The 60,977-nt window shown below is 37.7% G+C and overlaps 2 protein-coding genes across 5 annotated transcripts; one reads left to right on the top strand and one right to left on the bottom strand.

Moving 5' to 3' along the window:
- Positions 1 to 8,946: 8,946 nt before the first annotated feature.
- Positions 8,947 to 11,458, bottom strand: LOC121739966 (transcription factor AP-4). Of its 2 annotated transcripts, none has more exons than XM_042132626.1 (3): positions 11,063 to 11,458; positions 10,425 to 10,590; positions 8,947 to 10,319 (listed from the first exon to the last, which is right to left on the bottom strand). In XM_042132626.1, the coding sequence occupies exons 1-3, from the start codon at positions 11,152 to 11,154 to the stop codon at positions 9,540 to 9,542; spliced, it is 1,038 nt and encodes a 345-aa protein (XP_041988560.1). In that variant the 5' UTR covers positions 11,155 to 11,458; the 3' UTR covers positions 8,947 to 9,539. The 2 variants fall into 2 exon arrangements, with proteins under 2 accessions (XP_041988560.1, XP_041988558.1); XM_042132624.1 differs by having other exon boundaries at positions 8,949 to 10,319; positions 10,425 to 10,599.
- A 5,695-nt stretch (positions 11,459 to 17,153) lies between these two features.
- LOC121739965 (A-kinase anchor protein 200) lies at positions 17,154 to 60,647 on the top strand. 3 transcript variants are annotated; one of them, XM_042132621.1, is made up of 7 exons: positions 17,154 to 17,318; positions 34,391 to 34,565; positions 37,033 to 37,218; positions 37,435 to 37,554; positions 56,674 to 57,960; positions 58,381 to 58,458; positions 58,565 to 60,647. In XM_042132621.1, exons 2-7 carry the CDS (start codon positions 34,398 to 34,400, stop codon positions 58,595 to 58,597), a joined length of 1,872 nt encoding a protein of 623 aa, XP_041988555.1. In that variant the 5' UTR covers positions 17,154 to 17,318; positions 34,391 to 34,397; the 3' UTR covers positions 58,598 to 60,647. The 3 variants fall into 3 exon arrangements, with proteins under 3 accessions (XP_041988555.1, XP_041988556.1, XP_041988557.1); XM_042132622.1 differs by having other exon boundaries at positions 17,154 to 17,319; positions 34,386 to 34,565; XM_042132623.1 differs by having other exon boundaries at positions 17,154 to 17,322.
- The last annotated feature ends 330 nt before the right edge of the window (positions 60,648 to 60,977 follow it).

Below are 60,977 nucleotides of genomic sequence, written 5' to 3'. Positions count from 1 at the left end.
TCAAATTATTAGTTAAAAAAAATGTTCCTCTTAAAAATCTCAAGATGCTTACAAAAAAATATATTTTTTTAAATTTATTATTGCACCTATTCAAAAAAAAATAACTGCACTTTGTTGTACATCCTTGTTTTTGTATTTTTAGGAGTTTCAGAAAAAGTATATAAAAAAGTTCAGAATTTTTTATAATAAATTGTTAAGATAATAAACAATGAAATTGACGATAAAAAAATTTTTGTTTATGTAACCATCTTAAGGACGGTAAATTATGATTTTTAAGAGGAACACAGGAGTAATTTAAAAAATATAAAACAGTAATATTTATTTATTTATAGCCATTCTTACAGAGCATTTACACTACTTAACTACTACATTACTATACTATTACATATATTTTCTATATCTAATCTTACTTCTAATATTGTTTATTTGGCATGCTGCTCCGTATGCCATTTGGCAAAGGCCTCCGCCAACCTCCTCCATTCAACTCTGTCCCTGGCTACTCTACTCCAGGTAACTCCCACTATGAGTTTAAAGTCATCAGCCCATCTTTTGTTTTGTCTTCCTCTTTGTCTTTTGCCGTTTCTAGGGTACCATTCTGTGACTTTTTTACTCCATTTGTCTTTGCCCCTTATCAAATGTCCTGACCATTTCCATTTCAGCCGTTTAATTTTCACCGTAATGTCTTGTACTTTAGTTATATTTCTGATTTCATCGTTTCTTACTCGATCCATTTTCTTTATGCCAAGCATGCTACGCTCCATTGCGCGTTGACAGGAGCTTAACTTGGCTAAGTTTTGGTTGGTAAGGGACCATGTTTGGCTTCTATACATTAAAACAGGAGGAACGCAAGTATCAAATAATTTACTTTTAAGTTTAATGTGTATATTTGGATTTTTCATCACCTCTTTTAAAGTCCAGTAACTCTTCCAAGCATTTCCGACTCTTCTTTCCATTTCCTTATTCATCGTGTTATGGTGTGATATTACTTGACCTAAATATATGTACTCTTCCACGTATTCAATCTGCTTATCCTCAATTGTAACATCTTGTTTAGGACCATTCGTCATTACTTTTGTTTTGTCTAAGTTTAATTCCAGACCGACCGCTTTGCTTTCAGTAGCTAATTGATTTATCATTATATTAATCTCTTCTGTAGTTGTAGCAAACAGAGCAATATCATCGGCGAATCTGAGATGTGTTAGTTTGGTGCCATAAATATTTAATCCGAAACTATCCCATTTCATGCCTCTAAATACCTTTTTCAATACAGCTGCAAAAAGCTTTGGTGATAGGGGGTCACCTTGACGTACTCCTTTCTGTATGTTAAAAGGTTCCCCTTTTCTTTCAAGCTGTATTCTAGTTGTACTGTTTTTATATATAGTTTTTAAAACTGTAATGTATTTGTCATCTATTCCTTGTTCTTCAAGTGCCTCCCATATTTTTATATGCAGTAGGGTATCAAAGGCTTTGCTGTAGTCAATAAACGCTATATAGTAAGTTAAGCCGTATTCCGTGTATTTCTCAATCACTTGTCTCAATGCATGTATATGGTCCAATACTGAGTATCCGCAACGGAAACCAGCTTGTTCCTCCGGTTGATTTTCATCAAGCACTTTTTCTATCCTAGCTAATATGACTTTGGCAAAAACTTTATAGATGTTTGGTGATAGGCTTATTGGTCGATAGTTATTGATTTGGTCTTTATCTCCTTTCTTATGCAGTAGTTTTTTTTTTCAAAATCAAAATCAAAATATTTTTTATTCAGAGTAATTTTTTTACAAAAATATTTCTGAACGTCGATACTAAGGTGCCTACCACCGGTTCGGGAACTAACCCGGCGAGAAGAACCGGCGTAAGAAACTCGCACGGGGCCATCTTTTACTAAAAAGATGGAAAATTACAATTTGAACATATATAGTGCACCAAGGCTTTAAATGAATATGTCAATGGGCGCTGCTGGTAAAGAAGAACTGTCAAAAATGATTAATTGTAGAAGAGGTACATTGTGTAGGGATATATTCATTTATAAGAATTTCATTAAATAGCCTTGTTGGTGGAGTTACGATATATTGTAATGTCCCTTTTAAAAGTTCATTGGATATCTTATCATCTCCGGATGCTTTTTTATTTTTCTGGCTTAGTATTGCCTTCTCTACTTCACAGTTTAGGATCGAAGGGACTTTTTTATGGTTTTCTGATATTTTTTGACTTGTGTAATCTGAACAGTAAGTATTGTCATGATATAAAGACTTAAAAAAGTTTGTAGCTATATTCAAAATATTTTTTCGATCAGTTTCTGCTTTTTCATTCTTTCCTTTAATTTTGGGAATCCATGATGGTCTCTTAGATCTCTTAGAGCCCTTTTAATACCTCCTGACTTTTCTATGTAGTGCTTTATTTTACTTGTTCTTTCTTCGTTTCTATGTTTTCTAATATTTTTATTAATTTCTTTGCTAATTTTAGTTATTTCAGTTTTGTTTTCTGTCCTGTTTCTTAACAATTCTTTCCTCCTCATAAGTAATTCTCTGGCTCTTTGTCCTATTTTGTCTTTACATGTAGGTTGATTGATTATTTCGCTGTTAATATACTGCAGACCTTTTTCTATGTTGTCATATTCATCTTGTATACAAGGTGTAATAAAAATAGGTGATAATAATTTAGGGTGTGTACGTGTTCCTTGTAGAGAGTTCACTGTGAAAGTAGCAGCGCTGAAAGACCAAATTTTTTTTTCACTTTTGTATGGGGAAACTCGTGACGCTCGGGCCCTTGCCCATACAAAAGTGAAAAAAATGTTTCGTCTTTCAGCGCTGCTACTTTCACAATGAACTCTCTACAAGGAACATGTACACACCCTAAAGTATTATCACTTATTTTTGTTACACACTGTATAATAAAGTTTGTTGTTTTTATTTAGACATGCCAAATGTTTAGTTATTATGTTATCAGGTATAGATGGTGGTATTTCTTTTCTGTGCGATTTAAAATGTTTCCTCGGTAATTTAGTGTTTAAAAGTTTGTTTCTCAGTTTTGCTCGTACAAGGCGATGATTTGTGTTAAAATTTAGATTATTGGTTGTTTCAACATTCTTACATCTTTGTAACTTATTGATGAGGATAAAATCTATTTCATTTTTGTATTTTGTATCTGGCGAGATCCACGTCCACTTTTTGTTTTTCCTTTTTTTGAAGTATGTATTTGCGATGTATAGGTTATTCTGAAGAGCAAAGTCTATAAGTCTTTGTCCATTATCGTTACGTTTTCCTGTGCCAAATTTCCCTATTACCGGCATCGTAACTCCGTTGTATTCGCCAATTTGAGCATTAGTCACCTATAACTATGACGTTCTTGTGTGTATTTTCGAGAGCTTTGCTTAATTGGTTATAAAAATCCTCTTTTTGGTTATTATCGCAGGCCTCAGTTGGTGCATATATTTGTATTATTGACCATGGTTCATTCAACATTATGTTAGCGACAGCTATTCTTTCTGATATACCAGTAAGTAAACCCTTCTATTTTGTGTTGTAGATATTATATTGTTTTACAAGAAATCCTACTCCATATTGACTTTGTGTTTCGCCTTTGTAGTACATAATATAATCATGGTAGGCAAGAATGTCTTCTCCCAACCTTCGTACTTCCGAGAGTCCAATAATATCCCATTTGATAGTTGCAAGGGCATGTTCTAGTTCTTTGAGGTGTTCGTCCGTTCTTAAAGTTCTGGTGTTTAAGGTTCCAATGAATATTTCCGGTTCTGCTGAGGCTGGAGGGATTTGGTCGTACTCCCCACGGTGACCAGCCGGATTGGGGAAAGAAAACAGTAATATATATACAGTAAAGAAAACGGTAATATAAGTAAATGCAAAACATTGAATCCGCTGTGAAATATCAACTTTTTAAGATCGCTAGTTTAACGATAAAGTAATATTGCTCAATGCTCATCTGTCAATCGGTGTCGTCGCTTAAAGTAGAGGTGGTACCTTTAACTTTTTACCTTTAGGCGATACGCCACAACTGGGGGCCTCCCCAGCCCCTGTTGTGACTTGTGACGTGCCGCCTAAAGGTAAGCGTCCACAGGTCGGTATCGTACGCAACGGACGTCTCGCATCAAACGGATAATTTTTTCACAGTACGTCCACTGTATAGGCAGCGTACGGATTACCGACTAGCCTAGTAAATGAATGCTCAAAAGATGGATGGAAAAGTCGAAAGCAGAAATTTTGACTGCAACTGATAGACTGTCGACGACTGCCGTCGAGTGTCGACTGCTGCCAACACGTGCCGTTCGTCTGTAAGCACTCTAAACCTAAATCGCTAATTTTGGAAAACGACATTTTTAGCCCGGCCGCACATTGTCCGAATTCTGATCAGAAATAGTTGAATTTCGCCGGACCGAAATATCCTTCCGGCGAGTTCGAGAATCGAGCTCACTCGGCTCAGTACAAAATGTAAGAGACAGCGCGGACGTTCAACTGTTTCGTATGACGTATCAGAAATTTCGGACAATGTGCGGCCGGGCTTAACATACATAGCATTAAGCATACCAGCAGCTACCGTACATTTTCCCGCAAAAAAAATTGCTTATGTCCCTTCACGTGGTCTACTCCTCTATATCTGTGCCACTATCATATCCACATAAATATCTAACACTGAAAGAATTTTAAAAATCGGACCGGTAGTACCTGAATCCTGAGATTAGCGCGTCCAAGCAAACGAACAAACAAACTGTTCAAGTAGCCTAGTAAACGAATAATTCTGCTTGGAAAAGTCGAAAGCAGAAATTTTGACTTTGGTACCTTGTTTAGACTAGTTAGGAGATAAACATATAAAAAGTCCTGACCCCTCCGAGGTGAGCTCGATGGAGGGGGGGGGGGGGGGGGGGGCAAAGAAGGTCCCGTTTTTTGTTTTTTTGCTTACTCATCATAAAATCTAATTAAATTCTCTACAACTTTGTCCTTCACACTTTGTATCTATCTCCATGACAGAGAGGAAGCGGGACCCGGCGCTGCTGGTGTTGGAGCAGCGTTGTGTCTCGACGCAGCTGCTTCTACGGCGGCTGCAGACTTCTTTATTTTCCTCTTCTTCTTTTGAGCCGGACCAGAATTCAGAGGTGGCAACAGTGTTGATAGCACTGGTTCCGGCTCGGTTCTATCCATATGTTGCGGCGGTTCTGCAGGTGGTGGAGCAGGCACTGCGCTCTCCTTCGTCTTTTTTGCGTCTGAAGCGAACGGCGGGCGCAGGCGAGGCGCAGGAAGAAGCCGGGTCCGTCCGTCCAACCGCGCGCTAGACAGACATACCGCCTCCCGGACCGCCCGCGCCAGCATTTCTTCGATGCCGGACGAGGGAGCAGCTGGAGCAGTCAGTGGTCGTACGTTTATGAGTTCGCGCTTGACGGTCGCGAGCTCTCCCTTCAACTCCGATATCTCTTTGAAGAGGCGTTTGTTTGCCATCTCCAGAGCTTTTGTCTCTTCCGAGGTGGAATGTCTGAGGAGCGCCGCGCATGACTCTCGAATTACCAGTACGGCGTCCTTGAGAGCCTTGACGTAAGTCCTACTCAGATTTCTGGACGTTGGCGGAAGTGCCTCCTCAGTCGTTCCAATTCAACCTCGCGACTCTGAGAGGCGGCGGTTTCATTGCCGCTCTCTTGGCCTTCTGAGGTGCCTTCATCCGTTCCGAAGAACTTGCTTTTTGCGGGCATAGGTGTTCCAGCCCGTGATTCTTCTTCAAAATTAACCAATCGTTCAAGATGAACGATTGGAGTCCGCGTTGGGCGCCTGGGTTCGTCTTTTTTGGGGGCTGAGGGGCCCCCGGGAGCAGCCGTTAAGTCCGTTTCCGGTGCGGTTATGTGCTCCGGCCCCGAATTAACGTGCGCCGTTGTCGTCGTTGCAACCAAATCGTTAAGCAAATCGTTTTCCGTAGTCGTGCGTGAGTCGTCGGTTTCTGAACGGGCATTGCGCCCGCCAGCGAACGAATTTGTGCCCACCCCGTAGTACGAAGGGCAGACCTCCACCGTGGCAGCGGCGGAGGCGTGGGATTCCCCATTTCTGGGACCCACCAGGAGACCATTATCAAATTCGTTTTGTTCCATGATCCTTAAGGGTGCTCATTAGGGTCGAGCGGAACCCGTAGCCAACAACAAAATAATGCGTCCTAGTGGCAAAGTCACCCACTTGCCATGCAGCCTATTGCGGGACGGGGCGTAGGCTTGGGGGCTGTAAAGAGGCCCATCCATCATCAATCACGCAAACAAGACAAAATTGTATAGTGTAAAGAAGCAATAAATACAAGGAAAAATAGAAAAGAAAAATGGTGAAAGACAGAATAAATAAATATAATTTAATGAACAAAACAAGAAAGCTTATATAAAAGAGAGAAAGATAGAGAAAGACTAGGTGAGAGTGAGGTACTCAGGATGGCGTTCAGCCATCCTGAGTACCTCACTCAGTGTAAAGGGCAGGGTGGCATACCCTGGTGCCCAGGGACACGAACGTGGACGGACCGGTATCGCCCCCGTACCCTACAATTTTAATGTAGGTACGGGTAATTAATGTAGGTACATTAACAAAAATTAAACGATATTAATTTTTATTTTACTTAACTGTACGTGATTTGCGTGTATTTTTTGCCTTTTTAGACTATATTTTTTAACCCACGGGCTACGCCCCATCTGCGCCATCCCAATGCCCCCTAATTTTCTCTGGGTCTTCTACTGCCCCCCCGAAAGTCTCAAACGCCCACAAGGAGGCGTTATCGCCCATGTTGAGAACCTATGCTTTATAGTTTATATTATTAGGTGGGTAAATAAAACGCTGAAATATCAATCTTTTATAAATATTCATAAATGTAAGTCAAATGCAGTACAATTAAAATCAGAGGGAACATTTTTCAACTTCATATAAAAAAGGAAACATACACACATTGTTTTCTACACTTTATCATTAATCCTAATTGTGGACTGTTAAAAATTACTTCATTACTATCTATAATTATTGTATAGGAACATCGGGAGACAGGGCGACATCGACAATATCGCGTCGACAATATCAATCGCGTAATAGATCGAGTAGATCATGATTTTATTTACAGCTCATCCCCCGTCTCTGAAACACTGTGACACAAAACTATTTCCTCACACGAAATAATATAAATAGTTATATAAAATAAAAATTGAATTCATCATTTCTACCACAAGGTGGATTTCGATTCTTGAATGACAAATTCAAGATTATTTTTCATGAGATTGTAAAATCACTATACAGTATAAAATGCGAATACAAGTCAAAACATACAACGTTCGATAGAGTGTAGAAAATGAAGAGTGAAAATTAGTTATGATGTGTAAATTCAGTAAGATGTGGCTTCATTCTTGTAGTGTCCTTTCCTATTTGCTCATTAGTCTGTTTGTTTCAATTTTGACTATTTGATGTTTTTTCTTATTTTACATGCACATTTTGTGTTATGGATTTGAACAATGAAGCAGTGACATCTCAGTGAATTTAAAATCACACTATGACACAGAAACAAAAATATGATAATGATTGTTACAAACTAATTAATAAGAAATAACCATTTTAATACTTTAAGACATAAATAATAACACATTTTAAACAATTTAACTTGCTTCTTTGACTTAAAATCTCTTAATACCTAGGTATTTTTTCTCTACTCTAATAGTATAACCGAGTCCGTTATGTTACATTGTTATTTAATGTTAATAATAATTATTCTATACTGACGTAATGTAAAAGGCGGTAGGCAGACAATTTCTTATGACTACTGACTCAGGAACAGAGCGAGGTTCCCAAGAGTGCTAATGTTTGCCGGCTCGAAGCAGGTGGAGGGACAGAGTGGTACAGAGTGTAAAACTGATATATCCAATAATATCCAAGTATTATTTGCCCACTTTAAATTATGCTCCTGCACAAAAACTACGAAAAATGCAAATATCATTTACAACAAATGCATCCGTTTCACCTCACAGAAGTAGGGAGATTACTGACATTATTACAAATATTGGGGATTGACTTAATTATTGCTAGGTGTCACATACGGAATCTCCATAAGGCTGAGAGGTGTGTTCATTCCCTATATTACCTTATTTAGATATAAATAGCTACATAATCAAAATCCACACGCACACGTACATCTTAATGGTGTCTTGAACTAGCGTAACTTAATAATGAATAATGATCAGTCTTAATAAATCCTTGTGGTCCGAGCGATGGATCACAGCTGTTCGTACATAATACATACACCACTCTGTTGCTGAGTCTAACTTAAATAATGTTCAAACTTATTACAAACATATTAACAAAAGCACTGCTGGTTAAATTTCAAAAGAAAACTCGTCAGCGAATACATGCAATTAACATACTGACTTAAAATACTCAGAGTCACACAAACTTTAGCTTACTATGACTATGAAGTCAATTATCATATACAACTTCACATTGCTTTATCCATACTATGAAGATGATTACATCATCTATATTTGTCAAAGATTTGCCTAGTATTATTATAAATTTCCATTACTAGTGAGGGTCGATAGCTAAGAATTTTTACAAGATTCAAACCACTCAAGACATTATTAGCTACACCTCTTACAGGAAACTTCATCAACCTCCTAAAGTTACATAATTTGAGACAAAAATTGAACTAATTACGCCAAATATAACGCGTTACATAATCGGCAGCTAAAAAAGTCATGATTAAAATGTATTAATGAATTAAGATGATACTTGTAAAAACACCTAATTACAGAAGGCAAAACAATTGGACAACATGGAATGCTTACTAGACAAACACTATAATTTCACCTATGAAACGCACTGGGACAAACACAATTCACACTGGACACAATTTCAAATAATTACAATGACCCTAACATGTTAAAATTGAATTTTTATGTGATAATTCAACTGAATAAAATATATAACATAATATTGAGTGCCGCGTACAATATAAAATGTAAGTTACTTCTGAATTTCATATTGAGCAATAACTTTTGAAAATGGTAAAATTTAACAAGAAACTTAGGTTTAAACAGAACAATTTTTTTAAAACAAGATTTTCAAATATGACACATACTTTTGGAAGTAACTATTTAGTTACTTCCAAAAGTATGTGTCATATTTAATAGATCCCACTAGATTACTTATTTTCAAATTAACATGTCAGTTACAATTGGCACCCAGCACGGTGAATTTACAGATTCCTCGCATATACTCTCTTATACAAATCAGTCAATCCTCAATCCATCTCATGAGATACCCGAGTAACCTTACCCTACAATAATTATATCTGAGACTAAACTAAGCACAGCGCCAATCAACATATGCCACAACTCATTTAACTTATATTACATTCATCCTCTTATCTTTAATATGTAAAAATTAACAAAACACAAGACTTATAATTTGTCACTTTGGAAAAGACAATTAAATAACTAAACATTTTAAAACTATATTCGAGAAAGGTCAGGAGTTTTCTTCGTACAGACGATAAACACAACGAGCAAAACGTCCGAGACTAGTTTAATGCAATCACGAGTGCTTCACCACAATCACTCCGGGCCTCTGTGGGGGCGTGCGCTCAGATTTCTTCGTCAGTGCGAGTGGTGCATCTCCTGCTTCCTCTCTGAAAAGGTGATCTCCCTCCAGGTGACGAATGGCTTCTACTATAGTTTCTAAGTTCTGCCGGCTTGTGCTTGCCAAATATAGACGCGAGGGGGCATCATGATTGGGATCAGGCAGGACCTCCACTTCCACACGTGGCTCTGCTTTTATAGCTGCTTCTAACAAAGGAGATGGCACTTTAGCTTTAGCGGGCTGGGGGACCGGGGCTTCAACCGGTGCCGGGGGAGGAGGCGGGGGAGGAGGGGCCTCAACTTCCTCACTCTCTACCTTACACTCGGCTACATCTGTTTCTTCATAGTGAACCACTTGAGTGACCTCCTGTGTTGCCTCCGGATATACTTGCGACTCGAGAGTATGAAGACGTTCCTCAAGAACACGTCTGAGTCGTCTTTCTCTCTCTAACTGAGCACGGAACTCACTATTTTCAGGTTCCTTCTTCTGCACCACACTGGAAACTTTAATAACAGCAACAGGCTCAGGTGTAATAGTGGAGTTGCTAATTGCATCATCTGTTGAGTCAGGTATTATTGAGGGTACAATGATTTCACTTTTTCTTTTCTTCAGAGGTATTTCACCTCCTTCATGTTGATTGAGCAATCTCTTAAGCTGGCAGTTCTGTGACAGCAATCTAGTCTTTTCCTGCTCCAGTGAATAAATGTACTCTGCTGTTTGTTGTAATATGGCAGCCTGTAAATTATAAATAATAATAAGTAAATGTTACTTAAATATTTTCCTTCTAAAAAATTGTGGTACACATTGTAAAGAAATAAGGTTAATAATCAAATTAGTTACCTTGCTGAGCTTCTCTCCCTCATGACGGGGCAACAAAGTTCTAAGAGCTTGGAATCCAGCGTTTATACTCTGCATACGTCTACGCTCATTGCTATTAGCAATTTCTCGACGGATCCTTTTTTCTGCTTCCATTGTTTTACTTCCAGTTAGAGAATGCTTTTCACTCCTTTCACTCCTAAAATAAATAATAACAAATTTTACTTTATTTATGTAATTATGATAAATAATATTTTTATTACAAAAACCACAAAAACATACATAACAGAATGTTGAACGGTCGAAAGTAAAAATTTTAATACAGTTTTTAAATTTTAATACAGTTTTAAGACGACAACAAATTTTTTGGAAACCAAAACAATAAATGCACACTATCATGATGAAAATATCACAAGAAACATGTGAAGTATGCATAGTAGACAGCCGAGTGCTGAGTGCATACTACGCCTATTCCACAAACATGGCGGCACAACAGCTGACTTGAGACCGGCACGGGGCGGGAGTGACCTTTATTGCTTTGTATTTTTCCGTAAAATGCGATATTCGAAGTAAAATTAACATGGAAAACGGTTTTACTAGAACAGATGATCTCATTTGTAACATTTATGAGCCAAATATAAAACCACGCCGGCTACACCTACCTGGGAATAGCGTGATCAGATGTCTCTTCTTCGTACAAGTTGTAGTCTTCTTCTATTTCTAGTAAACACACATCATTACCGTGCAATGACATAACTTAGTCTCAAATGAATATTACGAAAGTTAATCTACATTTAAACACTTCAATTAGAGCCGAAAATCAAGATTTAGATGTAGTAAAAGCCACAATGGCGGGAAATGACAATGAGTCCAGTCAGGTGACGCTACAGCGAATCTACATTAAAACACTGAACAAATCACTTGACACACTTTGGTAAGCACCTTTACCAATTAAGACACACTTTTAACATTTAATAATCTTTTAAAACACAGAAAACTTTATAGAAACATTAATTTTATGGATGGAGTCAAGGGCAACACGAGAAACACGACATATCGACGCATCCATAGACAATAGATATTTTTTTCTTAAAGACTATATTGCGTTGCGTCATGCGTGCCGTGGTAAAAAGTAATAGTAGGAACAGACGCGTATCCGATTTGGTCGGTGCCGACCACCCGACCACGACCAAATTGGAACGTGAGGAGAGCGGTCGGCCCGACATAATTATTATTAATATTGGTCGGACGTGGTCGGATGCGCCAAACTGGAACGTCTCCCAGGGAAGCTTTGTTCCGACCAAATCGGCTCAGTCGCATTCATAACGCCGCCGTTATTAGACGTCATATGAACGCCGAGGGAGTGACGGTCACAGCACGTGAAATAATAATAAAGATATTAAAACTTTATAAAGACTTTCCCTGATTGTGGGACTTAGCTCACAGAGATTGCGCAAATAGGGATGCCAGGCATCAAGCTTATCTAATTATGCTGAATGTTTAAAAAAAATCGGCCAAGTGCTAGTCGGACTCGCGCACGAAGGGTTCCGTTATCCGTACCATTATATAGCAAAACTAGGCCAAAAATTGTGTTTTTGTATGAGAGCCCCCCTTAATTTTTATTTTTTTATTTTAATATTATTATTAAATATTAAAGTAAACATATAACTACGGATTTTGAGAAAAATTCAAGTACCTACCTATTGTCATTATTGATATTGTTAAGGTACATGGTATACGGACACGTAGTGCCATCTAGCGACAAACCAGCGAAACTTACCAAGGGAACACAGGCAACATATATCCCCTACTCAATACTAGATGGCATGAGGTGCACAAGTACATATTCGAACCTTCTAGAAAAGTCCAACATTTATTACGTGTTTACCGGTTTATTTTGTTTACGTGTTTAGTTGTTTATGTTTATTGTGGTACAATATGCTCGAGCCTCCTAGAAAGTTCCACTTGTTTACGTGAATCGGGAACTTTCTGGAATTCGTCTCGCCATATAAAAAGCCGCAGGTAGACGGCCCGGAGTTCAGTTCGTTTCGAGCTTTCTTCAAGGCGATTTCGGAGTGACAACAAGTGATCGGAATAGCGAGTGAACCAGTGAAACCTGCGACTTGGCTACGACCTAGGACAGTGATAGTGCTTAGTGATTGGACCTAGTGATTAGTGTTTGGACTTAGTGCTAAGTGTTGTGACCTAGTGAGTGCTTGTGTGACCTAGACATAGTGAATAAAGTCTTCAAGAGAGTCACCAGGTCTTTCTCTCCGAATTCTTCGAACCCTAGCACGTAACAATTACTGGTGTCAGAAGTGCGATTTGGAGATGCCATTGACTCCGAGAGAGGACTTCAAGGGGAGTGCTAGGACAAGGGCGCAGCGAGGCCACACCCACTGGGGCCAAGCTCCGCCCACCGAGGGACAGGCCCCACCCACTGGCCCCGCCCACCTGGCTCCGCCCACTGACCAGGCTCCGCCCACTTTGGGTGAAGCCACGCCCACTGGCCACGCCCCTCAGGCCCCGCCCACTGGCTCCGCCCACCAGGCCACGCCCACTCAGGCCACGCCCACCGAGTTCCGTCTGCTCAACCCCTGCCTACTGGCTCCAGCCACCATGCATCGCCCGTAGATTCTGCGGCCCCTCAAGTGCCTCCTCAATTACAAAGCCTAATTGAGTTAATTCAGGCTCTGCAAGAGTCACAAGACCGCAAGCTCAGCGCTTTGCAAGAGTCACAAGACCGCAAGCTCGGCGCTTTGCAGGAGTCACAAGACTGCAAGCTCGGTGCTTTGCAGGAGACTCAAGAGCAACAAAAGGACCTCCAAGAAAAAGCGCTATTGGCAATAAAGGATGTTATTGACACGGTGACTAAGCTTCGGAAAGATGTCGACATAATGGAAGAACGCCTTTCTCGGGCTAGGAGTGGATATGGAAAATGTGAAAACCGGCCTCACAGAATTACAGAAGTGGAAAGTTCGCCTGGAAACCACAGGAGTCGCGACGTGTAGTGGAAGTTCCGGAGTGGCACACGGGCCAAGAGTAAATGTACCGCCATACGACGGCACTACTTCTTGGAACGCTTACCGTCAGCAAGTCCAGACTGTTGCTTCTGCCAACGGATGGACTGACGAACAATGCCTGACCGCTCTCACTGTCGCGCTCAGAGGGCAAGCCTTGTCGGTCCTGGAAGCACATACAGGAAATGGGTTCAAATACCTGATGGAGGCCCTTGAATCCAGATACGGGGAGCGACACCTGGAGCACGTGTTTCGTGCCCAACTGCGTGACAGAGTCCAACGCTCAGGAGAAGGATTACAACAATGGGCGTTAGAAATTGAAAAACTCGTCAAGAAGGCACACCCAGGAGCTGACGCCAAGATGGTCGACACAAATATTGTGCAAGCATTTGTCGACGGAATCAGGGATCTGGAGGTCAGAGCTGCAGTGAGGCTTCGTCACCACACCTCGCTTAAGGAAGCATTGGCGCATGCTTTGGAAGTCGAGGCTGTTCGCCGTGACATACGACAGACCCATAAGATACACGAGGTCTCTGAGGAAGTCAAGGAGGTCAAGGCTCCGACGAAGAAAAGATATGGAGCTATGTGCTACAAGTGCGGCGAGAGGGGCCATCTTCAGCTCAACTGCCCGCAGAAGGAGACCCAGATGGCAAGAATGAAAAGGCTCGAGGAACAAATGGAGGAGCTGAAGAAGCAGGGGGCTTCGTCCCCTGCCCGGGAGCAGGGAAACGAATAAAAGCCAGGACTAGGGGGCGAGTGCTGGCTGACACGGAGGAAGCCCCAATAACGGTTGTCTCCCAAGCATGCAGTGAGAATAGTCATTCAGGGGACTATTAACGGGATGGATTGCAAAATGACTCTAGATACAGGAGCCTCTAGAACGATAGTGAACCCAAATCTGGTAAAAGCCGCAAAAAGACACAAGAGGAGAATTAACTGTCTGCTCCTTACTGCCTCCGGTCAGCCAATACCCATCCTGGGAGAAATGTCAGTTACGATTAATGTAGGGGAGTCCTCATACCCTCATGACGTTATCGTGGCTGAGATTATGGATGATTGCATCTTGGGTTTGGATTTCATGAAGAAGCACAACTGCAAAATTAATGTCGCTGACGGAGTTTTCTCAGAGAATAAATTCATTATGGTTTTGGTAATATGCTAATGCTATGCAAAAGTTATTGAGTACCTATGCCTCAATCTGAAGTGTCAGCGTTCCATTATAAACGGAAATATCCTTACTACAATTTTACTGCTTACGATGCTAAATATATTCGGAAAATAGGATATTGTTATGTGTGGCATTATTAAATAGCCTAAAGAGGTAGCACAGAAATAGGAAGTGCCTTATTATTATTTTTCAAAAGTGAAAAAGAGAGGTTTTAATAAATTTTCACTATATTCAGATGGATGCTACGGACAAAACAAAAATCGTTATATTTTTGCGCTTGTATATTTATGCTGCTAAACTTCTTGCGATTTCTATAACTCATATGTCGGCTGTACACTCTCGCCGAGAGTTCTCGGGCGAGAGTCTCGTGCGAGAACCCCTTGCCCGAGTGCGATCATGTACATTCTCGCTTAGTTCAATCGCAGTTATGAACTCAGAGAAGATGGACCATTATTTTTCTCTATGCATCGAAAGATATCATTGTAATCCAAAGATCTATAATCATATTTAATTTTATTTCTCACAGATAATAACTGATAATGACGTTTATTACTGTTATTTTTCTGTTCTGCACTGTCTAGCGGCGCGACTAGTAGTGAAAAACGCGAGAGTGTACAGTAATGCGCTCGCTTTCCTCGCGAGACCCTTTGTCTCGGGCGCAAAATACCGACACCGGACCGAGAGGGTCCGAGACAGGCGAGACGAGGCGAGCGCACCCATTTACACTCTCGCACTCGGGCCGCCTCGCTGTGTCTCGGCGAGAGTGTACAGCCGGCAATAGATTTTTTGAAACAGGCCATAGTCAAAACGAGGGGGAATCTATGCATGCTTGTGTAGAAAAAAATCTAACGAATAAAATATTGTTGTGTTGAAGGTAACACACAGAATATTGTGTATTAATAAGGTTTATTCATATCAAAACAAATTATTGAACTCTCAAATCAGTTTTATAAAAAACACAAAGTAATTAAGGGGGTGTAGGTCAAGAAACGGACAATTTTCAAGATTTAAACGGGGGACAGGAGACATAAAAATATAGTAATTTAAATTCTGAAAAAAATATATAATATGTTAGTTAAGGATCGAACACATTGGAATTCATATTCCATTACACAATATCATGAACTTCACTCGATAGAAAATAATCCCAAAGTTACATTTTCTTTTAACGAATTTGCTATACTGTGTCCAAATTATTTGGAATTTTCAGATAATTTTTGTACTGAATTACAGACAAAGAATATATCTAGTTAGTATCATTTATTTGACTCGATTTAATTGGTGTATAAAATAACGACGATCAAAAAAACTATAAAATTGGTTCGGCTGGTGCTTTCAGCCACACACTTTGCGCCTGCAATTTTATAGTGTTTTAGGTTCATTTTCTTCATTTCCTTGGGGCTTGGATAAGCCCTGGGTTCCAAGTTTCCAATTCCCAAGTCCCAACTCATTATTGTGATAAGAGATAGATTGAGGAGTCCACTCTCCTTAATCTCTCTCTTTTTAGGGGTACAGAGACTAAAATATGTTTTCAAAAATAAAGCAGAATACTCAGTATTATTGTCTTTTATTTTAATTTTGGAGGGGCTTACTCTGAAGTCTGAAGTATAATAAAAATGGTAGGTATTACACGCATCAATATTAATATCATGATTCTAGTATCACGTTCACGCGATTCATAAGTGTATAGTCTGTCAAGAAAGTGAAGAAATTAAAAAGTGGCAACATCGAAGTGTCATCCCTTTAAAATCAACCTAACAGCCCTGCCGCACCTGCGTCTATTCGACATTCGTCCGAAGCTTCGCGCTATGAGACGATACTATTGGACGATACACGCAGATCGTTCAATAGTATCGTTTTTAGCGCGAAGCACTACGCATATGCGGCCGCGACATACGAAAAAAGGGATGACATTACGAGGTTGCCACTTTTTAATTTCTTCACTTTCTTGACGGACTATAGTCTTAGTAGATACTGTGATTGCGATTCACTAGTCGTGTTCGTTTCGTTTTTCAATGCACATTGCGCATGCGCAAAGTTAAAAATTTGTGTCAGTGTGAGTGTCATGTTCTAAAATCTGACAGAAATTGTTATACTGCATTTATACATAAGGAAACTGCGACAAAATTAAACGAACACGGCTACTGCCACAGAGATAAATCAAGATAGAACGGCTTAGCGGGTGGAGTACGCACAAGTCAGCAAGATTTGTTGAACATTCATTTAGTCAGCGCGCACGTCTCGACATGATTCCACCGGAGGGGTTGTGCAAAAATGCCTCACTATACATTGTCTAATTGTAAAAACAGAAGTACGAAAGTGAATCGATCAAAAGAAGGTATTTCTTTCCACGGGTAAGTTATTTGTTCTAACTAAATGCAAAGCAAAAATTGACACGATCGATTCCTTAGCAACGTACGCGCGTCGCCGTTCTATCTTGATTAATTTCTGTGGCTACTGCTCTTCTTAAAATTGTTTATGGTACTACTTCCGACATTTGTAAAATATCTTGAAGTTGCATGCTTGTCAATTTATTGTTGTGTTGTTTGCCCTGAAGCGTCCCAAACGGTTTGACCAATCACAGTGAGTTACATTTTTGAATTCGTTCCCAGAGGGTGGAGATTTTATCTTGTCGCCATATTGTGTGCGGCTGTGAGTTCTGGGTGTGAATAATTTTGATAATACAAGTGTTACTTGCAGTCTTCTTTTATTGGATTAATCATTCTAAAAGTAAGTTAAATTTATGTATAAGTTTTTGTCATGGTTATGCCTCATATTATGTATTAATTATTTTACGAAAATGCCGGCTAGATTATTAAATTTCGTTGCTTTCAAATCTTGCATTTATTATATCTTATTTTATAAAACTGGATATTTGAAGAACCGCACTCAAGTGCTGCATTTGTATATTTTTTACAGTCTATTTTACGTTATTAGCCGTTTGTGGTAACGTTACTCCTATAATATTGTGTATTTCAATTTTCATGGTGTACTTTTTCTTTAGTTTACTGTAAGTAAACCTAACTAAAATAATATATTTACAATAAAAATAAAAATCTGAAGATTTTTCGATCGATACGTGTTGCATTTTATGAAAGGAACGATGAATCATCACTGCAACTCGGACACTGCATCGCAGTTAAACAAAGGTTTCCGCGATATTTTGCCTTCTTTCATAAATGCAGGAGTGCATATCTATAAAACTTTTCTATAAAGTACTATAGCATTAACTGGTTCCCTTTTATTTACTTTGTTGAATGTAGAAATTATAACCGGAAAATTGTTTTTCGGAACAGGGGTAAGGTGCATACGGTCGAGCTCCACCCATTCAGTATCGATTTAAAATTTAAAAAGTACTAATCACTGAACAAAGAAGTATTCTAAAGTACGAACGAGTAAAGTATTTCTAGAATCGCGAACTTAGGTTCGCATTTAATTCGCGGTAAGGTACCTACTGTTATATTTTTATATTATGAAAAAACAAAAATGTCGTCTTCATAAAACTGATAAATATTACCAAAATTATTGTACTGAAAAAGCCAATTCCATAGTTATATTTCTTAAACTAATTTTATCCCTAACAGACATAATAATATGATATCTAAGGTACCCTAACATAGATTTTGTTGCAAATAGCTACTATTACACGATTTTAGGGTTTCGTACCCAAAGGGTAAAAACGGGACCCTATTACTGAGACTTCGATGTCTGTCTGTCTCTCCAGGTTGTAACTCAAGAATGGTAATAGCTAGAGAGTTGAAATTTTCACAGATTGTGTATATCTGTTGCCGCTATAACAGCAAATACCAAAAACAAAATAAAATTAATATTTTATTTTGTTGTATGGGGGGCTGCCATACAACAAACATGTTTTTTTTTTGTCTTTTTTTGCTCTATGTCAATAATGGCAACAGGCCTGCCTGTTGCCATTATTGACATAGACTACTATATATACTTGAATTTTTCTCAAAGTTCTTAGTTATGTGTACTTTAATATTTAATAATAATATTATAATAAAATAAAGAATTAAGGCTATTTTTTTGCTCTATAATGGTACGGAACCCTTCGTGCGCGAGTTCGACTCGCACTTGGCCGATTATTTATTTGAAGGTCTTGTCAAAATATCTTCTACACATCACTTAAGTTATCGCGTCTGGTTCAAGTATACATATACAGTGTAAACTCTATATAATGACACTGAAGGGACCGTGCATTTTATGACGTTATATGGAGTTGTCGTTAAATGGAGAGAAGAAAAATCAATACTTTTTCGTCATTATACAGTGATTTTCTTTTCCTAACCGTATTTACAGTTTGAAAGTTGTAACTATAACTGAGAAAAATTATTATGATAACAAATAGATATTAATAATCCATGACTCCTTATTATTAGTTAGGGACTAGGGCCTAAAAAAACCTACACGTGCAATCAATCTCAATTTGTAAACAAAAGGACTAATTTCTTAGAAAGTTCTGTATGCATGATGCTGAAAGTAGAATTTATTGCGGGCTAGGATAACAATGCGACAAAAAAACTTACACAGCTGTGCAGTTTTAACTAATTTTAGTAATTTAAAAGGTACTTTTTATTGTTCAATTGTTGTAATGCTGATGTTATTGGGAGTGGGTGTGATGCTATGTAGAGTGGTACCATTGTATGGTAGACGAGCTAAACCAACCAAAGTCAATTAATTTCGACGCTTTAGAGAGTTTGTCGTTAAATAGAGTGACGTTACATGGAGTTTACAGTGTATGTATATTTAACCCATCAAGCCCCATAAGCTCACCGGTGAGCGAGACGCTTCAATAACAATAGATTTTCCAAGAATTCACGATCGAAGGATTAATACACTTTTTTATTAACAGGGCTTTGAATTTTCGTAATTAATGCCTGAGGTTTTTTTACAGAAGTTTATCTATTCACTAGGTCTTTTAATTGGTTGACATAAAGCAGTGTTAACTAATCAAAGCAATGGCTATTGAAAAGATTCCTGTCAAAATACCCCAAAACCCAGACATAAGAGTGGGAACCAGAAGTTGTCCAAATCTGGTCCACCTTAAATATTAAAATCTTAGCGGTAAGTGGTAAGAACCATATAAGAAGCTCCCCCTACGGAGATGCCGTAATTTACCGTTTTAGAGCCTTATTAACTCATAATTTGAAAGCTACAACATTATAATAAAAATACAGCAATAATCTTCAGTATATTAAGAATGTTCCTTTCATAGTTATTAATTTCCTAGTTTTGTTTTTTATACTCATGATATAGATAGCTTCCAAAGTAACACCAATATATTTAAATTCAAGCATACATTCAGTATCTCCCTAGTATTTACAAATAATGGTTATTTGAAACACATGCCAATTTCATTAACTACAAACTGGACGTTTTAGGTCAGAATTCTTTTAGGTCAATTTTGAACTAAGATAAGTAAAAAAAAAAATAGGATTTTGGCGCAATCTCGGCAACGCGACGCGGCAAATGTATGGTCAAGGTCATTTGCTCAGGGGATGGCCTTAACCCATCGATCGTGGAATAACGAGACACAATAGCTTATCAATTGTTATCGCGGCCGCATGCGGCCGCTTAGGTCTTCATGAATTAAGTTAAAGTAATCATAAAGTTGGTAAAAGCCAGAGCACCAATGGTTGGATTTAATATAATACATAATTAATAATTATATTACATTTCATGAAACTGGCTAGAGACATAAGATACAGATATAAGAGAGGAAAAAAATTGGATCCAGTTTTTTTTATTTATTTAATAAAAGTGAAATACTCCCCAAACCATGCTTGTCTTTTCTTCATAACCATTTGTAGGTATCACCTAGTTAATGGTTACTGTAAATATAAAATTCACTTAAAAATGAGCTGTGACAACTAAGAAAGTAATCTTTTAATCACAGTCCTCATCATAATAATATGCAAAGGGCTGATATTTATTGATCAATTAAGTGAAGATGAAATTGAAAACTATCAATAAAAAAATCAGCCAAGTGCTAGTTGGACTCACGCACGAAGGGTTCCGTACCATTATAGAGCAAAAATAGGTAAAAATGTTTTTTTTTGTATTGGAAGGCCCCCTTAAATATTTATTTTATTTAAATATTATTATTAATTATTAAATTATATACTACGGACTATTTTGTGAACATTTCAAATGCCTTCCTATTGCCGAGCAAAAAAATTATGTTTATTTTATGGAATTTTTAAATATTTAATTTATTTTGTTTTTAGTATTTGTTGTTATAGCGGCAACAGATATACACAAACTGTGAAAAATTCAGAAATCTAGCTATAGCCGTTCTTGAGTTACAGCCTGGAGACAGACAGACAGACATCAAACTCTTAGTAACAGGGTCCCGTTTTTACCCTTTGGGTACGGAACCCTTAAAATAAGCAGCAAGTACAATATATCAAAAACTCGTAACATTTACACAAGCTATAAAGTTTTAATGGGCATCATGTCTGTTCAACTCTGCTTTTATTTACAATTTATTGGCTTTATAAAGAAGCAGCTGATTTTTTAAATTACATACTTTGAAGACTTAACTTCCAATAAATATAATATATTATGTAGACGTTTATTAGGCATGCTTTTACACTAAAATGATACTTGTGGTTGTTGACCACAATGTACATTAACATGATACATCATATTATTATGACAACATAATATAACAATCATGATTTCTTATGTTTCAATTTTTAACACCTCCATCGTGGGTATCGCAGACACAATAGATCAGGGGTCACCAAATGGCAGAGTCGGCAGAGTTTTCTGAACTACTATGTACTTTTAGCTTAAAACTAGCTTTACATAAATATTATTAATATTGTTACATTTAAATTGTTGTGTGTATGTCTTCAGTGTGTACAAATTCCTATATCTTTACATCATATTTTTGTATTTAATACTAGGTGTGCCCCGTGGTGTTACCCGCAGTTTAATTGATATAATAAGTATACATATAATAAAAGACAATGAAAAGTACCAAAAATAGGGTCAAAATGGGATGACACATGGTTATTAATTATTATATATAATGTTTTATAGTAGTGATGATGATGATTGTAATTTGCATAGTAGCATATTATGCTTTCCCTTCTTAAAACAAAGTCTAAACTCCCAAACTTGTATCTATAAGGAGTCAGAAGTTCTCTGAGCAGTCAGCACCTTCCGAACTACATGGTATACCTCAGTGCAAAATCTCACTTGTTGGTAATATGCTTAGAATATATGTATACTTCTCACGAAACCGAAGTAACCACGTGTTGCCATATAAATTTTGAGGAGTTCCCTTGATTACTTATGGATCCTTTCATCAGATCACCACTTTTATGAATATGGTACCAAATTGGGACGATACCCTATACATCAAAAGAAAGATTTTAAAAATCGGTTCACAAACGGCGGAGTTAATCATTGAACATAAAATAATCGGCCAAGTGCGAGTCGGACTCGCGCACGAAGGGTTCCGTACCGTTATAGAAGAAAAATAGGCGAAAAATTGTATTTTTGTATGGGAGCCCTCCTTAATTTTTTATTTTATTATAATATTATTCTTAAATATTGAAGTAGACATATAATTAAGGCCTTTGTGAAAATGGCAAGTGCCTACCTGTTGCCATTATTGATATCGAGCAAAAAAGGCCAAATAAATCACGTTTGTTGTATGGGAGTCCCTTTTAAATATATATTTTTTTGTTTTTAGTATTTGTTGTTATAGCGGCAACAGATATACACAATCTGTGAAAAATTCAGAACTCTAGCTATAGCGGTTTTTGAGATACAGCCTGGAGACAGACAGACATCGAAGTCTCATGAATAGGGTCCCGTTTTCACCCTTTGGGTACGGAACCCTAAAAACGAACATAAGTTGTAGCCTATGTGTTATTCTGATGTATAAGCTATATTATTGTAAAGTTTCATTAAAATCCGTTCAGCAGTTTTTGCGTGAAAGAGTAACATACATCCAAACTTCGCCTTTATAATATTAGTAGGATAGTAGGATTCAGAATGGCAATGGCTGATTATTCAAATCTGCTAACTACTAGGTCTGATCATCTGATGACATTATTAGTGTTTCGTAAATAGGACCTTTTATAATTTTGCTCAGTCCAACAATACGTCCTCCTGTCCTTCCCTTTTCAGCAAAATTTTGCAGATGTATGCTAGGGATAGGTAGGTATGTAAATAGAGACGGGTTATTTTAATTGCGTAATTAATATTTACGAATATAGTACTTAGTAATAATATTACACAATTATATCAAAAAAACGTTACACTTATCCAGTGCTCCTTTGAAAAGTACGGAAGCGAGCTGTTGACCTTCAATTAAAGTCAAGGTCAGCGACGGAGCTTTTTTCATAAACTAGTTGTGGGCTGTGGCCCGCTTAAGTACCCTTATTGTCGTATCGACAAGTTCGGTTTGTCAGCGCCGAAAATAAGTAAAAAGAGCGGGGAAACGGAGAGGTCGTTCACCCCTGATCCTTGAATATTGATAGGGCCCATCGCTGTTATTTTTAACAACGATGGGCCCCTTTTATCTGTACTTAGAAATTACTGGGTAGCCTTAAATGCTACTAATTCAATGACTAAATGGTACAGACTGTTGCGAACAAAGTACTTTTAACTAGCCTTAAATGACTCATTTTCTGATTTGTCTGGTATTCTTTTGTGGCATTATACCACGGTAGCTGCTGATAGTGTGCTTCTATTGTCGTGCTATCGTACCCATTATCGTGTCTGAACCTATTAATATTATCGTCGAATAAGTAATTGTGGTTGTTTACACGTAACGAGCGGGGTATCCGTCGCGCCGTCGACATTCCTGACTGTGCCCATCGCGATAACGCCTACGTGACTAAATATCTTCTGCCATTACATGTTCTCGGTACGCAGGACAGCAATGCGCCTGTTGATAACATTTAAGTCGGCTTTTGGCATTATTAAGATTTATTAGAACGTAGAAAACTATACGTACCTGGGAAAACAAATTTCATTTAATAAAGATCGAAATTTAAAGGAAATAAAGAGAAGAGTAGCTTGGCATGGAAGAAATATTGAGCCCAAAAATAAATTATGAAATCTAAACTTTCATTAAAATTAAAAAGCATTATCTTGGATACGACAATTCTACCCTGTCTCATGTATGGATGCCAAACGTGGACTTACGACCAGAAGGCAAGGCAAAAAATCCAGACCACTCAAAGAGAGGCCGCCCGTGCGCCCGGTGGCAGGACGAGATTGTGGCCAGCGCAGGAAGAAATTGGCTTCTCACTGCAAAAGATAGAGAACCATGGAACAATTTGGAGGAGGCTTTTACTTTTTTTAGGTATTCGATAAAACACGAATAAAATTACATTTTCTAAAAATGATTCCTAGCTAGATCGATTTATCGCCCCCGAAACCCTACAATATATTAAATTTCATGAAAATCGTTGGCGCCGATTCCGAGATTCCAATTATATATATTGCCGGGCCGCAGCGGGTCGTGTCGCATTGACGGAAATCCGCCGAGCAAAAAGAGGCGGATTTTTGCGATGCGCCCCGGCACGGCCCGTCTCAGTGTGCTCACTCCTTTAAAGATATAGTACCTGGATGACCGAGCTTTGCTCGGTATAGCAAACACTTATTGTTTTTATAGCAAACACTCATTGTCATTACATTAGGAAGGGTTTGACGATACAAACATACACGCGCTACACATCACCACCTAATGTTGAGCAAATGTGGCTGTCTTTTAAGGCTAACGGCAAAATTATTTATATTGGTACAGCTTACCGGCCGCCTTGGCTTTCCGTTAATTCGTTTCTAGATGCCCTTACCGATACTATCACCAACTTACCAGCCCACGATTTTATATATCTAACAGGTGATTTTAATATCAATTTTCTTAATTGTCATACTAATAATTACAGTTATAAAACATTACAGGATTTTTTGTCCATTCACCGGTTGCGTCAATGCGCTACGGAGGCGACACATTTTTCAACAAATACAGACACACTTATCGACCTTGTCTGTACGAATACCGATCTGGACCGAGTATCTATCGACTATATAGCTGACCTCAGTAGTCATGCTTTTCTTACGTTTTTTATTAATATACCTAAAATAAAACCAGTTGTCACAAAAATTAAATTCAGACCCATTAGAGATATTGACTTGACTGACTTGGATGATACTATTAATACTATTGACTGGCACTCGATCATGAATATGACAGACGTAAATGATATGACACAATACTTTACTGACAGCGTCCTTGCGCTATTTGACACACTAGCTCCTATTAAGTCATTTACTACAAAAGAACGACAGTACCCCTGGATTACATATAACATTAAACTCATGATCAAACAACGCGATGCTGCTCACAGACGAGCACGTAGAACCAAGGACGTGGTGCACATTACCTTCTATAAGGATCTTAAGCGTGAAGTATCTCGAGCCTTAGAGCGGGAAAAAGCCGCATATTTTGACAAATATATTAATTCTAACATCAGTACTCCGAAAGAAATGTGGAAAAATCTGAAACATAATATGAATTTGAACAAAACTAAATCAGATTCTACACTTCCCCAACATCTTTGTGACCCTAATCTTATTAACAAATTCTTCCTTGACGTCCCTGGAACTAACGTAATACCACCACCCACCTTCACCTATTTTGAAACCAACACGTTTGGCCCTGCAAAATTTAGTTTTGCTACCGTAAGCGAGAGCGATGTGTTGAAAATTCTTCGATCCCTTCAATCCAATGCGCTAGGTGTTGATGGTCTGTCATTGGATATAATGATCTGTCGCTCTGATATCTGCCTTAAGACCGTTACTCTAATTATTAATACTTCTCTCTTAACTGGCTCCTTTCCAAAAATGTGGCACCAAGCTATTGTAAAACCTATACCGAAAAAAGATAACGTGACTGACTTTAAAGATCTTAGACCAATAAGTATTCTACCCTGTATGTCTAAAATTCTTGAAAAGGTCGTTTGCGAACAAATAACTCAATATCTGGAAAATAATAACATTTTACCTTCAACTCAATCAGGCTTTCGCAAAAGTCATAGCACCACGACTGCACTTCTGGACGTCGTTGACAATATACTAAGTGCACAGGATAAAGGCGAAGGAACTATTTTAGTACTACTAGATTACTCGCGCGCTTTTGATACTATAAATGTTCCCTTGTTACTTTCTAAATTAAAATATTATGGTTTTGACGATATTTCCATTTCATGGTTCTCCAGTTACCTCACCAATCGATCACAAGTTGTAGAAATTCGAAACGCAGATGGTAATACTATATATTCTGAACCGTGCAACGTTGATAGGGGTGTACCTCAAGGTTCAGTTCTTGGACCCAAATCATTTAGTATTTACAGCGCAGACATTACACAGCACATACATCACTGTAAACATCATATATATGCTGACGACATTCAATTGTATATATCGTTTAAGCTAGGCAATCTAAAACAGGCTATGGATATGTTAAATGACGATTTAAAGCGAATATTTGAATGGTCGGAAGCTAACGCTCTGGCACTAAACCCGTTCAAAACAAAGTATATGGTTCTCGGTTCCAAAACTCAAGTTAAAAAAATTTGCGATAGTCAGTTACTCTCAGTGAACATTAAAGGTGAAGAAATTGAAAGAGTCAATGAAGCGAAAAATTTAGGAATCGTTATGGATGAAAATTTACGTTTTGAAAAGCATACAGTAAAAGTGGTAAGCAGCTGCTTCTTTAGATTAAAACTTTTGTATAACATAAGAAAATATTTACCGAAAGAGTTACGTACAACCGTCTGCGAATCACTTGTCCTTTCTAAACATAACTATGCGGATGTCGTTACTGGGCCATGTCTTATGTCTAAATCTAAAAAAATGATACAAAAAGTTCAAAATGCTTGTGCTAGGTATTGTCTAACCATCCCTCCTAGAACACATGTTTCTCCTTACATAAACAACGAGAGATGGCTCAATATGGATCATCGTAGGCAACTGCACTTTGCGACGCTCCTTTTTGGGGTTATCAGGCATAAAACACCTCTATACCTCTTTAATAAATTGCAGTGGGCTGGCGACAGTCAGCTATCCATGACCACCAGGGGCTCGAGCTACTTGCTTATCACTCAATCTCACCACTCAGCCGCGTTTCGAGGAAGCTTTAGACACGTTGCCAGTAAAGTCTGGAATAACCTCCTACCTCCACTAAGAGCCGTAAAGTTTATTGATAACTTTAAGCTTAAATTCTAGCATCACTTATTGCATTTGCAAACAAAAAATAATTATTATTAGTCCAGCCCTAGTAAAGTAGTCGTTTATGTTTACAATATTATATTAAATATATTTTTATTTATATACCTACCTATTAAAAACTATTCCTATTTATATATTATATGTACATTATCATATTAACATGCGTTACATTCTTTTTTATAAGTTTATTACATTTTTATGATAATTAACATTATTCATAAACATTTCCCTACACCATGTCAATATTGTAACAAATACCTTAAGGTTCTTGTATCATGTTATATTTAATATCGACCTTTTGTATTTAAACTATTTTATTTCTTTTCCGTAACTTGATTTATGGGGGTAGGGGTTCGCGGAAGACCAGGGACAGCGGCGACTGTCGCTGTCAAAACCTGAGCGGTCCCCTTTTCCTTATTTTTTGGCATTGCACTGCCATAAATATTATGTTGTCTTAATATGCAAATTTTGTTACTTTTATTTTAGGATAGTGCTTTCTTTGTTTTCACATTCTCTCATGTACACTTTTTTTTCTCTTTTGTATTTTTTGTTTATTGTGGTTGTGTAATGTTAAAAATTGGAATAAAGATTTTTTTTTTTTTTTCATTGACTTCTTGTTACTTAACAACGCCATCTGCTGGAATAGCTTTAGCTGTTGTTGTGTCTTTAAAGCAATTACTTGCTCACGAAATAGTTTTATTATTCGCCAATAGATGTCAGGAACAGTCATATTTTTCAGTTTTTCATGAAAATCGTTGGAGCCGATTCCGAGATTCCAATTATATATATATATATATATATATATATATATATATATATATATATATATATATATATATATATATATATATATATATATATACAAGAATTGCTCGTTTAAAGATATAAGATTAAGATATCTTAATGGTGGTACTTGGTAAATCTTAATACCTTTTTTGAATAAAGAAAATTGGCTGTTTGATTTGAAACACATGAAGGTTTAAGAAGCGAACCACCTGATGTCCTTGCAGTTGTGTTGCAAATTAATATGCAGGCTGATTTCTTGAAGGTCGCAGGTTTGAGCATTCGAAAAAACATCTGCCGCTAACTGGTTTTGAGTTGTGAATAGTGATAGTTTGTGGCTAAAATTCTTGGTAAATCGCAAAAAAAAAATGGAGGATAATATATAGTTTTTTTATTTTTATTTAATAATATTTAAGTTTTTACGTTTATATATAGTATTTTTTGATTAAGTTAAGTTTGCCGAATCGTCAAAATCTTAATGTAAACAAACTTAAGGAAATGTCTCTGTTTGCGGCCGTAAATTAGTTACTTAGCTAACGATGTATAATTACTATTTATATTTGTAGTTTATTGTCGGAGTTAACCTTTAAAGTCGGGTTGGCTCGATGCATCGTGTCAAACTATTTCGGTCGTAAAGTTTATTTTAATGCTCCCAAGCACGGTAACCCAATGAGTGAACTATATTCAGAATCAAGTTCGAATATTTGGGCTACCCAATTATGAAGATACTTCTTCTTCTTCTTCTTCTTTACAAATGGCCTCCCTTGAGGAAATGAAGATACTTAATGGCCGGTTTCAGAGTTTTGACAGATAGTCCATTGAAATGTTACATGAGCTTCGCATTTATTAAAGGACGCAATTTTATTTTTTGGGACATGTAGGGGGTCAATAGAAGCTTTAACCTAAAGTTGGTGGGGTCGCCACTCGCCACTCTTGTGTGTCACACCATATTCGGTCAATAGCGCGTTAGATTAGCTACGTGACGTTAGCCGTAACGTAACCACTCAAGTTTTACACTATCGAATTAATAAACTACTGTCAAAAAACCTCCGAAATCTTGCACAAAATATAATATAAGATTCAAAGCTACAGCGGAATCCTAAAAACCTGTTTAGTATTATAATCCCATTCCCGTTGTATAATCTCAAGATTAGCCTAAAATATCAAGCGTGTTTTATGAATATTCCAGTAGGTACTGGAAATATGTACTGAAATGATAAATCGTTTCGCAATCTGAATTTTAAATACAGCAGCTGCAGAATCTTGCTACATAATAATAGCGTTTTAATTATTCTTCTAAAATGCTGTCGACACCTGTCAGCTGCCAGTGATGTCACTGATATTGTAAAAGTTGTCAGTATCACAGCCATGTTTAGAAACTTGAAACTTCGGCATATTGTAATCTTACAACTTACATACACTACATTACATTTCTAGTGTAAGTAACTTTGCACTCGTCAATCCTATATATTATCATATGATTAAATAGTAAGTAGGTCAAATTGTATAGTCATACAGGCTACAGCATCTGGGTGCACGCGAGTGCCCCCGCCAAGATGAGCCAAGCGAAGCGCGCAAGGGCACTACCTACCTTTTCTCGAAACGTTTCGTCGTATTTTTGCACCCTCGTAACTTTGGTTTGGATAATGCCAGATAGTTGACATTTTCAAGATATTATGACATGGGTATAATAATTAAATACGCAAAGTTTGAATATTGTTACTATTATACTTTAGATATACAGGTGTCCAAAAACCCACAAAAATGGTACTGACTCACCGATCATCAAAATTGTTAGGGTACTTCCTGAAGTCTTAGAAAGCTGAACTTTGTTATATAGCATACTATTAGTACAGAAACAACAAAAAAATTATCAAACCAAACCTAACCTATCCTATCCCCTTGATATAGAGGGGGGATGTTAGTATGGGATACCCCCGTTTCTTGTGCTAGTTACAAAATTAAAAATAGAGTATAAAATACTTCTTGTGCCAAATAAAAAAATACGTGTTAGCCACGCGCTCTCACAGAAAACCGGTGTAAAACAGCGCTTGCGCTGTGTTTCTTCTAGCGAGTTAAGCGGAGACCGGAAGCCCAACTGCACTATACCTTATTCAATATCCCTGTTCTCTTCTGCTTATTCCCTTAGCCTATTCCTTCATAAAAAGGGCGAAAGCGCACTTGCAACTCTTTTAATGTTACAGTGCCCATGGACTTTGGACATTGACATGGGCCATGGACTTTCCATCAGGTGGCCCGTCTGCTTGTTAGTCCCCCAATTTCATAAAAAATCGGCCAAGTGCGAGTTAAACTCGCACACGAAGGGTTCCGTACCTCAATCAAGCAAAAATAGCCTGAAAATTGTGTTTTTTTGTATGGAGCCTCCATTAATTATTTAAATTTCCTCCAACGCCTCCGTGGTCTAGTGGTATAGAGCGCGGCTCTTGACTTGGAGGTCGTGGGTTCGATTCCCGCGTTGGAAACATGTAATTTCCAAGTTTGGTCAGGACAATGCAGGCTGATCACCTGATTGTCTGACAAGTAAGATGATCCATGCGTCGGATGGGCATGTAAAAAGTCGGTCCTGCGCCTGATCTCTCGCCAGTCGTGTCGGTCTTCCGTCCCACTGGGTTATGGAAGTAAAGAAATAGAGAGTGCCCTTGTGTACTGCGCACACACTTGGGCACTATAAAATTACTCCTGCGTAGCTGGATTGGTTTCAATAAAATCGGCCACCGTCACCGAAACCGGTGTGGGAGCTATTATTATTAATTTATTTAAATTTTATTATTGATTATTAAAGTACAAATATAACCCACCAAAAACATTTTCATGTAAAAATGTTGCCAAGAAGAACATATAGTTCGTGGTGTCAAAAAGTAGTGAGATCTCATGTAGAGCCAAGTTTCTAACCTTAGGGAGCATACCCATACTACGTGACCCATTTAGGGGGGGGAGGGGGGTCTTCAAAATACTACGCTCGGTCACGAGAAGGGGCAGGGGGTCTAGAGTTTTGTCACGTAGTCAATTTCGCCGAGAGAAACGTCATACGAAAAAATTTTTTTTCGCCATTTAATACTTAACACTTGCATTTATTATGGTTATTTATAGCAAACAGCCATTAAAAAAAAACAGGCACAGTTGTCACTTATCAGGCATTTTGTAGTTTGGTGGAGCTGTAAAGCTTGGTGATCATTAGACATCGGATTATATGCATTTGCATACTATATGCAAATGCATATAATGGCAATTTTTAGGCGATATTGCATATTTTGGCAATTTTTCGTTGATAGTGCATATTTCGGTAGTTTTATGCCCTCGTAGTCTCCAAACTAGCTATCATGACACACGCCGAGGCCACAAAACAGAGGTAGAATAGATCAAAAGACTTCAAATATATCGCTCCATCCCACAGAAATGGATCTAGTCCATCCCCATTAAAAGAATGCAATACACCCGATAGGTACAATATCTTTCTGGAAACAAAAATTTTCTTTGTAGTTGGCAGCATTAGTAAAAAATTTGAATAAAGTAGTTACCGATTTCTTAAACTTCCATGGACATTAAGATTGCAATCGGAAAATGTTGGTAGAAAATTATTATTGGTGCTGTATAAACAATTAAAAATTCTGGATTTGATGAAATTTAATAAAATTGACGCTTTTATTTACGGCACCACCGGAAAGCTCTTCAAAAAATAATAAATTAATATACTTAAATTAAAATAAATTAATAAATTATAATAATAAGTGACTTTTGATTGTGCATATTTTGTGCATATTTCGGCCATTTATCGTGCATACTTGTATGCCTATTTCGGCACTTTGATCGTGCATATAATCCGATGTCTAGTGATCATATATTTATTATTTATTATATTTGGTGTTCGATTACAATTTGAACGACAGTCGTGACTAAAATAGCTAGTAGGTACCATCAAGGAAATTGATTCCTAGGTGGTCAACAGTTGGAGAAAGTATAATAATGCTTACAAAATATGGTCACTTATCTGAACAAATAAACCGTTCCTGAAGAACCATCCAACCTGCGTCCGCGTCTTGTAGCAGATTTTTAACTACTAAATTCAAATTGAAGTTTCTCGATGTACAATGAAATATAGTGCTATCATTTAGTGCCGAAAATATTTTTGTAGTATGTTTATAAAACTAAAAAAAACGGTCACTAAACCGAACATTCCGGCCGGGTTGTTTTTTCATGATTATAATTTTAATTAATTTGTAGTTATATTATGTTAGATTTTTCAATAACAAGACATTCAATTGATACATTAAGTATTTAAGAATCTAACATATGTTTTTTAAGTAACTTACTTTAAGAAAAAAAATAGTTATTAAAGATTTTGTTACAACTTCTGGGAAGGGGACAGGTGAATTTAATAGGTTTCGGTACTTAAAAACCCTTATAAATCTCATACTAAATAAAATTTTATACAAACGTGAATGTATTTTAATAAAAGAAAACTTGTTTTTGCTCCTACATTAAAATGACAAAATGTTAGAATGTAATTTTTTACAAATAATCTGTAGCGAAGTTAAGGGACAAGGTAAAAATCAGGGGTACACATTTTTTTGAAAATGCCCTTGTTTGTTAAGTATTTAATATTTATGGTTTTTAAATTACGCAACAAAAACCATTTTGTCGCTTACGCCCTTTCCATTTTTTGCTGGTCCATTGCTTGTTTTCTATGAAAGGTAGGATTGAGTAACAGCTTTTTCGTTTCGACGATGATAATAATCATTTATCATGTTGCCCAAAGGGTAAAAACAGGACTCTATTACTAAGACTTCGATGTCTGTCTGTCCGTCTGCCTGTCTCCAGGCTGTATCTCAAGAACGGTGATAGCTAGAGAGTTGAAAATAATATAAATTGAATATTTAAGGGGGTCTCCCATACAACAAACTTGATTTTAGGGTTCCGTACCCAAAGGGTAAAAACAGGACCCTGTTACTGAGACTTCGATGTCTGTCCGTCTGTCTGTCTCCAGGCTGTAACTCACGAACGGTAATAGCTAGAGAGTTGAAATTTTCACAGATTATGTATTTCTGTTGCTGCTATAACTACAAATACTAAAAATAAAATAAATTAAATATTTAAGGGGGGCTCCTATACAACAAACGTGATTTTTCAACCTTTTTTTGCTCGGTATCAATGATAACAACAGGTAGGCACTTGAAAGGTACACAAAATACTCATCTGTATTTATACTTTAACTAGCGGCCCGCCCCGGCTTCGCACGGGTAGACATTGATTTTTAAATAATTTTTTTTCAATCTTTATTTCTTAGTCAATCTTTATGTTAAGCAGAACATAAAAATGGTTTACACTATTTAGCCTGTAACTACTATATTATAATTATTATACACATTTTTATTGTATTTTTTTTTTATATTTTAAGTGTTATGTTTGATTATTTTATCCTTGCCTACGGAAGATACTATTATTTATACTATTTTGCAATTTCTAAATGTTTTTTTTTGTTTAAAGTATTTTATGTTTTTTTTTGTAGTTTTATGCTTTATTATTTTATGCTTACCTACATGCGTAAAAGATTCCATTAAAATTGGGTTAAAGATTCCCTGTAAACGATTTTTGATGTTGTTTTATTTTGTGGCAGCAAAATAAATTGATTGGACATTTATAGTTATAGAAATTAATTATAATAGCAATCAAAAATAATAGTCATTCAAAACGTTATGAATTAATGAAGCACTATAATATTATCCCATCAATGAAGCGGCACCCGGCTGTCGCATAACTATTATATGTATTATAAATCTATTGTGTCTGCGATTCCCATGATCGAGGTAATAATAATTAATATTTACGTGGACTCTCCGGGCGAGCACACCCGCGCGGCGCGCCTTGACGACGCCCAATTCGCAACGTGCAGCAGAAATCGTAATATTTTAATTTCGCCATAACATTAAAACCAAACGTCCAATTTTAATCATTCAAAGACCAAATATTATCTACATTAACTGTACTTAGTAATGAAATAATTTATTTTGATAATAATTAATGCCATGAGTAAAATAAAGGCATTTAAATATAGTCCTAAAACATTTCAAGATTTTTTTAATAAAAAAATGTTTATTGTGCCTCACTCAACATAGATAGGTATAGTGTGTCGCGGACTTTTTTGTAGATATTTAAAAGATCTATAATTACTTAAAACATTTTATGGTTCTATCTTTTATAGTTTAGGCAGCGTACGCGAAAAAAGTAACATTTCTGGTTGATTTTTTACACCTTGCGTCCGAAAATCCCAAATATCTTACGGAACCCTATTTTTTTCCAAAATAAAATTTAGCCTATGTTCAGCAGAAATAAAGTAGGATTCCAATGGTAAAAGAATCTTTCAAATTTCAAATCTTTCCTCTTTATAATAGTAGTGTAGATAATTAATAATAAACTTTAAATAATAAATTATTTAAAGTTTAATTAACCTTAATTATCCCATACAAAAAGCACAATTTTTTACTATTTTTGCTCTATAATGGTACGGAACCTTTCGTGTGTGAGTCCAACTCGCACTTCGCCGATTTTTTTTATTATTATAAGTAGCTGCTCTTGTTAGATTACAAGATAACTTTAAGTTTGTGGCACTGGTCGGATAGAAAATGTTAAAAGTTGAAACAGAAATGTCAGCGATACTTGATGATAAATGTAGGTATTAAGTAGTCGGGGAGAATGTTTGACACTTTCTGATGGTAACCTTTGCTCAGGGGCAGCATGGGAGCTAAGCAGAGCAAGCGCTCGGTGGACATCAGCGGCAAGGAGGCCGACGGCGCCGGCGAGGTGGCCGCGGCGGGGGCGGGGGGCGAAGGCCGAGTGGAGGCCCTGGCAGACGCCGACGTCAAGCCCCAGCTCAACGGCGATGCGCACATCACAGAGACTACAGTAAGTGTTGGCACTTAGCAGAGGAAAGGGTTCGATGAGAATTGATGTTTGCTGTGTATAGACGTAAACGTCAGTAATCAGTCATGTCATGCATTGGCCCCAAGTTAAGGCTCTCCACATTAAACTAGGTTAAATTAGCCAGGGCTCTAATGCCACTTCACACATATACGACCACCATAATATTATGTGGCCTTTCTGCGTTGGGTGGCTAGGGCCCTGATGGATTACAACGATTTTCATCATGATTGCAAAGCTGTCTTCGTCTATAGCCTGTATAATCGACGTCGATCATGCCATTCATAGGCGAAAATGCAATTCTACGCGTTTTTTTATTCACTTGTATATTGGTCCCTTACGTCCCAAAGTAAAGTTTCCGCACAAGGAAAATAAAAATGTAACTATCTTCAATCAAATATTTCTGGTAACTATGTATGTAATTAATAATTATTGGTATCGTCTCGGATATGGACAAGGGAACGTGAGGCAGCGCGGCCGGCTGCAGTAAAATGCAGCTTATAAAATGTCTGCAATCTAAACTTGTTATTGTATATTGCATTTCAAATACAATTACGCCTGAGTGACTCGCAAAGAGGGGAAGACGGTTTGACGGCCCGGCAAAAGACGCTGCCGGCGACTGTCGTCTGTGTCCTAAGGCTGGGTTTTCACTGGAGCTGCGTTGATTTGATGTCAGGAAAATGAAGCAGGAAGATATTCTATTAGTCTCAATAACACGTTACCCGCAACGCAACAAGCTACGGTGAAAACGCACCCTAAAGGTTCGCGCTCACTTTGTCGGCGCGTGCCGGGGCGGGTCGGGGCGCAGCGCAGCGCAAAATGCGCTATAGCACACTATTGCCGGGTCGGGTCGCATCGCATTGACGGATTTTAACGCTCACTGTGCCGGGGCGGGTCGGCGCGCAATGCATTGACGGATTTTGAGCCGAGGCTTGCCGGACCGCATCACATCCGCGCGCCGCTTGCTATAGCACACTGTTGCCGGGGCGCAGCGGGTCTTGTCGGGTCGTGTCGCATTGACGGAAATCTGCCGAGCAAAAATCCGCGCCGATGCGCCCCGGCACAGTGTGCGATACGCGCATCCGCTTTCATACAAATTGTATGGAGGCAGATTTTTGCGATGCGCCCCGGCACGCTGAGCCCCGGCACGGCCCGTCTCAGTGTGCTCACTCCTTAACGCCGCTAACGCGAGGCTGCACAAACACGAGGACGTTTAAGGTGACGCCGCCGCGTTAAAGTAAAAAACCGTGTTGGATAATATGTTTTAGATTGCTTGTTTTCTATAAGAGGCCCGGCTTCTCATAGAAAACAATAAATGGAACAGCAAGAAATGGAAAAGCGCGAATAAATAACGCGACAAAATTGTTTTTGTCGCGTTATTTAAAAACCATAAATATATTCATTGCCATGGGCAAATAAAAGTGTATGCTTAAACCAATCTATGTACAAATTTTAGAAGCTTAAATCACTCTCCTCTGTTAACAAAATTAGAATCCCTTTTTTTACAGAGGTCTTTTCGATTGATTATTCTGTGTTATTAAAGTTGACCAATCGTGTTATGCTATGGGTAATTCAAAGACAAAGACATGATGAATACTGACAATGAACTTTGATTTCTTAGCTTTAGTCATTGCTGAGAAAAATCGATATCGATACAGCCAAATTATCAAGGCGTCGCCTTAACTCTCGAGTCCCCGAGCCGGCGAGACGAGGCGACGGATCGAGTTATCTCAAGGATCGCATAATGATAGATCCGTCATCTCGCAGGCACCGTTAGCTCACTGATTCACAGTTTACACAACGGATACGTGTATATTGACTCATTTTTTATCGTCACACGTTTGCCTCATATGCGTAGTAAAGCACCGACCGCTATGGTATTTATTTACTTTACTCATCATAAAGAAACTTAAGTTAAATTGAATAGGGATAACAAAGTAAACTAACAGAAAACTCGGTCCTATTGTTATTCTGATGAGAGTTGAAAATCAGAATTAAAATTTAAAATTCTCATTTAACATCACAATAATGTAATAGTTTGTGTCCAAATTAACATACGATGAAATTATATGTAACACTGTATAATTAGACTCGATTAGAAGAACAAAAAGCCCACACGTGTCTAACACATTTACGATGGGAAAAAATTCTTACTACACCGCGTACGCTCCGAAATGAACGTTGGTCGTTGAACCGCGCCGTCTGCTATTGAGAGTAATACATATTTTTTGTAGCCGGTAAAAAGTTCGATATTATAGACAGTAGGTAGTTAGGTACCCAACAGACCAGTGTTTCCATATACAGTTACCGTCACCAATTTTAAGTTGAGCGTGACGAGCGCTCGTCTTTGGGCTCGCTACAAAAAAGAAAACGCTGGCAATAACAAACACAATATATTTTAAAGCTTCGATTAGTTTCGAGCGCAGAGTGTATAAATTGAACTTTCTTCTAGGAGAAGGAGAAGCAAATAGACAACGGAACGGCCGAAAACGAAAAGGACGCGACCACCGAGAAGGAGAACAAGGAACAGGACGAGGAAAAGAAGGAGGCGCCCGTGACCAACGGCGACACCGAACCCAAACCCGAGAGTGGCGAGACTCCCTCCCCCGAGGACAACAAAAAACCCAAGAAGGAGAAGGTACAGTTACCGACTGAAATTAAATAAACTCTGCCTCCTCCTAATTAAATAAAGGAAACATTTTTATCGAAAATTACAAAGTTAAGTGCTAAATTATGCTAAGCGTCACGCTTCGCTGAATACGATTATGAATCCATTCAACGCTTCTAGTGAAACGAGAATTTGTGCTTGTGTGTGCTTGTTTACATCGGTTTAACTAGTGCATGTCGCAAACAGGTCAAAAAGAAATGGTCGCTGCGGTCGATCAGTTTCAGTAGAAAAGACAAACCGAAGCAAGAGAAAAAGCAAAAAGACGAGGACAAAACTAACGGCGAGCCGGAGAAAGTTCCCGAGGAGGTGAGTGGACCGACGGCTTCCGAGCATCGATCGCCCCGGCCACCCCGACCGCTGCAGAGAGCTTAGTCACACGAGTGGCTGTGCTAGCAAAATCCTTGGGTTCTTCAAATCCTAATAGGGGTGCTTCAATTCGGTTGGATTTTATTGGAACTGTGTGAGGGTCGGTGCGATCGATGTATTCAAGCTTAGTGCTAAAGTACCCGACCAGTATATCGCAGCAATGCTCCCAGTTGTATGAGTATGTAATATGTATTACGCGTTGCTGCATACTGCATAGCCGTACGCTGTATTTACTTTTATAGTTAACAGGAAATACTACTGTAAATATTTTAAAAGTTTTATTGCATTGTAATCGAATTGATTTATTTAATACTAGCGACCCGCCCCGGCTTCGCACGGGTACAAAATATAAAGCCTATGTGCCACTGAAAAAAATATGATTAAAATCGATCCAGTAGCTTTGACTCATTACTATTTACTACCCGTGGGCCGTGGGCCGTGGGCCATGGCCCGCATTGGCCGGTACCGGGTACCGCCGCGACGCAAAAGCTACGACCCGCAATTTTTAAATATTGTTGTAGTGTTAGATAGCTCATTAATTATCGAGTAAGGCTATATTATTACGCTAAGACTAATACGACCGAAGAAACTCAGGAAAATCTGGGAACAACGGGGTAAATATTAGAAAGGGTTTATCTCACGAACTACTGGAGCAATTTTTATGGCAATATTTGGCACAGATATAGAGTAGACCACGTGAAGGGAGTGAGTATAGCTATTTTTTATGGGAAAATGTACAGTTTCCGTAAAACTCCTAATTTACGCGGGCGAAGCCGCGCGGAACATCTAGTACCCTACATACCAAAAGAAAATTTTTAAAATCGGTTAACAAACGGCGGAGTAATCGTTGAACATAAAAAAACCAACAAAAAACCTCCCCCATTTTGAGAGTTGGTTAAAATTGTAGCCTATGTGTTATTCTGATGTTTAAGCTGTAATATTATTGTAAAGTTTCATTAAAATACGTTCAGTAGTTTTTGCGTGAAAGAGTAACAAACATCCATACATCCAAACTTTTGCCTTTATAATATTAGTAGGAAGTAGGATGTAGAGATAAGTAATATAAAGCAAAGTAATTAATTATCTCATAAAAGTAACAATAATTAAAAGTCAGGTCATTATGTTCGCAGTAATCACTAATTAGTAACGCCTCAAAATATTTAAAAAGAAAATGGCTACAAATTTATATATTTTTAAGTAAGTTATCATATAAATATTAGTAACGTTATAATACTTATAACATTCAAACAATTGAATTTGTGTAAAAACTTGGTTATTATCTTGCAGCCTTCAAAGACTATGTTTGAAGATAATTAGTAATTAGTTTTTACTAATTATTAATTAGTTTTTACTAATTACTAATTAGGTACGCTTGGAAACCGTAATAATTTAATTGCATTGATAAAACATATTACTCAATTACATGAATCTTTAATAATCGGGCAAGTGCGAGTCGGACTCGCGCACGTAGGGTTCCGTTATCCGTACCGATAAAGAGCAAAAATAGGCTAAAAATTGTGTTTTTTTGTATGGGAATTTGAATTTTATTTAAATATTATTTATTATTAAAGTACCGTACTATGAATTGAAGAATATCTAAGGCCTTTGTGAAAATTTCAAGTGCCATTATAATTGAATTTGAGCAAAAAAGGCCAAAAAAATCACGTTTGTTATATGGGAGCCCCCCTTAAAAATTAATATTATGTATTTTGTTTTTAGTATTTGAGCAAAAAAGGCCAAATAAATCACGTTTGTTGTATGGGGCGTTTTCACCCTTTGGGTACGGAACCCTAAAAAGGGATATTGATATTTATAAAATACTAGATGTTCCGCGCGGCTTCGCCCGCGTAATTTAGGAATGTCACGGAAACCGTACATTTTTCCACAAAAAAAGAAACCAATGTGCTTTCACGTGGTCTATTCTTCATGTGTGCCGAATAACATAAAAATTGCTCCAGTGCTTTCTTAAGATCATAAGCAATTTCAAATAATTTTCCCCGTTTTTTCAACAATAGCGCTTATTCTCAGTTAAATTTTATTAAAACTAGCTAAAAGCTGAGTTTGTTGAGGGCTCGCGTCATCACTCGTAACACCTTGACCACCTTGACTGATGATAACACATCTACATTATATAAATAAAAATGACTATGTTAAAGCACAAATCAATTATAGGAGTAATAGTTTTTCCGGAAAGTGTACCACAAAATGTAAAGGTTGTGGGATATAATACTAGGGCTCGCTTCGCTATTGAGTATTGATAAAAAATAATGGACTAATCCAATGTGCAAAAGGAATAATCGTGTGAATTATGTTTGGCGTGTGATATTAAAAATCGGTGACCACAACTGCATATTTTCCTGTCAGCTGTAATTAATTGTTGATTTCATTCAAAGGAAAATATTTACAAAATATTATATTAAAATTACATATTATTATATTATTAAAAATTTTAATCCATTCACTATATCAGTACTATCACCGAGCTTCAAAATTTAATCCGACGGAGAATATTCAATTGAATATACCTTTAAACTCGTTTAATGAACTCTGACATTGTCTGACACACTTGAAGTTGAAATACATATCGGAAAAAACGCAGCGAGTGAAAGGCCACTAGTATTTATAGCGCAGTGAGTTTGCAATAAGCGGCAACTTTCTACCGCGTGCGGCGCTGCATCCTATTGGGGCTATTGGTATTCTGTCCGCACTCCGCGGTCAATAATGCATTGTACCGAACTCGCTAGCCCCTCGACACTTTGGACCCGAGCGGCCATCACAGACGTGACCCACTTTCGCTCGACGTAGATATACATACTTAAGTTATTTTTAATTGTTTCAACCTTATTCGTTTGTTATAATTACGCGCGGGTCGCGGGGTAGCCGAAGACGGTCGTTCAACTCGAGTTTCTCCGTTGTCTGATCTCATGTCGCTCCATATCGAAATATACTCACAAGTCACAATAGATCGATGTGAGTTCTGGTTCGTCATTAATTTTTTAATCAAATTGTATGCCCTTCCTATTGAGAATCGATAACGAGAAGACGAGGATGAGTCATCGATCGTCATTGATTTCTCATGAATATTTAGAGAGGTGCTGTCTCCAGTTTCGTGTACGAGACGCAGCCTCGCTGCAACCTTGCGGCTTGACCGGCTAGACGCCGATTTCTATGACAAGAAACTATTGCGACGTAGTGCATTGCACCCGCGGGCGCCGCTAGAACAATGCGCATTATAATTCAAGCCGGCGATGTATCCGCGCCGCACTGACGATATGGCCGGGGCCGAGCGTGAACAGATAGCTGTTTTCTATGCTAACATCGTTGATCGTGGCCATTGCACATAATGCCTCCATTCACAGCCCCCGCTCCGCCCCACCCTTCGGTCTCGCCCCGCGCTTACACGAGGTCTAATAATCCGATTGTAACGGATTTTTTGCTGGGGTTACCCGTATGTGTTCCAGCCTTCCAGGTAGCCGCATAAGTGTCTGCCCAGTTCCAAGTCAAAAAACATGTTTCTCGGATAAATATTTGACATCAAATATTTGTATGATAAATTGATAATTATTAGCTATTTGTGGTTGGACGTCTAGAAGATTTATTGTGCGTTTAATTTCACACAGCAGTAAACATTCTCATTTGTTTTGCCGTCGTTTGTTAGCGAGATTCTGCATAAGGCCTGGCTGCATAAACTTTGGATTTAATGAAAGAAAAGTAAATATTTACGTACTCGCGATCTGGGATCTGGATTTGTAATGAATAATGATTCGCAGATTTGCTATCCTGCTGTTGGTCCCGAAATATGCACCACGTGTAACGCGGTCGTTAACTCCCAGCCTACCACCGCGGGGACATGACTAAGTAGATCGTTTGGGACAAACTTGAAGTGTGCCTCGAATACAGACAAGTATTTTTTGCAAAGATTCTTGCGATTAAACGTAAATTGTGGATTTGCAGAGTGCAGACTTTGACTTGTCATGTAGACTGTTTCTTGTTCAAAACATTTTAGTCTCTAGTCTTTACTCCCCCTCTTCATTAAAATCCACATCGTCATCCACTAAAACAAAAGTTATATTATTATGAATAATAAATGGCATTGTTGATTAACCCCTCAAATTACAAAAACCTTCAAAGTCCAAAAATACGGGCCGTGCTGCTCCAGCGGTTTTATATCATTAGTGACGTTTAAAGTGAATAATTTTATTGACTGTTATTAAGTGCCCCTACAAGTTTTAATGGGAGTACAAAGCATCCTTTGTGCTTCGTAAGAGGATGTTAACTCTGGATGTTTATTCGTTTATTTCGTTAGGCTCAGCCTAGATAGATGTTGGGAGTGTAGAATATCAGAGATATAGATACTTCAGAAAGTCACCAAAATTACCGTTTTTGTTCACTTTTTCAAATTATGTACAATTTGGTTTGACAAGTTGTTACAATTTTTACATGCTTCTCCATTTAACAGGTATAGACTTTGATAGTTCAAAAGCTTCCAATAGGAGCTTTCCATAGGAAAAATTAAATTGTAATATTTATTCTTATAGCAGAACAAAACGACACTGTAGCCAACAATTCAGGCAAAAACGAAGCTGGCGGTTAGCTATTCCTAATGTGGTCCTCTTTATATTAAAACTCGTTTGCGCAAGCGAAATTATGAGTGTCCGGGGCAGGTTTGCCGGGCTGCGCGTGGGACAGGCTCGCCGTGTAGGAGGTTTGTGCAACTAATCTCGCTCTATAGGTATTCAACGTAATTGGTGAAATAATTTAAGGGCAACCTTATTAGGGCTACGAGAGGTTTTCATTTATATTCCTTCAGACATAGTCATAAACTCAAATCTTAATGGATATCTTTTTCTGCTTGCATCCAAAAATAATGTTAGATCCATCGTCCACACTCCACTCCGTGTGAGAGAATTTTTTAGATGCGGAATTTCATCCATGGCTGTTACATGGTAAATTAAACGATTACCGCGATATCACAGAATAAAAGTCGTAACTGATGGCAGGGAGAAAATTGCGATGTTGGAATGTGTAAACGGAACCTGTTTATCGCGTTAGTGAATATTGCCATGTCGCGGACAATGGCGGCCTTTGTGTAAATGTACGCGAACATTAAGTCGGGGTGCATCAGGGCATTCAGGGTGTAGGACTCCCTGTTTTATCTGTATCACACGCTTGATCACGCACTTAGCAAATTATACTATTGCTAATTACACGTCCACTCTCGTCTATCGACTCTCGTGTTCCGACGCGGTGCGCTCAAGACTGTGTCATGTCTGTTTGTATGTATGTATGTGTCAGTGTAGTGATGATATGGTATTTACTATTTATGTATATAATAATATACTAACATAATATATAACATTAATTATTTAAGGATAAATCACATACACTACACAGGGCGAGGAGCATTTTTCATACATTTTTTTATTATAGAATCCGTGTTAGCTCACAAAAATGCATGGAAAATGCAACCCACCCGTATTGTAGCCCGTTGGAATGTGCGCGTACCTTCATGCGAATAGGGATGATAAGGTCAAAGATTAGCGAATTTTGTTAATAAAATAAAGAAATCACGGTAAAAAATAAGTGTTCCCAAAATTTCAGCTTGATAGCATTTGTATTTTTTTTGTTATGCGCCTTCAAAGTTGGATATTCAAGTCGAATTTTTTTTTTCAATTAAATTTCTTAATATTTGTATACAATTCGATAACCTATGCAATTAAAAGCAACTTTTGTTATGAAACCACTTTCATAAACGCAATATTTAATATACCTGTCGAACAAAGTTGTCTCCCGATGCGTACAAACTACGAAAGTCTGACGTCATACTTTCGTAGCACTTTGTATTCAGCGTTTCGGGCAGGTCTTTTTTATGAGATATTTGAATCGTCATATCTTGTTGAATTTTTAAGCTATCAGAGTCATTCTTTCAACTATGTTTCTATTTTTTAAGTGTCTTTCAATTACCGATAAGAAAAAAAAAGTCATCATGCCTATTGTCCAGCTACTAATGGCTGACTACTTGGAAGCATGCGAGTTCGTGTTGCATTTTTACCGACCCGTCCGTGCCGGTGACGGCCGTCCTGCCGGCGAATAGGCTTGATGACTATTTTTTTTTCTTATTGGTAATTGAACGACCCTTAAAAAATAGAAACATCGCTAAAAGAATGACTTTGATAGCTTAAAAATTCACCAAGATATGACAATTTTAACATCTCATAAAATAGACCTGCCCGAAACGCTCCATACAAAGTGCTACGAAAGACTGACGTCACTCTTTCGTAGTTTGTATGCATCGGGAGAGAACTTTGTTCGATAGGTATATTAAATATTGCGTTTATGAAAGTGGTCTAATAACAAAAGTTGCTTTTAATTGCATAAGTTATCGAATGGTATACAAATATTAAGAAATATAATTGAAAAAAAAATCGACTTGATTATCCAACTTTGAAGGCGCATAACAAAAAAAATACAAATGCTATCGAGCTGAAATTTTGGGAACACTTATTTTTTACCGTGATTTCTTTATTTTATTAACAAAATTCACTAATCTATGACCTTGTCATCAACCCTATTATCCCTGTATTTTCATAATACATTAAACAATGCTTCAATAACGCATTGATATTACAACGAACGACTCCGTTTCCTATTGAGGCGCTCTATTGTTATGTGAACGGCCTTATTGTCGACGTGGTCTGATATGCTAAAGAGACATTCTGTAGAGATTAGGTACTTACCGCATATTTTGAATTCTGACAAGGTTGAGTTTCGTGGTACCAAACTGCGGTTTTCGTATTTCTGTCTTCTTTTGTAAATAACATTTGTTGTTAACAAGGTTATCTTTATTGTTTGGTAATTGCTAATTGGTACGATACATTTTCCAAAAGGGGTTAAGTAATTGTTTTCGACAATGTAAAGGCAGGCTCGGCATGAGCATGAGTGACAGTCATATTTCTCTTCTTACGCAACTCTATTGAGTAGAGATGCGAAGAAGAGAATTATATTGAAAAGTTTTATGGAAAATAACAGATTTCCATTGTCACTTTATTACTTTACACATTTTTTTCCTAAAATCCTCTTCATGGTGGCCTTCCTGAGCGTGCAGTTAGCAAAAGTGACAGTTAAAAATGTAAGCCGAATGAAAGATAAGGGGAAAAATAAATCTCCCAAAAAATTTTTTCTTTGCGCGACACGTTTCACGCTGTGGATGAGTGCAGTAAATAGTAATGTGAGGAGACGACGCTAACCGAGAGCTACTGGAGTAATCGCCGGGGCGACAACCTCCGATACCGGCCACTTACGTTACACGATAGCCCGAGATGCTACTGCTATCGCGACGGTTATTTATTGCCCATGCAAATTATTATTACCGCTCGGTGCCCACTGCTCGGTGCTGGGAGCCAACGACACTATCTCGTTACGGATACTGTGTACTAGCTCATAGCTGCGGACTGCGGTGTCTCGTTGAACGTTAGCCCGTTAGTCGACCGCCCCGGATAATACGTAATATTTTAGATTTCCCAAAAGCATTGGACGAGGTAGAGAAAATTAAAAAACACAAAGAACGTGTATTCGGGTCGCAAAAATAATTACCGACAATTGCTGCCGTAATATAGAGCGGAAAATCGGTCCCATAAGCACCGTAGACCGTAGTACTGAGTACATCATTGTGGTGCGGTTGTGAATCACCATTCATTGGGGTACCGTTATCGGATAGACGCACGCTCATTTGGGACACGAACGTTTGAAATTAGCAAACCTTTTGTTCTAAGCTGGCGATGGAAAAACAAAAGCTTTGGCGCTCTCGACCACTCTACGGGACTGAGCTGGCCACTCATCACGACTGGCGGCTGCTCTACTTGAAAGAAAAGTGTAAAGTCGAAAGAAATGAAGTCGTAAAGTGTAGTCGAGCGTGATCGAAGTTTTTGCCCGAAGAAACCTTAAAAGATAACATTTTAAAGTATGCCGTGGCGCCGGGCACCGGGCTCCTGGAGTAGCTCCACCTCGGCGTGGCAGGTGTTTGTTTGCTTTTATTTTTTCCTCGACCGTGACATGTTCTCGAGCAATAAAAGCGACTCGCGAGTAACATTTAAATTAGAGCGTCGCTAATCGAAAAGACAAATATTTTATTATCTCGACTCTAAGGCGCCTGTGAAGCGCTTATCCTAACGGCGTTTTAATTGTTTTTAATTGTTCCCGCCTTGCGATAGCGACCAGACGCAATTACGAAAATACAAAAGGCAATTTGTTGCCGAGGGACGAGCCGTCTCTCCAATTAGGCGACCGCTGTAACTCTACTCGATAAGTATTACCCCTTCAGTCGTTCACGAACGTTTATCCTCCATCGCCGATAGAAAATGTCCAATTAAGCGATTAATTATAAACAATCGCTCGATATTATCAAACGCCTCGGCCGAAGCTATACAATGTTTGAGGAAAAAAACTGGAGTGATCTGTTTAATCAATATTCAGTACCCACATCCGGCACGCGTTTTCAAACATTGCGCTTACACGGTATTCGGTATTTTTTAAACATTCGCTTGTACGACGTTCGTCGAAGCCGTAAAGGTGTTGTATTACAATTTACAACGCTTATTAGAATATGGGAGAAAGTAGGAGCACTTTCAATGTTTAAAATTGTATTCGAGAGGCATGATAATGACTAGGGCATCGAAACCCGGACCCTTTTTTCAAAACCCGGGTTTTCGGGTTTTTTTTAAATTCTTTAAATATGATTTTCAGCGATTGCCAACACCTTTCCAGTAAAATACTATTTAAATACCATGGTGTGCGGTCACATACTTTAAAAAAAGCGACTATTTACCTCTCCTATTATATATGGATATTATCAAAGCTAGGGAGGGATTAAGATTTCGGGCCAAGATTAAGTATTACAACAAGCTTCACCTCCAAATTACATAATTATATTATTAAATGTATTTATATTTCATGAAATATATAAAAATCTATCAAGAATTTTTGAAGACAGTAAATGGAAGAATAACCTTAAATATAAAACGTATGCCAACAAATCTTTATTTAATCTTTTACATTTTTATTACTGATTGTCACGTTATTAATAATTATTTGGTCCTAATTGATGAAAACTTTAATTTTTGTGCCTAGTTTTTACTTGAAATTGCCTATTGTCTGCCTTGCTACGGTATGAAGCCGAATATTCTTTGCAATTTAAGGTAACTTTTCTGTTATCCAACAAACTGGAAAATCTTACATTACTGAAAAATCTTAAATTACACTACACCTCAAAGCTTTTTGTAGTCATTAGTTCTAGTCACAATAGATAAAATTCATGTCAGATTACCATATAATTGATCAGACCAGACCATAATACTATGGCAAATGCAGAATGTTGCTTTTAATGAATTTGGAAGATTAACCATGGTGGCATGCTGTTACACACAAGAAATTGTCTCTGGCGCTGGTGCTGATAAAAACTCTGCTTGTTATATTTCATCTCGATTCACCAAAATCACGTGTTTTAATAATTCCGCAGTGAGTATGACATCCACGGCCGGCTAAAGAAAGCTACCATTCGTCCTATTATGTGTTAACAACATCAGTCTCCCAACCAATAAAAAGCAATCTGCCGCATTTGTCAGACGGCAATACAAAAACATAGATTCAAAATATACTTGATGGAAACTCCTCGGTATGGTTTTGTCAGTTTCTAGGGGCTGGTTGCTCTCCTGGACCCTTTTTACTGATTGCATAATGCATTGTCTTAATATTGTCGCTTGTTATGTTGTGAATATAACAAATAATGACAAAAAGCATAACGACAAACAAAAACCTTTAAGTGTTTTAGTAAGTTAGACGACTGAAAATAATGACTTTAAATTGCAAAGAAGACTGGGTGTCATACCGCAGCAGGACACAATAAATATTTTTTTGTAAAAATACTGTATGCAGCCAAAAATCAATCAGTATAAATTATTACTATTAATTTGGCAATCAGCAATAAAAATATCTCATTCGAATAAAATTTTCAGTTTATGAAACGAAATAAAGATTTGTTTACTTATCATTGATTTTTTGTGACTGTAGATACCTGTGATTGCTTTATAAACGATAAAGTTCGGAAAAGTATTATTAGTAATACGTTTTATTAAATATATAATAATTAAGCTATTATTGTTCCATACACTATCTTCAAAAATTCCTGACAGGTTTTTAGATATTCCAAAAATACAAATATCCCGAAGACTTTGTTGATGGGTGTATTTTATCACCAACGGTCCATACAAGTTTCAACGTTTTGTCACCTAGTGGCTGACTTGCCCATCATCAAAAGTCTACGGTGCTTTCAGCAGACTTAGAAGTTAGAACCCTTTGAAGCTATCCAAACTTTATTTTGTAAGCCTGTGATCACATAATAAACAAAACTGTAGTCAATACTGAATGTTGATTGAAAACTATAAAATAAGTTTAACAAGACTTGGCTTCTATGAAAGAAAACTTTTTGCGAAGGATAGATTGTTTGAAGAGACTTGGCTTTTTACATTGAATTGTTTTGGTAGGTTTTTTAAAATATGTATTATTAATTATTATTAATATTTTTTTTATGACAATTAGTCTTTAATGCTCCTAAAACGAAACTTTTCCTTAAAAATATTATATTTTGTTTAATTATGACCAATATAAATAATTAAACCTATACAATATGTTATAAAATAAATAATTTGTATGTTAGTTTGTTATAAATACCATTAAATCAGGTCTGGCCTTTAATAATTATCAAAAAAACGAAAAACCCTAAAAGCTCGAAAAACCCGGGTTCCATTTTTGAAACCCGGGTTTTTTCATGATCCCCAAAACCCGGGTTTTCCCGGGTTTTCGGGTTTCGGGAAAACCCGGTCTCGATGCCCTAATAATGACCGACGGTCGGGCAAGTTCGGCCGATCGGTTATATAAAGTACACACATGTGAAACAATGGGCAGGTAGCTCGCTTCCTGTGCGTGCCGGTCGGATGTTACTCGTATTGTGCATATAGTAATATGCGTTCGTTTCGGACAATGATTGCGTTCATCGTTTCGACCTTTATTCGAGCCTGGGGCGATATTTACTGTAATTAATCACTGATTGCAAACGTTTATTCACCGAAATGCATGATGCGTCAGCTGATGTGCACTCGCCGTAAAACAATATTTGCTCCCAATCTTTTGCGGCTACTCTACTGCCTCAAGGGACAGTTTCAGACCCCTTTTAATTTGTCGGTGTCTTACGGCCGTTCCCAATCGATCTATCTCTGGTTTTGCCCTACTAGAGATAGGAATAGCTCACATTAGACATTAGAGACAATATATATTTTTAAATGTCAATTCAATGTTAGCTGCGATCGGTTGTATGTCAAACCAGAGATAGATTGAATATTGGGAACTGCTGTTAGGGCCGTGACACACCGGATTGGCAGCGGCGCGGCGAGCACTTTCAGTGTCATATGATTCTTCTCAAGCGATACTATGTATTACAATAATGAAGATAAAGTTTAAAATCATATGACACTGAAAGTGCTCGCCGCGCCGCTGCCATTCCGGTGTGGCGCGGTCCTTAGTCTAATTCTCATTTATCCTTCCTCGTTCACGTTACATTGTTTCATAATTCATAATAACTGAAGTTCAGAACATAATTTCATAAGAATTGTTAATCATTAATCATTATACACTACGGCCGCCGCTCGCGGTATTACCGACTTTACCGTGTCATTCCGCCTCGTTCCATCTGGATTTCTATAAATGACACATAATGGTCGGTGTAGTGTTCGTACTTTATTTGTATAACTATCCTAATAGTTATAAACACCGTCTCGTGCTCACGGTAGGGTGAGACGCACGTCACTAGAGCGAGAGCCAAGGGCGAGAGCGGACGTGCGCCTGTGACCCGTAAATATCGTGTGTTGTCGAGCCTGTGAGACTCCTGGAATTGTGGTGATAACCGAGTACACTACAAGTGGCGACGAGGATAAAGGTCAGATATTATATTATATACAAAAAAAAAAAAACAATAATATATGGAACATAATAATTTAAAGTCCTTATCTGGTAGTTTCTACCACACCATAAACATCTCATGTAATATAGTGCCTATTTTAATTAGCTAGGTGACAATAATATTATTTTAATTCCATGTTTCATTTCAAATTATATTTGAATACTAACTTAAAATAAAAGTAATAGTTCGAACTTCGAACCAAAGGAATGCTAAAAATAGTCTATCAACACTTAACATGGCACTTGTTATTTAAGAACGTAAACAATAGGCATACGGCACGGCATGGGACCGACCGGCTCGAGTGTATTCCTTATAACAATAACAAAGAGTTAGTTGATAAGACTCGACCGCTGTGTTTATGTTCTACGTTAAGTATAGGTTGGAGAAAAACTTTATTATATTTGAATTTGAATATAATATCAATTAATATACCTACCATGAGGTGATATGATGTGGTGTGTAAACTAGATAGATAAGCATTAAGATTAATAGTTAAATTTACTATGGTCATAATAATGTGGCCTAATAGGTAAATCCTCCATTAAATTCAAAATATTTGGTACAAGTTGCCCCCATTAAATTGGAAAAACTTGGTGTTTGGTATAAAATACCTCCATTAAATTGGAAATATTTGGTACAAGTTGCCCCCATTAAATTGGAAAAACTTGGTGTTTGGTATAAAATACCTCCATTAAATTGGAAATATTTGGTACAAGTTGCCCCCATTAAATTGGAAAAACTTGGTGTTTGGTATAAAATACCTCCATTAAATTGGAAATATTTGGTACAAGTTGCCTCCATTAAATTGGAAAAAACTTGGTGTTTGGTATAAAATACCTCCATTAAATTGGAAATATTTGGTACAAGTTGCCTCCATTAAATTGGATTGGAAGGAAATAAAATACACTACTTTCTTTAAATAAAATATTTAATGTATAATGTAAATTGAAGTAGGAAGTCTACAAAGGGCGTAATATTTACAGGTGGTCGCCCTGATTGATTCGCAAGAATGTCAAGCAATTTGCCGTCATTAGAAAAACTAGATTTTGAAGGCGACAGCGCGTCTTTAGGGCAACGATGGGACAAATGGAAAAGATCTCTTTATATCTACTTGGAAGCAACGGAAGTGACGACACCTTTAAAAAAAAGAGCTACACTCTTGTTGCTTGGTGGTTCGGGTTTACAAGATATATTTTATAACTTGCCGGGTGCTAATGTGGATCCTAACGAAAACAATGATGTATTTAAGATAGCAATACAAAAATTAGATGATTATTTCACTCCAAAACAGAGTAAAGTTTATGAAAGACATCTATTCCGCTTACTTAAACAAGATGAAGGAGAGAAATTTGAGAAATTCTTAGTCAGATTAAGACATCAAGCAGAAAAATGTCGATTCGATAAGCCAGAACATCATTTAATTGATCAGATAGCAGAAAAGTGCCTGTCTGTTGACCTGAGAAAAAAAATATTGACAATCGGTGATAGCATCACCTTAGAGAAAATAATTACAGAAGCTAATACACTAGAGGTAGTTACCCGACAATTGGAAGAATATGGCCAAGATGCAAAAAATCAAGAAGTAAATGCGCTTTTTAGAAACGAAGGCAATAAATTAAAGGATAAAAAATTCAAGACTACGTTAAATAAAGTTTGTGGCAGATGCGGAAACAACAAACATTTATCTGATAATGTGAACTGCCCGGCAATAGGAAAAACATGTCACAATTGCGGAAAATTAAATCATTTTAGACAATATTGCAAATCACAGATAGTTCGAAAAAGGAAAGCAGAAGAGATAAAGAAAAGCCAAGGCGGACCAGCCAAACAGAAGCTAAAAAGAATCGATAATATAAATGATAATGAAGACGAAGAAATAGACTATGTATTTAATGTAAATAATGATGCGAACATACAATGCGTAGTTGGAGGTGTACAAATAAAAATGTTAATTGACTCAGGTTCAAAATACAATTTAATTACGGATAAGACATGGAAATTAATGAAAGAAAAAGGAATACTGTGTTCCAAGTTAAGCAATAAATCGTACAAGACACTTTTGGCATATGGCAGCAAAAAACCATTAGAAATCATGGGATCGTTTGAAACAACTATTAAAGTGGATGAAAAGGTTGAAACCGCAACCATAATTGTTATTGCAAATGGGTCAAGGAATTTATTGGGTAAAGATAGTGCAATAAAACTCGGAGTTCTGAAAGTTGGCATTAGTGTGAACCAGATTGTACACCAACCATTTCCCAAGTTTAAAGATGTTGTAGTAGAAATCCCTATAGACAATACACAGAAACCCATTTCACAACCATACAGAAGAATACCCATACCAATAGAAGAAAAAATAGAAAAGAAAATTAAGGAATTATTAGATAGTGATATAATAGAGGAAGTTCGAGAACCGTCAAAATGGATTTCGCCTATTGTTCCCATATTAAAAGATAATGGCGAATTACGCTTATGCGTAGACATGAGACGGGCTAACACCGCAATTTTGAGGGAAAACCACCCTTTGCCATCAATGGAACACCTTTTACCTAAGATAAGGAAGGCTAAATATTTTAGTAAACTCGATATAAAGAATGCGTTTCACCAGATTGAATTACATGAAAATTCTAGGCACATCACAACCTTTATAAGTTCAAAGGGACTCTATCGTTATAAGCGTTTAATGTTCGGGATTACTTGTGCCCCTGAGCTCTTTCAAAAAATATTAGAAAAAATGCTTCTGAAATGTGAAGGAGTCATTAATTTCATTGATGATATTTTAATATTCGGCTGTGATGAGCAAGAGCATGACACTCGTCTGCAAAATGTACTTCAGGTTTTAAAACAGAACAACGTTCTTCTGAATGAAAACAAATGCTTATATAAAGTACAAAAAGTAAATTTTCTTGGACATGAACTCACCCCTGATGGCGTGAGGCCTTTAAATAAATATGTCGAAAGTATTTCTAAATTCAGAGCTCCAACAACTATTGAGGAATTGCAAAGTTTTTTGGGACTTGTAAATTATATTAACAAATGGATACCAAATCTCGCTACGATGACAGAACCTTTAAAAAAGCTGTTGAGACAGAAATTTGGAAAAAACGTAAATATTGAACAGTTTTGGGGACAAGAACAAGATCAAGCTTTTGAAAAAATAAAAAAGATACTTTCCGAAATCCAGACTTTAGGATACTATGATGTCAACGATAGAACTCAGGTCATTGCTGACGCTAGCCCTGTAGGGTTGGGAGCTGTGTTAGTTCAAATCGACTCTAAAGGACCTAGAATCATTGCCTATGGAAATCGTACACTAACAGATTGTGAGCGGCGCTACAGCCAAACTGAGAAAGAAGCCCTCGCCCTAGTATGGGCTATAGAGCATTTTAATTTATTCTTGTTTGGTAAAGAATTTGACTTAATTACCGACCATAAGCCATTAGAAGTTTTATTTGGAGCCAAATCAAAGCCTTGTGCCAGGATAGAAAGATGGGTTTTGAGACTACAGGCATACCGGTACAACATAAAGTATAAACCTGGAAAAACTAATATTGCAGATTCCTTATCGAGGTTATGCAAAACCTCCGATTGTTATAAGACCAAAGGTCATGATCACGTCCACCATATTGTTGAGAACGCAAGACCTATGGCGGTTTCCATGGCAGATTTAGAAAAACAATCCAGTGAAGACCCTGAAATTTTAAATGTGAAAACAGGAATAAACAGTAACGCCTGGGATGACAGCGCTAAGCCTTATAAAATTTTTGAAACAGAATTGTGCTTTTTCGGAAACATACTGTTACGTGGGAATAGGCTGGTCATACCTTCAAATCTCCGTAAGAGAGTTTTAGATGCCGCACATGAAGGACATCCGGGAATTGTTGCCATGAAAGGACGCCTCAGAAGCAAAGTATGGTGGCCGAGAATAGATAAGGATGCCGAAAACTTAGTAAAGAGCTGCAAAGGATGTACTTTAGTTGGATTACCAAATCCACCCGTCCCTATGAAGCGACGCAGCTTGCCGGAAGCACCTTGGGTAGATGTAGCAATTGATTTATTGGGCCCACTACCCAGTAATGAGTACATTTTGGTGATAGTTGATTATTACAGCCGCTATAAAGAAGTTAAAATTACAAAAAATATCACCAGCACACAAATAATTAAACTGCTAAAGGAAATATTTAGTCGGTTAGGTTATCCCTCATCTATAACTGCAGACAACGGACGACAGTTCGTGAGTGAGGAGTTTAAGGGATTTTGTGACGAGTGTAATATTAAATTATTCCACACTATCCCCTACTGGCCTCAGCAAAATGGCGAAGTAGAGAGGCAAAATCGCGACATTTTAAAGCGCCTAAAAATTGGAAAAATTGAGAAGAAAAATTTGCAGGAGACCCTGTGGGAATATCTCATGATGTACAATTCCACACCGCATTCTGTGACTGGGAAAACACCATCGGATCTATTCTTCAAGAGACAGAATAGAGATAAAATCCCCGCTATTCAGGACATTAACAAAGAAGATGATTCCGAAGTTAGAGATAGAGATATGGAGAAAAAAGGAAAAGGAAAAGAATATGCCGATAAGAGAAGAGGAGCAAACAATTTAGACTTAAACGAAGGGGAAAAAGTGTATATAAAAGAAATGGATAAAGGTAATAAGCTTACCACAAATTATAACCCGACACCTCATATAGTTGAAAGAGCTAAAGATGGAGATGTGACAGTCAGGAACGAGGAAACAGGGCAGATGTTAAGGAGGAATGTCGTTCATCTAAAGAGAGTAGAAGGACAGTGGAAGGCCATTAAAGGAACAGAAGAGACCGAGCAAAATTTAGAATATGATTAATTTTGATTTGTAATTATGTTAGTATAGTATCTTTATTATTATTAAAGTTTTAATAAGGAAGGGATGTAGTGTTCGTACTTTATTTGTATAACTATCCTAATAGTTATAAACACCGTCTCGTGCTCACGGTAGGGTGAGACGCACGTCACTAGAGCGAGAGCCAAGGGCGAGAGCGGACGTGCGCCTGTGACCCGTAAATATCGTGTGTTGTCGAGCCTGTGAGACTCCTGGAATTGTGGTGATAACCGTACCACAAATTATAACCCGACACCTCATATAGTTGAAAGAGCTAAAGATGGAGATGTGACAGTCAGGAACGAGGAAACAGGGCAGATGTTAAGGAGGAATGTCGTTCATCTAAAGAGAGTAGAAGGACAGTGGAAGGCCATTAAAGGAACAGAAGAGACCGAGCAAAATTTAGAATATGATTAATTTTGATTTGTAATTATGTTAGTATAGTATCTTTATTATTATTAAAGTTTTAATAAGGAAGGGATGTAGTGTTCGTACTTTATTTGTATAACTATCCTAATAGTTATAAACACCGTCTCGTGCTCACGGTAGGGTGAGACGCACGTCACTAGAGCGAGAGCCAAGGGCGAGAGCGGACGTGCGCCTGTGACCCGTAAATATCGTGTGTTGTCGAGCCTGTGAGACTCCTGGAATTGTGGTGATAACCGAGTACACTACAGTCGGTCATGAAGCCTATTCACCGTTAGTGTCGGTCGACTTATTTGTATGCGTTTTACGCTAAGTACGTGTTCCGGTGGTGCGCGAGAGCTGCGTAGCGGCCGAAATCATCGCACAGGAAATCCGAGTCGGGAATGCGTGGACTGCGGCGTATTTATTAATTGACTCCGACAGCCGACTGTCGCCCGCATTCGACGCTATTAACGCTCATTTAACGCGACGCGCGGCTCGTTCTCACACGAGCTGCCCCCAGCGCCCCCGACAGTATTGATGTCTTCGTCAGCTCGTGGTGCTGATTGATAAAAGTCATAGGCCAAATTACATACGTTTATGAATGATCTCGACAAAATGTACTAGGAAATAAGTATGTAGTAAGTAGTAACAGATAATGCGTCACCGCGAGAGTAACGCGGCTTCGTAGAAAACGTATGAATTACCGAGTAGTGGGGTGTGGTAGGGGTGAGTCATTCATCATTTAGTATCAATTTACTTACGTACAATGGCTTATTGATTGCCTATTTAGTACTGTTTTCACGGTGCGTTATATACCGTGTACTGTTACTGCGGCTTAGCTGTTTAGCGTCTGTGCTAGACTAGAAAAGCAGAGCCCTTACGACTCGGGGATCTAAATCAGTCAATCTAAGTTCTAAAACTTTAAACTAATCAATCTAATCAATAAATCAATGTTACAAATAATGTCGGCAAATGTAATATTCGGTGACAATATGATACGATTTTTAATATAATAATAATTAATAGCTTCTAAAGTAGTTTTGTTAGCGAAGTATGTAATTGTATACCGGCATAAAAATAATATTATATCTGCACAGGTATGACCTTCGAAACTGGTGTCTGTTTTCTTGTGCATGCATCTACCTGTTGCATGGTTGAAGAAAAAATAACACTTAATGCGTTATGATTATAAAATGTTGTTTTAAAAACATTTAATAACTATGAAGAGTAAAGTACTTATGTTATTTCATTTTTTGCCAAAAAATATAACACATCATGACCACAGTTTTCAGAAAACCAATTTCAACAATATTATTCATATTTAACATTCTCTTCAATACAATAAAAACTTTAATACGATATAATTATGTAATTAGGAAACCTATCCTTGATCGACATTGAAATTTAAGATGAACTTCGATGAGCTAACAATTATGTATTATAAAAATTTCATGCAATACAAACAGTTTAACGTGTACAAACTGTAGATATGTAGGTGCAGTTAATTATTTTATTGTTATTCTTATACACAACCCTGATGATTTGAAACACAATCTGACTCGATCAAGATTAATGATCAGTAACAAGTAACATTTAAAAGCCTCGATATTGTCTGAGGTATCGCCAGTCTTAACTAATCAACCGGTGTGCCCACAAAATATTATTTTTGTCTATTATAAAAGATGTCGCAAATCGTGCGTATCCGAATAAAATTGTAACAAAATAGTTTTCGTTCAGATTTAAATTGTTATTTACAAGAACGATTACCTTATTTCAGAGCGCAGAAACTGTTGCCGAAACCGAGAAGAATGAAGCGGCTCCCGAAACCACTACACCGGAAGCTAAAGAAGACAAAACCCCCGAAACTCCAGTTACAGAGCCCCTCACTAACGGAAGCAGTACACCTGAGACACCGAAAGTAGAAACACCCGCAGAGAAAACGGTTGAACCTAAAACCGAAATCGCGAAGCCCGAAGCGAAAGTCGAACCAGAGCAGTTGCCAGTCAATGGTTTATCTTTGGAAGAAACCCCAAAAAATGATTCCGAATCAGATAAAACCGAATCCAGCAAACCCGAGGAAATTAAAGCTGAACCGATCGTCCCAGCTACTGAGATTCCCGTGAAAAACGAGGTTTGTGTTGAACAAATGCCTTTAATAGAGCCTACGCCTCCACCACTCCCCGCTACTCCTCCTCCTTCGTCTGTGGCCTCCTTCGCCGCTACCACTATGGCACCAGAACTGACTGATGCTTCACTCGCTAATACTGCTCACGTCGTACCCGATACGACCGCCGTCCCAGACACTAATACAGACACAGAAATTGTTAACTTTGCACCGGAACCGACCTTCACACCCAAAGAAGTCACTGAAGATAACGAAACTATAAAGGAGACTACAGTTGTGCCAGACAGTTGCCCGCTCGAAGAAGAAAAAAATGGTGACGAAACGTCCGCACAAACGACCGAACCAGAGAAATTGAATAATCACGAGGACACCGAAATACATGAAAATGAAAAGCCATGCCTGATCACGGATAACGACAAAGAGGCAGAAATTTTACCGCCCCCACCGGAAGAGAAGGAAACAGATATTTTACCCCCACCACCTGCAGAGCTAGTGAACGATAACTCCATTGATAATGCCGAGGACAACAAAGACGATGAAATCAAAAATGAAGTACCCACGGAAATAAAAGCTAGCGAAAATGACTACACCGACATCGAAAACCTTAAAAACAAAGCCAAAGATTTACAGATTAATTCAGTCGCCGCTCCCGAACAAAACGGTGATATTGAAATAGAGCCCGTAGTAATGAATGGAGATTCGGAAGTCGACGGGCACACGGATTCCCCGAAGCCCGTAGCGACCCCCGAAGACTCGATGCCCCCGTCGCTGTCCGAGACGATGGAATCTTTACCCCCGCAAGGCGGCGACTTCGCTAGCAATGATGTGTCGGAGTCGTTCCCGGAGCCCCCGAGCGATAATAACTGTCCGTCCGAGACAGAGATCACGCAACCTGGCACCCCAGAGCGAAACGGCGAAGCGCCCTCAGACCCGACACAGGTGAATACCGCCGGATAGTCTTGCCCTTGTAGAGGATTAGTTACATTAGCAGGTCCCGACGGACCTTTGTAATTAGTTACATTTATTTTTCCAGCATGTTTAAACTGTCAATAACAAGAATTACGACTAAGAAACGAGACAAACCAAAGTTACCACATCCCTGTACACATCTCGACTCTTCTGCCTCTCCTCTGTCCTCCGATCCGTGTTACCTCTCCATATTTGTCATTAATGTAGAAATTTTGTTCCTCTGCATGCATTTAAGCTTTGTGCTAACAAATCATTTTAATATACATAGTTATAGTGTTTGTGAAATATTTAAATAACAGAATAATTCTTAAAGGCACAGCATCATTAATTGTAAATACACTTTTAATGTAATCTCTCGAAACAAACTCATCATTTTTTGTTTATTTTTAGGATACTCTATTAACGTCCGACAAGATGGCCGATTTAATACCAGAGGTCCCCGTGATTCCCGAGCTCAATTCTGAATCGGTATGTTAGACAATCTTTCATATAATTCACGCTATTTATGTTCCGTTGGCTAGCAATATGTTTTCGAACGTGCCCTGATTTACATTACAAACAACACTCGTTTCAGGTGACTGCAACCGATGTGGAAGTAGCAAATTAAAGATGCACCACCGACGGCCACAGTACGAGCATCGCGAGACTCCGTGTATGAGCCTTTATTTATTACGTCGAGCCGAGCGGCGCGCGGGCCGGGCGGACGGCGCGGCCCGCTCCCGCCGGCGGCCGGGTTTCAGTTGCCGCGTACGTGGATGAGTTATGTGACCTTATATATAGAACGATTGTAGTTTAAGTTTAGCGTGCTTTGCTTCTGTAAAATTAAGGTTCTATATTATGTTCTAAATTCGCTAGAATCGATCTTTTATATTATACGATAACAAAGTTACGTAGGCAGTATACGGTGCGATAAGTTGGTGCCATTATTACAGGGGTATTAGATGTGGCGTTTGGCGTATATATCTCTCTCTCTCTCTCTCATAGTTTGCTAATACGTTATTATGTGCGTGTCGTTTACGATCTTTTGATTGGTTTATAAGAATTATATTGAATTGAATATGAATATTATTGTAAACTTTCGTGACATTATTGTAGCACGGCGGTTGCTATCGGTGGCATCTTATTAATAAATTATGTCGTAAGTAATTCAATCTTTAGGTTAAATAACGTTTGAACTCTGTGTAATGTCTGTAGCTCTGTACTACTATTGTCCGGGCCGAAAAATGCCTCGTTTTTCTCAAATTTGAATATTCCCAGCTGTTAGAAATGAGTCTAATATATACTGGAAATATTAAAAGTTCGAACGCAAGATTTTTGAAATCTTTGTCGATTTCGTTTGAAATTAACATACAATTTGATATCATATAAGCACATAATCTAATATTTCATGGACATATTTCATGAGTTTAGGCTTAAATATTATATGACTATTATGTATATATGAAAAACATTCATACATTTCAAAATTTTCCTTCGTTTATGTTAATAATGAGAATATTTGTATATTGTTATAAATTATGTAATGCACACAAATATTTTATTACTAATTGATATTATCAGTTTTAATCATATTTTACTCGTAATTCGTAATTATAATTTATGAAATGTAAAAATTTTAGTTCTTTAGCTGTCTCTGCAACAAAACAAAATCATCAACATTTAGAAGTATGAGTTTAGTTGGAGTAAAACATTTGCATTGCAAAAAAGGAACATCATACATAAGGGTCTCCATACTCTCGAACGAAGAGTGAATTTATTAATAATGGACTTTGTATCAGTGGCCAAGTTTTTTGATTAATGTATACTATTTTTACGAATATACAAACATACAATTTGATTATATTGTACTATTTAGACGTGTAGTATTTGTAACATGTTAGTGGCTCCTACTGCTAGTGTATGTTTTGAACCTCATACATATTAGGCAATTAAATTTACGTAGGGTTTGATATTATTATACAGGTATTGATATTTTTGATGTCCATTGTGATGATTTCCACAATCTTTTTTTGTAATTTTATACATTTTTATGAAATTTAAAGTGACACATCTGCATAGAGGGGGGTAACTCCTTTATAAATTAGCAGTATACAAGTGAGACATTCCATATCTATAGTAATTCCGCTATTACAACAGTAAATATTATATGTTTAGCGTACCCTAAAACTTTGTACTGAACAGCGGTACGGCTTTAAATATTACGTTTAAAGCTAACAACAATTTACTAACATTAGTAGTAAGCCGTCAGCAAGAATACTTTGCTCGCATTTTTGTCCATGATATTTTTTCCATGTAATAAAAGTACTTGGATAGTCAAAGAATTTATACAATTACTGTAAAAAAGTAGAAGCATGCATAATTTATCCTCAAGATACATTACGCATAAATAATAACCATATTATAATTACGATATTATTACAATTTATTGACTGAGATGTGAAAAGGCTAACATTAGGACTAAAACAAACCCACCTTGAGGCTTGTCACCTTTTTAAAAATTGCTTAGTCGTCGCAGAAGTGACACAGATTTCTTTGCTCACTTATAACAATATGTAATTATGTATATGATTTTTAAATGTACTTTAATTATAGCGTTTATATTTTTTTTATGAAGTCGATGTGTGAATGTCTCGTAATCAATAAAATTTTAAACATCATTGTTTTTTTAATTTCGTAGTGATCATTATTATAGACTACAGTGTCCCTTTTTCCTTCCCTACTTTACAACTTTGTACTGCTTGGCGACTTTGTCGTGCCACCTTTTTTTGGACGCAACAGCTTCTGTAAGCGTGTTCACACACGGCGCCGCAGCGGCAGCGTTTTTCGCCGCCGCCGCGGTGGCGCATAAGGGCAAATAGAAATACAAGGATGAGCAATGGAGCGCGGCGTCTGTGTAAACTGCCTTACGCCGATTAGATTATAGCCACTTCGAGCTTGAAGTGCTAACAAGTTTGAAGCGGGTAGAAGTGCCCTGCCCAGTTACACTT

The sequence above is a fragment of the Aricia agestis genome, chromosome 2 (genome assembly GCF_905147365.1).
Source record: "Aricia agestis chromosome 2, ilAriAges1.1, whole genome shotgun sequence".
Classification (NCBI taxonomy): Eukaryota; Metazoa; Arthropoda; class Insecta; order Lepidoptera; family Lycaenidae; genus Aricia; species Aricia agestis.
The sequence above is the reverse complement of the archived record's forward strand: the minus strand, read 5'-3'. Positions and strand labels throughout refer to the sequence as shown.

Excerpts from the sequence above, each read along its gene's own strand:
- LOC121739965 (XM_042132621.1), top strand. The coding sequence starts at position 34,398 with ATGGGAGCTAAGCAGAGCAAGCGCTCGGTGGACATCAGCGGCAAGGAG. Across the intron at positions 34,566-37,032 it reads CGCACATCACAGAGACTACA|GAGAAGGAGAAGCAAATAGA; the intron begins GTAAGTGTTGGC and ends ACTTTCTTCTAG. Across the intron at positions 57,961-58,380 it reads CGCCCTCAGACCCGACACAG|GATACTCTATTAACGTCCGA; the intron begins GTGAATACCGCC and ends GTTTATTTTTAG.
- LOC121739966 (XM_042132624.1), bottom strand. The coding sequence starts at position 11,154 with ATGTCATTGCACGGTAATGATGTGTGTTTACTAGAAATAGAAGAAGAC. Across the intron at positions 10,600-11,062 it reads TCTGATCACGCTATTCCCAG|GAGTGAAAGGAGTGAAAAGC; the intron begins GTAGGTGTAGCC and ends TATTTATTTTAG. Across the intron at positions 10,320-10,424 it reads AGGGAGAGAAGCTCAGCAAG|GCTGCCATATTACAACAAAC; the intron begins GTAACTAATTTG and ends TATAATTTACAG.